Genomic DNA, 72,089 nt, shown 5'->3' with positions numbered 1-72,089 from the left:
CTACATGGATGGCTTTTGATTATGTTTGTTTGTTCATTCATTCATTTATTCATTCATCAAATATTTATTGCATGCAAAGCTCTTTGTTGGCGATATGGTTTTATTAAGCACTTGCTTTCAAAAGAAAAGACCGTTCATGCAAAAGCTCACTTTCTGATTTGATTGTGTCTCTATGCTTCCAGCAACATATGTCTTCAGCTGTTCTTACTATTTCCTTTAACAGGAAAGCAAAGCCCGACTCTAGCTCAAACCCAACCTTATGCTGAAGGGGCCCGAATCCTCAAACGGTCCAACCAGGAGCCCAGCTACTGAGGTGAGGTTTCTAAATGAAAGTGCACACAAAGGCACCTTGTAGGGTCGTGCGTGAAGAGACCGGGTAAGGCCACCTGGCTGGCTGAGGGCGGGACCCCAGAGAGGTCCCACTGTGCAGGATGGGGATTGCACCCTGGTTCACTGACTCATACAGGACTGATATTGGCTGCAGCAGAAATTCACTTTCAGAAACTACAGGAGTATTAGCTGGCTTGAGACTAGAGGCCTGAAGCCAGCCAGGAAGCCCTTTTTGTTTGGGGTTAAATGCTCTACATCTGCCAGATTATAGACTGGAAGGAACAGGAGATTAGAACAGGAGAGTTGGGTTTTTATTTTTAATTATATTATTCATTACACAAATCATGCATAAGTATTATAGAAAGCTTATAAAGGCCCCAAGAGGCAAAAAAAGAAGTAAAAATGATTTTTAATCCCACCATTTAGCAATTACCACTCAATGTTTGGGGGTACATCCTTCTAGATATTTTTCTATGGATATCTATTTTTATCTTAGAAAGAATACAGGTGTTTGTGTATATACTATTTTTTAACCCAGTTTTGTCACTGGATAACATGTTGTGAGCATTTTCCTGTCACCATATTTATTTCCCTTTGAACAATGACTGTGAGGGAGGCATGGTGTTTCATAATATGACCCTTACTTATTTGGCCAATCCATTATTTTTAGGCATTGAAGACTTTATTTTAATTTTATTTTTTCTTAGCCTGGTAAACTCCCTTGGTCCACTGTTGCTGAGTTTCTGTCCAGAGAACAAGGGTTATTCATCTAGAATTGGATCGTGCTTCAGGTGGCATTCATGAAAATAGCAAATCTAAACTCTAATTCCTCTCTTCCGCGTTCATTACTTTCTGCACACTTGCAATTGCCAGTGATTATAGCTTATTCTTATCAAGAAAATTTTAGGTTAGTTTCCTTGTGGTGACATAAAATAACACCCCAATTTAATCAGTAAACTATAATACTTTATTAGTAAACGACGAACGAAAGATTATTACTGGATGGATGTCTTAAGTCAGTGGTTTCAAACCTTGGCTGCACATGAGAACCACCTGGGGCGCTTCGAAAAGTCCTAAAACCCGGGCCTCACCCCAGTGCAATTAAACTAGAACCTCTGGGTGAGGGCCTGGGCACCCGCCACTACTGTCAAGCTCCCTGGGTAATTACCATGACGAGTCGAATTGGAGCCGAATTGGTTCTCTATCAGATCCCTTACTGTTTCTGAACATGAAGTTTCTTTGACTTCTCGGAATCTCGACTCAAACAATGACAAGGTGGTGGGGCTGACATGAAGTGGGAATCAGCCTCTGGAGAGGGAAGTCCAACAGGGTTGCTGCCTCCTCCGTTCCCTGAGGCCCAGGCTGGGGCTGTGGTGGGCAGTAGCTGGCTCTGAATCCACGGGAAAAAGCCTTGCTTTGCAGAAGGGATGGGCCGTGCCCTTGAGGGTGATGACAGCAACATGGACGGCAGTAGCCTGAAAGGTCTCTGAGTCACTGAGTGTCCCTAACAGCTTGATGAGGCTGGCGCTGTGACAGAAAGTAGGTAATAGAAAGTAGAGGTGAAGAGTACGCCCTTGGTCCAGGCTTAGCCCCTAAAGCTGCGTAACTTCCAGAAAGGTACTTAATGTCTCCGTGCTTCAGTTTCTGCCCTTGGGAAATGCGGAGAACAGAGTTCCCACCTCTCTGTTGGGACGAATAGATAAATTAACACTGGAAGAGCTTTTAGGAAAGTGCCTGGCTTTCACTCATCAAAATACCAAACAGCACAATGGTTCTCCACCAAAGGTGGTGTTGCTCACTCCCCGCCCCCCAGGGGGCACTTGGCAACGTCTGGAGCTATATTTTCATTGCCACAGTGGGGCTGGCGATGGGGGCGGGGAGGGATGCTCCTGGCATCAAGCAGATAGAAACCACGGATGGTGCTAACACCCTATGATGCACCGGACAGCCCCCGCAAGAATCAGCTGTCCCCAAATGTCAGTAGTGCTGAGGTTGAGAAACCCTGCAGTGGATGTTAGTTATTTAGCCTTTTGGGAAGGAAGATGAGCAAGCTTAGGGAGATTGGGCAGTTTATCTAAGGCTATACATCTGGTCCGTGCTGGGGCGGGGACTTGAACCCAAGTCAGAAAACGCAGAGACATCTTCATCGTGCTGTGACGATGTGGTCTATGGATGTGGGGCTTAGCTTCATCTCTCAAGTGTGGGCACTTCTTCCCCTCATCCCTAGGTTTTATGAGGCAGTTAGGGCTGGTGGCTTTTGGTCTACTGATGACAGTATGTGTGACAGAGAGAGGGAGAGGCTGTGTTGGAAATGGCGGTCTTCACCAACTCTGACTACCATCACCTCTCACCCTTTCACCCTTATCAAGGAGAGAAGGAAAAAGGGAACTAAAGAATAGTGGTAAAAGGGTGTTCTAAATGCCATTATATGCTCTTTGGGATTGTTGGAAACGTAGGGATGGATGTGTGCCTTCAAAAAATGCAGGGGATCTATTCAGCTTCACGTTTCTCTGGAATCGCAAGCATGCTGCATATATGTCGCTGTCCTCGTGGGTAATTTAACAATTGTACATATTTCAATTTCGAGGCTATTTCATTCATTCTCCGGAAACCGTGAAGAGACAAGAACTGTAATGAACAGGCTGATACATTATAGCGGGCATCCACAGTTCAGACAATTTAAAAGCCAGTGAAATTAATAAAAGATACATCAAAGTGTGCTTTTTCAATCTGCTAGAGGAATGGGAAATTGCATAACACCTGGTGTAGAGACCGTGATAAGACAGCTCTAAGTGACAGACTTTCTTTGCAAGTTTATGATCACCTCTGGGTGCCCATTACCGAACTTACCGAATCCGCTTACAGCATCATTTTCGGTGGACGTTTTTCGGAGCTGCTCTCAGGCTAGGACTCGTGCAGAGCTGCCCTTGCCCTCACTCCAGACCCACGTCCCTTCTGTGGCTGCACTCACTCGGAAGAGCCGTTATGCCTCTCTCAGTACAAATCTAATTCCTCAGCTGTCTCTCTGTGTGTTGAAGGCTATGTTCTCCCCGTGCCCATTTTTCAGCCGTATCAGCTGTGTAAATCGACACATCTTCTTGGATTGATTTTCTCTGTGAGCCGGGAGCCATTTGCGGAGTTTCTGCCTGGGAACGTAATTGGAGCTGTTTCACTGTTGAGTTTCTGAGAGGCTATTTTAATTTCCATACCGTAGGTCTTCTTTCTTTCTTTCACGTGTCCCAGATCTCAATCTGTTTCTATAGTGAATTGATTCTACATTTGATAATAGCCTCACTTACAGTATATTCTGGAGTTTCCAAACGCCAGACTTAGTAAGAATGAAATGCAGGTACATGACAGTTTTTCAACACTTCTGGAAGAGGCATAATGCTTGAATGCAGGAATAAAATTACCTGTCTGGTAATGGAAAAGGGAGAATACAGTGATCATTGCCTTTTTATCATAAAAATATGTTAAAAAATGAAATATAACGATCCCACTGCATTGCAAATGGTCTATGTCTTGTTAATGTGAAAAGAAAATCATATGTAAACTAAAATGGGCGTATTTCATGGCAGAGCATGCTTTTATTTTATTATTTTTTAAGATTTTATTTATTATTTATTTGACAGAGATAGAGACAGCCAGCGAGAGAGGGAACACAAGCAGGGGGAGTGGGAGAGGAAGAGGCAGGCTCATAGCGGAGGAGCCTGATGTGGGGCTTGTTCCCACAACGCCGGGATCACGCCCTGAGCCGAAGGCAGACGCTTAACCGCTGTGCCACCCAGGCGCCCCCAGAGCATGCTTTTAGTATGTTGACAGTTATAAATCAGTTACAAAGTGTTAATCCAACATTTTACAGAAATGCTAAATGAATTTATTCAAATCTTTAGAGCATTACAAACTTTCTCCCCATTCTAGATCAAAACTAAAATTCAAACATACTAGTTTAGTAGAGCAATACAAGTAGCTTTACTTGTCTTTACCTAGTTTTTGCAAGATAGTGAAAACATTATTATAAGGATGTTTCTAGGCATGAGTCCACATGTTTTTATTCAATTTATGATAATTCAAAAATAATTGCCTTACTGATTTTTAAGCTGATTTTAATAGATGCACAGTAAATGTTAATTTTATACTTAATAAATCAATTTGCAATTTGAGTGTCTTATATTAAGCCAGTTTACTCCATGTTTGAATACAAAAAGATTAAAAATGTCATCTATTGCAAAGTAAACTTACCTACGCATTAAAACTAATTTGATTTTTAATAGATTTACCCAACTAATTGAAAATAATTTAACCTTTAAAGTGTCTCATGAAAACAATGAAATGTTCAAGACCAGAAATTTAAATTAAATTAAGTTAAAAATAATTTTGTTAGTTTAGAACAAATGTGTTAAATTTTTACATAAAATTGAGAATGTTAATTTTAAATGGAGAAATTCTAGCCTTAAAAAATAGTTACATAGTTGCATGCATTAAATACAAAAATCACCCAATGCACAAAGCTAAAAATTATTTTATTTATTTAAAATATAGAAAGAACAATTTCAAATAATATTTAAAAATTTTTTAGTCTTAAATTATAATCAAAATCATAATAAATTGATTAATTATAAAGCAAGCTTTAGATAAAGGGGATATATTTTAACTAATAATGCAAGTCAGAGTTTTTAAATGATGTCCATGTTTTCTTGTTTGTCTGGATCAAGAGAATATGTGTAAAACAAATAACATTTCTTGAATTCAATCAACTGCAGTTTTATTTAAACTCAGGGCTATAGGTATGGGATGATGAAATATATATTACATTTAAATGCGATTCTCTGTAGAACTACCCTTTACCTCCCTACACCTTCTTCTTGTTCTCTCTCTCTTTTTAAAGATTTTAATTACTTATTTGAGAGAGAGAGAGAGAGAGAGAGAGACAAAGATAGCGACAGAGAGCATGAGTGAGGCAAGCAGGGACAGGGACGAGAGGGAGACACAGGCTGCCCACTGAGCAGGGAGCCCAATGTGGGGCTGGATCCCAGGACCCTGGGATCATAACCTGAGCTGAAGCTAGATGCTTAACTGAATGAGCCACCCAGGCGCACCTTCTTGCTATTCTCTTGATTACTTCATTCCAGATAGGTGAGGTTTCCAAATCGAGACTTAACCATTCAATTGCCAGAACATCAACACTTCGGATTTTGTTTAATGGAACTACTTCTTTTTTTATCAAAGGTGCAGAAAATAATGCAGCAAGCATTAATCTGGATATAAATCTACATTTATTAAAGACAAAATCTTACAGATGCAGGCAAAGTCCATTTTGTACCTCTCCCTATCCTGTTATCCTCCCACTCTCCCTTCTCAGAGGTAGTTAATATTCTGAAGTCAGTGAGTACATATACTGCTCATATTTTTATGCTGATCCACTGATGGGCTAATATTTTCTGCTGTATCTATATTTCTATGACCACCCTTTTATTTTTTGTTTGGCTTTTTCTATTTTCAAAATGTGAACAATTCTTGGGGTGCCTGGGTGCCTCAGTCGGCTGAGCATCTGACTCTTGGTTTCGGCTCAGGTCATGATCTCATGGGTCATGGGATCAAGCCCTGTGTAGGGTTCCTCATTCGGTGGGGAGTCTGCTTAAAAGACTCTCCGTCCTTCCCTCCCCTCAAATAAATAAATACATCTTTAAAAAAATGTAGACAATTTTAGATGCGGACATTCTAAAGTTACCTATATGTATATTTGAATATTCATATGCACATTTGCATGATATCACGTATGTATATTTGAATAATAATAAAACACCCTGTCTCTCCACTCAATTATGGGTTGCTTTGTGTGCCCTTCCCAGATCTTATTACTCCTTCCCTATGCTGTTTTCCCCAGAGTTAGGCACTATCCCAATTACGTTTCTTGGCCTAACTTTTATTGTTTTTTGCACATATCCCTAAAGAGTTATTATTTGGTTTTCACTGCTTTCTATTTTATATAAATGGAATGAATGTATAGATTCTTCCATGACTTACTTTTTCATTTGATGATATGTGGTTGAGACTCATGCATATAGCTATAGTTTGTTCATTTTCACCGTCATATGTAGAGCTCCAATGTATAAATATATAATACCATGAGTTATTTATCCATTTTCACATCAAGGGGTATTTGAATTGTTTCTATTTTTCTCTTACAATCAATGCTTTAAAGGACAGTTTTGTACATGTACCCTGGTACACCAGGCAAGAATTTTTCCAGGGTTTTTACCTAGGAGTGGAAATACTATGCATATCCAAATATGCTAGGTAATGTCAAGTTAGGTGCGTGTGTGTGTGTGTGTGTGTGTGTGTTTAGATAGTGTGGCTATTTATCCTTCATAATAGGTAGTGACATAAGCTGGAATACACTGATGCTGTTGTAATAGCAGTTTATGGTTGGCACCCATTCTATGCCTATGTTGTACTTGTTAAATATTTTGAACATCTTTACTTATATGTGTTGTAAATACTTTCTTCTGGTTGCTGGCTTTCCACCACCCTTTTTTGATGTCTTTTAAGGAACAGAAATTATTTATTTTGGTGAAGCCAAGCATCAATCTTTTCCTGTAAGCGTTGCACACTTTTTACAACTTGTTTAAGAAATCCTTCCCTGCCCTGAAGTCATAAAAATTTTATCCTATATTTTTCTCCAAAAGTTTCAAGTTTTATCTTTCACATTGAAGTCCCTAATCCATGTGGAATTTATTTTTTATATGCTGTGAAGTAGAGATACATTTTCAGGTCTCCATGGGAGTAACAGACTGTCCCAGCTTTCTCCTCAAAGACTTCAAGACTGAGCGTAAGTAGGCCCCTCCCTCTCTTTCCCCACCCATTTGCTCTGGTTCTCCCAGTGGTCAGAGGGTCCTTCTCACTGCTTCCATCACCTCTTCTTATCAACGTCATTACTGCTTTTACTGCTCATTTCCATTGATTTTCCCCCATTTTGTCCCCCTGCCTGCTTCTCTCCTGCTTCTTACATCTGGGCTTACATCACTTTTAGAGACACTGGCCACTGGTCAAGAGGGTTATCTTTTACTATACAATGTTATTTTAAAAAATAATAATATTTAGGTCTTTGGTTTTTAAATTCATCATTTATTTCTGGGTATTCAGGGGCTCTTCATTTATATTCTCTCCTCTCCTCCTGCCTGCTTGTGGAATACTGGTCTCCAGGAAGTGGTGATTTTATGATAATCACATCCAAGACATGAGGACAGAACTAACACATCCAGCACCCCTGCTATGCTGACTGGTAGGGCCCAAATGCACTGGAAGAGGTAAGCACACTTTCCACTGTGGAGCTCCTAGAGTGTTACTGACCAAGGGATGGCAGGTCCGGCAGTCGATGACATCCAGTGACACCGTCAGGTGTAGCAAAGGGATGGGGTGCTGAGGTTTGTGCAAGGTAGGTAGGAATTATATCCCAAGTAGGGTAGATTGTGACAATGTAGCTTCTTCCTGAAGTGGTCATTATCTCTCATCCTGGCCAATCTGTCATCTGGAAAGTTGAGAGCTGACTAGGACCTAAAAGTCTGGTGTGAACTGTGGCAGATGGTTGGAATGGCTCTCAGCAAAACCAAGAGGCAGCCAGTCCTGACGAGATCCAGCTGAAAGCTACAGGAAAAAGTTTTCTCCCAGAAGCAAAAGATGGTGCCACAGGAGTTTGGAGACTAAAAGAAGTCAGTTGTCTTCAAGAGACAAAACAGCAGGTGTCCTGCAGTATTTCTTGGGGACAGGATTCTCCTCCCTGAAAAATGTGTGAGAAACATGGCAAAGTCACACAGCTAGCTACAATGTCTGCTAATCAACTCCTTCACCAACAAAAATTCTCACCCCTACTCTCTCTTGTTAGGTCACACATTGCTGCCTGCCTTCTGAAAGCATGTTGTGCCCATAAAAGATTCACACATATGAAGTGGTTCCTTATAAGAGCAAAAGAACATAATTACAGCGACTCTTCCCTTAGGTCATTCTACTATATATCCTACCCCCACCATCACAGAAAATCATCATCAGAAGGATAGAAAATAGTTTCAATTGCTCAAGAAAGATTAAGATAGCCAAATTCTTTACAGTCTCACTACCTAAGCTTCAAGATTTGCTCAAAACACATACCCTTATTGAGAAAATTAATTTTCTCATGTATCCATTCAACAATCATTTCATAGACACCTGTTCCATGCTAAATGCTGCTAAGATCTGAAAAGAAAAATGAGCCTTCGGTATGAGAATGGGGCAAGAAGTCCTACCCACGCTGGTCATTTAAAGGATCTATAGGTTTTGAAGCAATGAAGAGAATTCTATGTGACAGGGACTTCCTCAGGATTACAGGAAGACTCATAAGATAGCAAAATCGATTTTTCTCTGTGGGCTACTATATATAAAAGGTTGTCAGGTCAACAGTATAAAACTCAAGGCTCCACAAAAAAATGCATCACGGAGTCACAAATTCATTTTTGAAAATGCTAAGGTGAGCAGATAAACCAATGAGTTATACAAGTCACCTATCGTCAGGCATAACATCACAGAGGAAAATTCCTTTTCTCAACCCTTGAAAAACTTGCAAAGTATAATCAAAAGCCCTCTGCACATAAAATTGCACTGTATCTTTAGGCCATTTGTTGAAATAGAGGCGGGACAAAATGTGAGCTAATGTGTTGCAATGACATGCCCTTCCTTTTCCATCACATTATTTGCTTCTTCCCCCAGTGCCCATTTTTTCTGGCTTGAGCCTTTAATATTGTTCAAGAAAAAGCACTCTCTCAGTTGTAGGACATAATGTACTACTTACTGAATGGTCTTGCTTTTTCATGACAAAGTACTTGTCTATTTGAACATGTTTAGTTAGGGATACACGCCATTCAACATTCAGCGTGGAGTTAATAAGTATTGGGGCACAATGTCCATGACTGAACATTTACATAATGGATATTATGTCCTTTTGGCTCAGCAATCATCTAATAAATTAATATTAAACAATAATTTCCAGGCTGCTCAGCACATGGTGAATGTCCATCCTTCATATTCTGAGCTTAATATTCTTCTAGCACTTTTCTACCCTTGAGACCCAGTAATATGTCTCATGGACAATAAAGCAACATCAGGGATTGACACAGTGCATTGACGGGACGAATGTTCACTGAGTAATTGTGCAGCTCGTGTATATTGGCAGAATCAGAGTCTTGTCTCCTTATTGTGGCTTCTTCCAAACTAATGAAACGAACACACACACACAAAACAAAAACCAAAAAACCCAAAACAAAACAAAACAAAAAAGAAAACCCAACCCTCTTTATGATATTATGTCTTGTATTATTATTGGTCTCATCAGATGTGATAGTCCTGTGGGACTAATAATAATAACTACTTTTAATAGTTAACACTTATTCTGCATTTGTAAAATAAATTGTTTTTAGAGAATATCGTCGAAGATGGATAAAGTGGTTGCTCTAACAGCCAATGTTTGTAACACAACTTGAGAATGAAGGCCACTGAACAGGCAATAAATGCAAAAGGATGTTCATATTCTTTTTCCAACTCATGGAGGTTGTATATAGGAGTTTAGAGCCAGGATTCTTCCCCAATTGTCATCTTCTGTCTAGCACCGCAATATACCTAGGAAGTAAGGAGGGGACATAAGATGTGGAAGAAAAAGAAGAGTCAAAGAGGTGAAAGTTGGGGAAGTGTATGCTGTAGATAAACCTTCCCTGACAATTTTGCAAGGGCATACCTTATATCTTAGTATTCCTTAAAAATTACTTTTGTTCTTAATATAAAAATAGTTGGAATAATCTTCCAGATTAATTGAAGATTGGAAGGATGAATACATAATTTTGCAATGGAAATGTCTGGGGGTCACCATTTTAACCCAGAGATCAGTCTTAGCATTGCTAATGGTGAGACACCAGATGGTGTCTGCCTCCTGGGGTGATGCAATGTGAAGGTCATTGCCCCTCCATGAAGTGTTCTTGATCTAGCTCTGAGTTTACAAGATATACATGGGGTAGAAGAGTAAATTTAATCAGACTGTGAGAAAATAAGGAGGTAAATCCAGAACTTGGATATCCTACAGGACAATTGGCCTTGTTCACTCAACAAGTCAATGTCATTAAAGAAGAGGAGTGGAGCATGAGCTCAGAAACATAACAACCGAATGGAATGTGCGGTTGTAGAGTAAATCCTGGTTTAAATAAACCAAATGCTGAAAATATTTTTTGGAGAAGTAGAGGAAATTCGAATAGAGATTAGATATTAGATGTTATAAGGGAATTATAAATTTTGTTAGATGTCATAATATTATTGTGGTTCTGTAGGAAAATATTCTTACTTGTTAGAGATGTATACTAAAATGTTTAGATTGAAATGTCTTGACACCTATAATTTAATACTTGAGCAAAAAAAAAACTTGAAGCATTGTGGAAGAATATTAACTATTATTAAACATAGGTGATTTTCTCTAACTTTGTGTATGTAAAAACATATTAATAAAAAAATTAAAAATTCAAATAAAATAATTGGAGTCTTGTGTATGATTTTTACTGATTTTTTTCATATAAATGGTCTAGACTTCATTTTTTTCCCTCTGAACTGAGACGGTTTTATAATTATTTAAAAAGTAATACATGAACACTATCTAGTCTTGGTGAAGACGGGAACAACTGGAACTCTCATATATGATTGACAGTAGTGTAATTTGGTGCAACCACTTTGGAAAACTGTTAATATATATTAAAGCTACTATATAATACCATTTAAATAAAGTTCAAAAAGAAACAAAAGCAAACTGTAGTGTTAGAGGCCAGGGTAAGTTGTTACCCTTGGGACAAAGAGTTAGTGACTGGAAGAAGGTATAAGCTTCTGGGAGGCTGAGTATTGGTTACACTGGTGGATTGACTTTGCAAAATTTACTAAATTGTGTATTTATGATTTGTGTGCTTCTATGTGTGTGCATTATGTGTCAGTAAAAAGTTTACACCACAAAAATGTAACACATGTTTATTGTAACAAATTCAAACAATAGTATATTACTTTCCTTTGGGGAATTGACTGCTATGTCAAGGAATGGTAAGTAATGGCCTCTTACGGCCCCATTGCAGAGTCCTCTTGTTATGCTTTGTTATTTTAAGTGAAAAATCTTGATTTGGCAAAAATAATCTTCCCATCTATCTAGTTAATGCATTTAAGACATGTGTTCAAAAAAGCTATGGTCTGATAATACTCTCTGAACATGCAGTGATGGTATTTTAAGACAACAATGCTGCTCTATGTTTCCAATGTAACACGCTGAAAAAAGAATGGACGATTTAACACTGAAGTTTCCACTTTGTGGGAATTTAGGTTAGAGATCTAAACACAACCAAACCTCAAAGAGGTACTTCAAATCTTTGACAAAATGTCATACCGAAGTGAAAATAAGCTATGAATTTTGACATTTTCTCAATTATTACTTTATGTACTATTTTGTATGTTGGAGCATTATACTTAGACATGATTTAAATGTCAGCCAAAACAACTGTTTTCTGCCACCAATATAAAATTATTCTTATGTGCTTGGAGCCCTTGGTTTCAATTCAGCTCCTTGCCTCACCCTAGCACCATAGCTGATCTGGCTTCTCTGCAGGCTGTTGCAGAAGTTACCAGATCACAACTTAATGCCAGGGAATGAGGGGCACAAAGGACGCAGTCATTATTATTTTCTTCAGCTCAATGAAAAAGCAATTATTAAGATTTTACTACACGAAGGGCACCAGGAAGGGGCTGGATATTACCCCTAACTATGGCCTATATGCCCTATTTTTACTTATTTTCCAGCAGGAATAATGGATCTGAAACATCCATGGATGAGAACAAAGCAGAACCCCACAAGGCTGCACACTTCTGTCTCCTATACTATAATACATTACAGTCTCATAGAGGCTTGTATACACAAGGTAGGCAAAATAATATTTTTCAATTTTTATATAATAATAATAGTTTTAATTAATCAAACATCGGTGTACCAGGTACCAGCCGAACCATTCACTAGTTCCATTTGAGTGTGATCTATTGTATGGTTAAGGTAATATTAGCTGGGATACCAGTAAACCTTGACATCTCAGTGGCTTAACACAATAGACAATTATTTCTTGCTTACATGGAATCTAATGTGCAATAGAAGAGTCTGCTCCACACAGTCATTCAGAGACTCGGGCTGACAAATTCTCTGCCTTTTTCAACACAGGGATTCCTAGATGGACCTGGGATCAAGAGGCGGCTAACCCGTGAATGAAAAAAGGGAGAGTGGAAGATCATACTGGAGGTATTTATGGGTCATGCCTGGTAGCTGTAGCTTCTCCCCACATTCCTCTGTCCAGAATTTAGTCCCATAATCTTATGTAGCTGTAAGGGTGGCTGAGAAACACAGTCAACCCGAGAAGACAGGGAAATGGTTTTGGTGGGCAGCTAGTCTGCCTTTGCCATATGGGTCCTTTAAGGAAAGAATGATGAGTGTGGACATGATTGGGGGAAACTCAAAGTCAGTCGGGAAAGAAAGAATTTGTTGTTCTTAACAATCAAGCAATAATCACATTCTAATATCCCAAATGTTTGTGATCTCCAGGCATTTAAAAGATCAAAGAAGCATTCTAAGTCATGAACCATGGGAATTATAAAGTCTGTGTATGTTGAATAAAATCTGTCCAGCAACCGTGTCATTACTCAGTTTATCACAGGACAAATCACTACATTTGTGCCCTGGTATTTACAACCACCTTCGCTTACCAAGAGTTTTATGTGTGTTTATCATCCGATTTGTATTTTGAAGGCCAGCTGAGAAGCGGTGCTGTAGAGGAGTCATGGGGAAGGAGAGTGGGAAGGTACACCTCCTGGACTGCCTGCTATCAAGAAATACAAACTTCGTTTTTCCCCCCACAATGGCCTACATTCTTTTTTTTTTTTAAGATTTTATTTATTTATTTGACAGAGAGAGAGACAGCCAGCGAGAGAGGGAACACAGGCAGGCAGAGGGAGGGGAAGAAGCAGGCTCCCAGTGGAGCAGGGAGCCCGATGCGGGGCTCAATCCCAGGACTCTGGGGTCATGCCCTGAGCCAAAGGCAGACGCTCAACGACTGAGCCACCCAGGCGCCCCCACAGTGGCCTACATTCTTTACCTATGCCAACCAGGCATGAGCAATGACCCTTTTTTCTTTTGAACATTCTGTCCTGTTGATGGGACTTGCTAATGCTTTTGCTGTTCACCAGCCAGGATGTCAGCTTTAGTGTACACACCATAGGTTGTCAAGCCCTTTTGTGTTGTTCCAACTTTTAATCCATTATTTAAACAAGGGAACAAAAATGTGCTTACTGAGTTTATACAAGGTTATCAATATGGTTACAAAAAGATACAGAAAATATTTTTCTTTTGAAAAATAAGTTTGGGGGCACCTGAGTGGCTCAGTCAGTTAAGTGTCCAACTCTTGATTTCAGTCAGGTCATGATCTCAGTGTTGTGAGTTTGAGCCCCACATTGGGCTGTGCACCAGGCATGGGGCCTGCTTGGGATTCTCTCGCTCCTCTGCCGCTGCCCCCCTTGTTCACGTGCTCTCTCTCTGTCTCTCTCAAAAAAAAAAAAAAAAAGAAAAGAAAAAGAAAAAAGAAAAGGAAAGAAAAAAAAAAGTAAGTTTAGATCTCAAGATATCTTTGGTAGCAGTAATAGAACCAGGGTAAAGAATACAGGTGTAAAAATATAACAAAACACACATGCATGCATACACACACACACATCTGATAAGCTGGCAGTCAGCAATACATTGGGATGAAGAAATATGACCTATTGGCCTTTCCTCTTGACAAATCTACCTGAAAATATCTGATTTGCTAATGGACATGTATTAACATGTATATGTATTGCAATAACTGAAAGAAAATCCTAGGATAGGAGTATTTTCACTGGCATATTTTGAGGATATTTTCTGACCACGATTGAGGCTGTGAGGATTCTGGAAATATTACATCAGCCACTAGGACTGTAGTAACAAAGCATGTAAGATCTTAGACACTGAACTAGAGTGAGAGTAAAGCCTCTAGTCTGTGCAATGGCTATGTCAGCAAAATAATTTCCTTTAGTCTGCTTAATGCTTCAAACAAACACACAGTCTAAAACAGATTTTCTATCAAATACTTTCGACAGCATCCTTTAAAATCTTTAATAAGAACTAAACTCTGTGCATGTCTTTTCTATCTCAATTTGGTGCTTACTGTTGCATGAACGCTGAATAGGATACCACTTGAGATCAGACCAACATTATTTTCAGAAATGCAACTTTTAAAATAACCGGGGTGGGGCCTCTGGGCTGGCTCAGTTAGAAAAGCATGCAACTCTTGATCTTGGGGTCATGAGTTCGAGCCCTACTTTGGGTGTAAAGATTACTTAAATAAATAAAACTCTAAAAAAAATAAAATAAAATAGCGTGGCTCAGTCAGTTAAGCATCTGCTTTTGGTTCAGGTGATGGTCCTGGGATAGAGCTCCACGTCAGGCTCCCTGCTCAGTGGGGAGTCTGATTCTCCCTCTCCCTCTGCCCCTTCCCCCCTGCTCACACACACACTCTCTCTCTCAAATAAATAAATAAATAAGGTCTTTAAAAATAAATAAATAAAAATAAAAAAATAGAATAAAAGGAGTAACCATTACTATCAAAAAAACAACTTTAATTTCTTTTTTTTATGCTGGAAATGCTAAGTATAATGTTTTACTACTTTGTGCTATGAGATTATCAATCAATAGTTATTTATTCCAGGAAATAAATCAGAGAAGAAGAATTTAAAAAGAAATGATCCTCTAGAAAAGGTAAAGCTATAAATCATTTTAATGTTTATTTGGTAGACATTCTAAAAATACGTATTTTAGTGGTGCCTGGGTAGCTCAGTCGTTAGGCGTCTGCCTTCGGCTCAGGGTGTGATCCCGGCATTCGGGGATCGAGTCCCACATCGGGCTCCTATGCCGGGAGCCTGCTTCTTCCTCTCCCACTCCCCTGCTGTGTTCCCTCTCTCGCTGGCTGTCTATCTCTGTCAAATATATAAATTTAAAAAAAAAGTACGTATTTTAAACAAATGTTTGCTAAATTCTCTCAATTGTCTTTCACCTTGCAGGAACTAATTAAATATTTTAAGTCTCTTATAGTTTGAAGGTGATAAAAAAAGTTTAGGATATCTTACAGGAACATTTAGGAAAAATATGTGAGTGTACACAAAATCAGCATTGCTTCTTTGAAAAGCTTTTAGTCCAACAATCTTAGTATTTAGCTCATATATGTCCTTTATGGAATGGGAGAAAAAAGGTCAAAACTTCATTTTTAATTTAAGGGTTTTTTGGGGTTTTTTTGTTTGTTTGTTTGTTTTGTTTTTTAGAGAGGGAGAGCACAGGTAGGGGAAGAGAGAGAGAGAGAATCTCAAGGAGGCTCTTTGCCCAGCTTGGAGCTCAACAGGGTCTCCACGTGGGCCTCAGTCTCAAAACCCTGAGCTCATGACCTGAGCCAAAATCAAGAGTCAGACTCAGCCAACTGAGCCACCCAGGTGCTCCCTTCACGTGTAATTTAGAGGTTGCCTATTTACTGTTGTTGAGCCAAGGCAACTTTCGGCACAAGGACCTGGGAAATTAGTGGAATTCAAGTTGTGACACCTGGAGAAAAAAAATGATGTGGACCCATGGAAATTCTGTTCCCAGAGAACATTTGAGTTAACTAAAATGTCGTGTCCAGAGCCTCGTATCGGACGTATTCAAACACAATACCACATACCCCTATGCAGACCTCCCCACACACGTATACAGACATGCGGACATGTCTGCAAGCCACCAGTACCGGTCACGCGTGCACCAGACACACACATACATATCACAGTCACACAAACATGTACATCACACCCACAGAAAATGCACATATATACACGTAACACACTCATGCACACCTGACCACACATGTACTCTACACTTACTACACATTCACACATCAGATACACACATACACACACACAAACACACACACACTTCTATACACATTCATTTTTCGTCCAAGATAAATAGGTGGGAGGGATTCAGCAGAATATTCCATTATTCTATTACTTTTTCCCCACTGTATTAGTTAAAAAATCTGTAATGGAGATTTGGTCTTGACATTTCCAAATTCTCTACCTAAATTGCATATTGTATATCAGCCATGGTAAACCTTGGAGGCCTTAGATTTGCATTGCATTTTATAATGGAACAGCCAATTTGAAGAAATACCATCCTATTTGTATCTTAACCTTTCTGCTCATCTCACAGACATATACTATCTCTCCTAATATTTTTGGGGCGATTTAGAATTTACATAGTGCTTTCACATAAACAGTTTGATGTAACCCTCACGGAGATGTATTGAGGTAGATATGACTCCCTACTGGTGAAGATACTGGGTCCTCAGGGAGTTTAAGCGCCTTGTCAAAAGGCCATAAATGAAGCCAAAGGCATTTGCTCTTTTTCCTGTCCATATATGCCTCAGTGCACCTGTGTCATGGATCAGTGGATGACATTTCCACACTTTGAACTTCTTGAACATTGGATCTTTTTAAATTTCTATTCTCAGCTATTGCCGCCAGACCTCTCTGGCACTAATTGCACTAATTGCAGGAATCGGCTGTGCACAGACAGCCGTGACACTGTAGCCTGATCCCGCAGCCGATTCATGGTCAGATTGCCCCTCTAGGTTACAGGACAACAGAAGACCCTCCGAGAAGCTGATCACATGCAGGGGCATCACCAGCCTAAAGAATGATCAACATGTTTCAGGGCTGAAAAAAATTTCAGGTCATATATGACCTTTACACTACTCTGAATGATACCTGGCACGTGTAGGTACTTAAAATCACTTGCTGTATACATAAAGCGCATGAAATTAGGTGACACTGACAAAATTAGGAAATTGGTTTCACTCATTTTGCTACTAAGGTTTACTAAAACAAGATTCTTCCTTCCCTCCCTCCCTCCCTCCCTCCCTCCTTCTTTCCTTCCTTCCCCCTTTCTTTTGCATTGACTAGGTTATTTATCTGATAGCAAGGATTTTATACACTTGTCCTTTCATTTAGGTGATTGATTCTAAAATTGACAAATGTTTTTTGTTCTATGTGCAAACCATACCATAGCCAATTACAATGGTCAGACCATAGCATGGGTTGTTCCGAAAAGTATTCCTTCCAGAAATGATTCCAGAAATGAGTGACCATGCAGTAACTGATAGAAGTTACTGCTTGGCATTCACAAGCTTTCTCTCCACTAATGCTTACCATTTATCAAAATGCCAGCATGAAATTCTACTCCTCCACTTATAAATAATGAAGAATTCCCCCACCACTGTTAATTCAAAATGACGAAAACAGATTATCTTGCATTCATTTCCTGAGTTTCTTTGTAACAATCCCTTCTACTTTGGGAGGCTAGACTCCCTTTTTGAAGTGTTTATTTAACAACCTCACTGTAGTGAAGTTACCTAAATTACAATCCTGTCAGCCAGTGAGATGCTGCTGAGAACAGTCATATTTATAGAGGATTCTTAGGTTCAGAGAATTTCCTTGGCATCTGATTTCTACACATGCAAATATATATTTAAAATTTAATATTTTGATAATTCATTTAAGGCAACCATGGTCAATAAAAAGGAATAGTGTCCTAATGAAAAATAGAATAATACCTTATAGAATGTATAAATTTTACTATTTGGCTCACTTTTAAAAACCCAGAAGATGTTCTGTTTGGGATGTTAAATTCAAATGCCAATCTTATGCATTTTTGCTGCTTACTAATTGAGCATGTAAAGGTGATAAATGTTCTGGGCAATGAATTACAGGGAAAATTTCAAATTGTTATTTTTCATAATAACCATATGATACTTAAAATATGGAGGAACAGAAGATTGTGTGCAATATTTTACTGCAGAACCTTTTTAAAGGGTTTGGATGGAGAGCAGCTAGCCATGGTGCTGATCGCCAGGAACCGACAGGTGTGGAGCTAAGGGGGCAGTGAGTTCACGATCAGAGGTCAAAATAACACCTGTTCTCAATATGTCTATTTTCCAGACATGTAAGAATTAGTAACAGACTGACTCCAGAGATCACAATGCAGCTTCCCAGTGAACTTTTAACACACATTAACTCTAGTCTTTCAAAACCAAGACATAGAGAATGAATAGAATCGGTGGGGGGAAAAGATGTTCATCTCAGATGCCAAAAGCCAACTACAGAGTTGTACTTCTTCATTTTAGTAGTCGATTAGTTCACAATAAGTAGCTGTTCTTGAAGACAGAAAAGTTTGAGTTTTATTTTACTACTCAATAGCTGTATAACCTTAGGAAATTCACTTCTCTCCCTGAATGATTTTTTACCTAAAAATGGGATGATGATAATAATAAGTATCTCCTGTGGTTTGCTTTTATTGTCCCTTTCTACTTACTTCAATGAAAGCTCTCTCAGGGCAGGAATTTTTTTTTAAAGATTTTATTTATTTATGTGACAGAGAGACAGCCAGCGAGAGAGGGAACACAAGCAGGGGGAGTGGGAGAGGAAGAAGCAGGCTCATAACGGAGGAGCCTGATGTGGGGCTTGATCCCAGAACGCCGGGATCACGCCCTGAGCCGAAGGCAGATGCTTAACAACTGAGCCACCCAGGCGCCCCTCAGGGCAGGAATTTTTATCTGTTTTGTTCACTGATCTATCCAAGAATTTGGACTAGTTTATCAGAACATAGTAAGTGTTCAGTAAATATTTGCCAAATAAATGAATCAGGGAGAAGAAATTTATTTAGTTTGGAGCTAAAAATGTCCTTGGGGTATTTCTAGGTACTAGGGAGACATATGATCAAAAGACAATTGGAAAAGAAAAAGTAGAAAAATAAAACCAAAAAAGATGAGAATTTAAGAGAAGTGTTATGATAGGTAAAGCAAAATTAGATAAAACTAATTGGTATCTGAGGTTCCACTAGAAGATACAAATCTCCACCCCAGATCTCTAGTTTTGAGAAGGGGCACTTCTAAAAACTGCAACATTTAACATTTATACTCTATGTTACGGTATGCACTTTGACTTATTTAGAGTGTTTCTATGACTTTGTCAGAGTCATAAGTAGGCACCCAGGGTAAATGCTTACTAAGGATTTGTGTTTCAGAGAAAGGAGTATCAATCTGGCATTGGAGGCCCTCCTTAACTTCCCGCCCACCTTATCTTCTGAGATTTCTCCCTGTGACCCTTCCTTCTATTTTTCATATTGTCCAGGACAACCGTAGTTTATTCTTGCCTCTGCACTCAACTCATGATGTTTTTCCCTACCAAAAGGAGCAGGTTTTTTTCCTTTTTACCTAATCAAATTTTACATATTTTAAGGTACCCTCAAATATTAGCAACTCTTACAACAATACTTATAATTATTCCTTATTCCATTAATCTCTCCTATTCATTGGCTTTCATTATTTAATACTGTACTATTACACTTTGTCATTTAAACATAAGCTGTTTGATATTATTTTTTTCCTTTGTGTAAGTGTGCTATTACCATTTGAAGGTGAAGATACTTCCTGTATTACTGTTACGCATGTCAAAATACCAAGTACATTTCCTTAGTACACACTGGGTACAAAATAAATGTAGATTTGATATAATCCGATTGCTTGGCTCAATCTTCGTGTGCACTCACCTTGAAGAACTTTGAACAATTAAATCTTTGTCTATACAGGGATTATTGCGTGTTCTTCCGGTTAGTTGGGGGTTCATTGTAATTTAATTTTTTGTTAATGATACATTTGACAAGATGAATTTTCCTGAAGTATGTGAACGACGCTAAGATGGAACCATTCATAGTAACCTCAAAAGAGAGAGAACTTGGAAGGCTCTAACTTGGAGGTGGCCATTGAAAGTGACCTTAATAAATCAGACAATCAGAAGTATATTATAAATTCTAAAGAAAACTATTCAGAAACATATTGAAGGAACTAAAATGCCCTCCTCTGATTCTCACCTGGATTTTAGTTCTGAACCTGCCAGTCTGCCTAATCTCACCCTCACTCATCTAGCCTGTTCCGTACTCCTGAGCTTCCTCGCCCCAAAGGCAGCCCCTTTCTACCCTCACTCTTCACATCCCTCCACATACGTTCTTGTCTCTCTAGCTTGGCTCAACATTTTCTTCACATGGCTCTGATTTCTCAGTCATTTTTGTTTCAATTATTTTTCTATTCCTTTCTTTCTTTCACGTTCTCTATCTCTCCTCCCTCCCTCCCTGTTTCTCCCTCTCTCTTTCTTTCTTCTCCTTCTGATATTTCCATTATGCATTTTTGTACCTGTTGTAGTTGTCCCATAGTCCTTGGATATTCTGTTTTGGGTTTCTTATTTTCTGTGTTTGTTCTCTTGGTTATTTAGTTTTGGAGGTTTCTATTGAGATAACCTTGAGCTCAGACATCCTTTCCTCAACCATGTCCAGTCTGCCAATAAGCCCATCAAACACATCCTTCATTTCTCTTACAGTGTTTTCGATCTTTAGTAGTTCTTCTGGTTCTTTCATATCTCTGCTTACATGGTCCATCTGTTCTTACATGTTGTCTGCTTTATCCATTACTATCCATTACAGCCCTTAGCATAGAAATCAGAATTGTTTTTAATTCGTAATCTGATAATTCCAGTATCCCTGTCATGTCTGGTTCTCATGCTTGCTTTGTCTGTTCAGAATTTTTTTTGCCTGTTGATATGCCTTGTAATATTTTCTTGATAGTCAGATATGATGTACTGGGTAAAAGGAATTGCTGTAAACAGGCCTTCAAGTAATGTGATAGTGAAGTTTGGGGGAGGGGAAGCGTTTTATAGTTCTATTATTAGTTCACAGACTTTTAGTGAGCCTTTGCCTCTGGGCTGTGAACTTCACAAGTGCTTCTCAGTATTTTTCTTTGTTAGGTGGGAGAGGATGGCTAGCATGGGCTGCAGTTAGGTATTTTCCTTTCCCAGGTCAGTTAGATTCTGATAATATCCCAGCAGTTTAGGCTCTGGTTAACTAGTTTCTCCTGAGGACAGGCCTTGTTATGAAGAACAGAATGCTCTTTTGTATTTCAAAATGGTTCCTTTTCCCCTCCCCATATCAGAAGCACAGAAGATTTGTCCTCAATAGTTACTGTGGGAATCTGGTCAAGCTCCTGGAGGGAAATCTCACAGTGCTGTGGGGCTCCTCTGTCACTGGAGTTTTTAATTCTCAGAGTTGTCTTCACTGAGCCTTCAGCAATTCATCAGTTACAGTTCAGATTTTCCTACCCCTACTCATTCCTGGGGCACTTTCTGCTTCTCTCTGTTTCAATAAATTGTTATTCTCTGTATTTGCCTGTCAGTCTTTTCAATCTTAGGGGCAGTGGTTTGCCTGGTGTCCTCACCTCTCTTATGAATCCTTGAAGAGTTGTTGATTTTTCAGTCTGTTCGCTTTTTACTTGTTATTAGGTATAAACAACCTTGTTGGAGTGGTGACTTCCAAGCTACTTACATATGGAACCAGAAACTGGAAGTCAGCACTTCTTTTAAAAGAGCTTATAGAATGTATGGTCTGTCCAATATACTTTAGTAACTGATTATGCCCAGTTTTATACTCATCTCTGTTTTCTCTGCATAAGTCTTGCCTCCCTTTACAGATGATAAATTGATCAAGTGGAGGAAGTGCCTAGCAGAGCTTGAGCATGAAACAGATGCATGATAAAGAGTCTATGTGTCCAATAAGTGTTCTTCTGCCTGAGATCACTACAAGAAGTCCAGCAGACAAGGTCCATAGCCATCTTGCGAAGAGCTGAACTTTTCCTGAGAAATAATAACTGCTCCCACTTACTGAGCTGTATTCAAAGCACCATTTCCTTAGGTCAATTTATTTAATCTCAACAACTTTATGAGATGAGTAATGTTCTCAAACTCCATCTTACAGATTGTTTTGCACTGTTTCATGAGATGGTTGGTTAGGTGTGGCCCCGGGGGGACACAAGAGAGGCTCAGGAAAACAACGTTTCTTAAACTCATAGGTCCTAGAGAGATAGGCACTGTGTGCCATGAAGAGGCCACATGGGGACAGTGTCCAGGGATTGGGCTCAACTAAGCAGGTGGGGAGATGAGTATGAGGATTCATGGGCAAGTGCTTCTCTTGAGGGTCAGGATGGGGTACATGCATAAAAGGTATGAGGGGATTTCATCAGTGCATTTGACTGTCACTAGGTTATAATCACAGTAGGGCAAGAACGGGAACTTGTGGAAGGGGCCAGCCTTATCTCCTTGGTGCACCTGGTCACCTGGGCAGGTGCTCATAGTCTGTTTGTGAGGATGTCAAGGCAGCAAGAAAATATGAAGTTTTAAACTCACAATAGGCAGATGAAGAAACTGAAGTTAAGAAATTTGATAGAGACCAACCAGTTAATAGGTGATGATACCACGATTTGAACTCAGGCAGGATGACTTAATTATTAGGCTAACCCACCTCCCAAGAGATGATACTAGAGTTAAAAAGAGGACTAATAGGAAATACATTTCCTGCATTGCTATGCTTGCCAGATAGATGATGTCGCTCCATCTTAATCACTGTTCAAGCATCAGGCACTCTTACACAAGATGCATCTGAATGGAACACCAACAAAGATGTCAAGAGTGGCCAAAGACATGAAGATTAATGGCATGTACTGATTAGAAGCAAGGTGATTTCTTATGATTTGGTAAAATTCTTCAGAGCAGAACACACCATTCCAACAAAGAAAAGGATGGGAGAAGATGAAGCCAAAGGAAAGGATGGGTGAGGAGAGGGGAGAAGGCAGGAAAAGCAAGAGAGGGGAACTTAGAGAAATTGTGATGGAGAGTAGGCAGTGACCAAAAGCACTGGCAGTGAGGGACTGAGAGGACTGTGATGAAGAGACAAGAAACTAGCAGCTAGAATAGTGCTGTTGCTGTTCTCGACTCTGGCTGGGCAGCACTCTCTTCAGGGTGTCACAAGGCCAAGAGGAGTGGGTTCCTGTCAACAGGATGACAGCAACAGTCCTGCAGTATAGTCTGATAGAATTTCGTGATAATGGAGTTGGAGATGTTCGCTATTTGCACTGCCCAGTATGGTGGCATTAACCACATGGGGCTACTGAGTGCTCAAATTGCAGCTAGTGCAAAGGAAAAACTGAATTTTTCAATTTATTAAAATTTAATTAATTTAAATATAAATAACCACACGTGGCCAGTGACTACTGTATTGAATAGAAAACATCTAGGACTTTCAGGTGGCAAAGTGATTCTAGGGAGTTCTCTAAAAAAAGTACATTTCTTCATAACCCCCTAACTCTTTAGGTATGTTGATGGCACAGAAAAATATGTGAGTATCCAAAACTCAGATCCTGAATGGTCCAGAAAAGGCTACATTATATTCTATTTGCTAAGTGTTATGGACTAAGTTGTGCCCCCCCCATTAACATTTTAGGTACCCCCAGTACTTCAGAATGGGGTTGTGTTTGGAGAGAGGGCCTTTATAGAGGGGATTAAGTTAAAATGAGGATGTTAGCTTGGGCCCGATTCCAAGCTGACTGGTGTCCTCATAGAAAGAGGAGATTAGGACACAGAGAGATACCAGGGACGATGTGTGCACAGAGGAAAGACCATGTGAGGACACAGCAACAAGTTCAGGAGAGAGGCTTCAGAAGAAGCCAAACCTGCTAACACCTTGATCTTGGATTTTCAGCTTCCAAAACTGTGAGAAAATAAATTTCTGTTGCTTAAGCCATCTAGTTTATGGTATTTCAGCCACAGGAAACTTTTCAAGGTACTTAGAAACAAGTGTAATACATTTTTAAAAAATTCAATGTGATTTAAGTAAAAAATTTCAGGACCTAAAGGTTTAACCTTTATAAAACCTTATTTCTTGACCAATCCCCCAAAACTGAAATCACAATCAAAACCAGTATGTAAGGCTCAGAATCTTGCAGTGGAATGTTCAAAGGAGGATACAAATTATAAGCTACAATTATCTGCTGCTAAGAAGTATTTTATATGCTATTCAATTTAAATTCTAAAAGCCATATTAATGACAGTTAAATGGTAGTTCCCTATGCAGAATGACAGGCTTTAAAATGTGACTCTTCCATGCAAGATTGAAGGGAAATTTCTGGTTGCTGGGTCCTGGTTTGGTGCTGTGAAGGTCAGCATTCTTAAGTAGGGAATTTGCATTAGTGTCTGGGTGTTGCAAGAGCTGCATAAATTACCTATCGCAATGGCCAGCTCTTTCAAAGATCGCTGCTGGCAGATATGGTGAGCATGGGGAGGAGAGAGGGAGGCTCTCCCTCTGTTTTTCTTGTCCATAAAATATGTTGTCGAGTTTTATTTTTTTTTGTTTTGAGATGAATGTTGTCTTCACGTATATTTTGTTTTTTGTGATATACTCCAATTAATCACATGATTGCTAGGCATGGCCTGACCTATAATAGTACTTTGAATTTTGCAGATATCAAGGCATTATGATAAGATTCACTGTTTTGCTGAAATGTGAGAAGGCTACACAAGCAATCCTAAAGCTACACATTTTAATAAAAATTTTCTATAAATTTGAATCAGTAGTACATATTTGGAAGCAATTGATAAATAGGCAAATTTTCACCTACCTGACGAAAAAGGGTATAAATTTAGTTGCAGAGACTGCAAGATCTTAATAGCAAAACATTTCCCCTCGTATATTACTGATTTACATCTCCAATTACGATGATTTTTGTCAAGAAAAACCTCATTTGGAGTCAGCGTTAAAACTGGCTTTTCTCCAAATGAAATTACAAAGAATTATGAAATTATGAAGTTGGCAAAATCAGTTTTTTCTGCTCCCCCACATCTTTGGTGTTATTGTTCTCAGTGTGGTGTTGGTTCCTCTGGGCTAACCCCCAGTGCTTTGGACTTTTGGTGGCTCTTTCTTGCCTTAAGATTTATCTGTAAGAGGGGCACCTGGCTGACTCAATGAGAAGAGCCCGTGACTCTTGATCTTGGAGTTGTGAGTTGAGTCCCACATTGGGTGTAGAGATTACTTAAATAAATAACTAAACTTAAAAAAAAAAAAGATTTATCTGTAAGATAACCTATTTTCTCTGTGCTCGGTGAATTTCTAGCTAATAAACAATTCTTGCTAATATATGAATGGGTTATGATGGTCTTTCAACCTTTCTAAGCATCATCTTTGTTATCACCCTCTTTTGGTAATGATGTTGCAGGTTAAATAAGAGAGATGAATGGAGGTATCTGACTCCATTGTAGACGGGGGATGGAACAATATTCCTTCCCAGATGGGGCTTCTGTTTCCCATTAAAATTTTTTTTTTAATTTTATTGTGTTATGTTAGTCACACACAGTACATCATTAGTTTTTGATGTAGTGTTGTGTATAGCACCCAGTGCTCCATGCAATATGTGCCCTCCTTAATACCCGTCACCAGGCTAACCCGTCCCCCCACCCCCCATCTCTTCTGAAACCCTCAGTTTGTTTCCCGGTGTCCATAGTCTCTCATGGTTCGTCTCTGATTCCCCCCCTTCATTTTTCCCTTTCTTCTCCTAATGTCCTCCATGCTATTCTTTATGCTCCACATATAAGTGAAAACATATGATAATTGTCTTTCTCTGCTTGACTTATTTCACATAGTGTAATCTCCTCTAGTTCCATCCACGTCGATGCAAATGGTGGGTATTTATCCTTTCTGATGGCTGAGTCATATTCCATTGTATATATGGACCACATCTTCTTTATCCATTCGTCTACTGAAGGATAAAATTTATTTCTTATGAAGCTGTGGAGTCTCCCTATGTTTGTGAAGGTTTTGTTTCTTTCAGTGGGCACTTCATTTGGGAAACTGGTCTTTGAACACTAATGATCCTTCTTTGGTATAGAAAGGGGAGCGACACCCATCCCAAAAAAAGCCCTTTTCGGGCACCATTTTGTGAGTCAGGTGCCTGGTTGGCCCATCAGAACCAGCAGAGAGAGCTGAACCAGAGAGATCCAGCCCTTATTTTCAGAATGGGAATTAAAAATGTAGCTGGGCCATTCAAAACACTTGTACTGACCAGGAGAGGCTAAGGTGCGAGGCCATAATAAGCAACCACCAAATTTTAGTGACTTATTGATAATAAGGTTTTTTTCTTGTGTATATGGGTCAGGAGCTATACTCCAAATCACCCCCTCCCAGGATCTAGGCTGAGAAAGTACTCCTTGTATCAAATACTGTCAATCACCATGCCAGAGGAAGAAGAAAGCTCTGGAAGGTCTCACACCAGCAAGTCAGTGCTCAGCCCAGAAGTGACACAAGTTACTTCTGCTCACAACTCACTGGCAAGAACAAATCACGGGGCTCACCCAGCCACAGGGGCCTCAGAAATGTCATCCCCATTTTTTTTATTGTCTGAGTAAAAACTGGACATATTTGGCCAATAGCATAAATGACAAGCGCAGTGCCTAAAAGCATTCTCTTTTACTTCGGAATTGATGAGGACAAAGCATCAGCTGCAATTAAGTAAATGTACATAATGAAAGAATTGTATGCATAACTAAACAGTTACGTTAGTCAGGAACAAATACATAGCGAATGATAAGTAACTCTGACCAGTAGTGGCTAGAAAAGCAACTTTCTCCTAGGCCTGGTTTAGATAATCTTACTTTGTTGTCCTGCTTTGGTATTCAGGGCAACTCCATGTCAAACTGTCAGCTTTTATCACGGCTGACATATTCATTGCGAAGAGTTCCCAGTTTTTGCTTCCAAATGGTAAAACTTTAATTTTTAATGCATAGAAACGTTCTGCCTCAATTATACAGATTTAATTAAGTGGACTTTATATTGATATGATTATTTTCCTTTTTCCTTTACACCATAGAAGTCTATGAGTCATAGGAAACGTGGGGTGGAGGGAGGTTCTCAATATGAATATGTCATTCAGTGTGTTCCCCAATCTGTGAATCTCTTCTGTAGAAGAAGTTATAAATAGATATGACTGAACCATATGAAATTGCCATTTTTGCAGGACAAACAGTTGAATCTGTCAATTTCGTATATTTTAACCAGTAATTCCTCCATAGTTTTAGGTTAGAGAGATCTTTTCAAGGATGAATACTGGTTTTAGAGTCCCTCCCATTTAGTTATAATCCCTAGTAGAGGTCAAGAGTGCAGATTTTGAATTCAAAAAAGTTATGAGGTCTTAGGTAGATTCTCTGGTCTTCAGTTTCTGATGGCCATAAAAATAATACCAACTTCATGGGGAGTTGTGTGGATGGAATGATCATGTATTTCATACTTATAATATTGTCCCTGGCATCTGTCAAATGCCCCCATATGGTGTTTTATACATTATTTCTTCTCATTTGCAAATGTTGCTGACTGCCACACAACCACACTAAAAATCACCATTTGTAACCAAATTCGGCCTAGTTAGAGTTTGCCTAATCAACTGTTTCATGTCCTCCATGTGTGTAGTGAAGAGGCATTTACTCCAACCAGAATGGCCCACTCCATTCAAGGAGAGTCAATGCATAGACATGCCCTCTTAGCCCCCTTCAGAGCCCCCCTTCAGAGCCCCCTCGCCATGGCGAGAGCCTTTGAGTTCACCCCAGAGGAAAGAAGAACCCAGAAAAGGGACAGGGAAGAACACAGGGACTCTGCATTTCAGAGTGACTTTGATGCTACCCAGGAAAGATGTAGGACAAGGGCAAATAGAGGTGCCAGCCCCATCAGAACAGAGCATAGCCTCATTTTCCATGTTTCTGCTTGCATGCTGTTTTGGTGGTGCTACCTCAGGGATGTGCTAGAGCAATTCCTCAAGTCCTCTATTTCTCTCCTTTAAAGAGCATGCACAGAATGAGTCCATTCATAAGCAGAGAGAGGGCCATGTGGATTGCCAATCACCAGGAATACTGAGTGTCTGGATATCCCCATTTCTTCCTCCCTTCCATCACCAAATACACGTTTGGTAAGAATTCAGTGTTCTTGCAAATAAAGTTCATTCCTATACAGATTGGCATGCACCAAACTGAGAAAGAACACTAAGAGAATTTTTAATTAATATTAATAGAAAGAAAACATTACAATGATTCAATTTACTCTTCTCTAATAGCTAACTTGAGACAGCACACAGAGTTGGTGCAACACCCATTTTAATTTCATCTATCCTAATCATGCTTGCTCAAAATAAAAGCTTATAGCCGCATAATGTGAGATGAGCAGGAAGTATCCTCAATGCCTATTTAAGCCATTGCATTTCATAGAGTTAGAAACTTACGGCACACAGAGGGAGAGTTATTTTCAAATTCTTCAGCTTATCAAGAATATTGACAAATTCTTATATCAATTTACTTTTCATTTACTTAATTCCTTTATTAAAGAAGTTATAAGTTCTATGTGAATAAGTTCTCAGTCTTTAAAACACCCTTCTAAGATAGGAAAGCATTGATTTATAATTTTATATGGTATCTAAGCCATCTTAGAAATGGAAAATAAGTTACCTGGAAGTCAGTAATTTTACAGCTTCTGTCATAAATGTGTATCAGAATTTTTCAATACTTCATAAATGCTGAGTGTCATAAAAAATTAACATTCAATTAAAAAAATTTTTTTAATATTAGCGTATTCAACAGAAATTGATTGGTGCTGTAGAAATTGATGATGAAGTTTGCTTTAAGCATAAGAATCAGCTGTCCCCCTGCACACTCAGAGTTACCAAGGTACCTCTCCACTACTGGCCTGAGCTTCTTGGCTCTATACTCCAGCCAGCCTGGGGGCCACTCCATGTCTAATCAATACTCCATTGTGTTGTGGTGGAGTGTATCCTCCCACCAGAAACAGGCCAGACTGGATATAAATAACTGAATGCTAACCCTGGGAAGCCAGTCCTGGGCTAGTAACCCTTCAGCACAGTGAGTTTCATGAGAAGAGAGAGGACACCACAAGTTATATCCTTTTCAGGATTCCTCCATGGAAGCATCCTCAGTCAGGTGAGTCACTCAATCTTCTTTCCTGCTTGTGTAATAAGAGGCATTATCTCTTTGCCAGACTCCCTATGGGAGCTTAATCAATATTAATTGAATGAATGAGTGAACTGACATGAAGTATGGGGTGGGTGATGCTGAAAGACTTGCCTTGCAATGGTCATATGGCCCTACTGGCACACAAAGAATAGAATTTCTGGAGGTTATTACTTTTCTTAGCTGGTGGCCGAGACAATGGCTTTGCAATTGACAGTGGTCCTCTATGTGAGAAAATGATAGTACGTTTTCTGCCAATTTTGCTCCATTTTGGCATTGAATAGAGCTGAAAAATTGTTTCATTCACATAACATTTTGGGTAGAAAAAGTGAGAGAATGGCAGGCACACTCTTCCATTTAGTTATAAACTTTAAAGCTATCGAAGAATTTGGATTATTAAATACTAATTTTTTAGGGACTTGTCTTTATTGTATCTTTCCAAAACATTCTATTTAATTTTCAAAAGAAATAGTAGTACTTACTGTAATATTCATATTTCATTCTACCTTATAGTATTTGTTTAAATACCTTCATTACCATAATAAGCATGGTTGGCATAAACAAGTTTGAAAAATGAACACAACTAACTCTTGGTCAACAATGACAGTAACAACTCAACAGATGACAGCAGAAGCGCACAGGCATTCTGGAGAGTACCGAAGGCTTCAGTCTGCGTGTTTTGCAGAGGACGTAAGAGGGCCTATAAATCTAGCTGATTAGTTGAACAGGGGTGGATTAAGATAGCTTGCTTCCCTTGTACTGCTGTCCCAGTGCCCACAGCAGCCTCATCCCTCTTGTATTCACTTTTATTCCTTTTTCACCCTTTGAAGTCACTTGTACTTGTCTGCCTCCTTAACTACACAGCCTGGCTTCTAATAGTTGCTCAGTATATGTCAACTAGTGAGTGTTGGACACCAGCCAATCACACGCTGTCAGTTACGATCCTCAGATACCTGATTCTTTTTCTATGTTTTTTCTTCCTCACTATTGCCAGACCTGGAGCTCTTTGGATTGTTTAGTGCTCTACTATATTAGGAATTTAATCAAAGTGTATCTGTGACATATGGGTGCATTGCTTTGGTGCTTCTAACTATAGGTGACAGAAAAAAAATTTTTTTAAAGATTTTATTTATTTATTTGACACGCAGAGAGAGAGAGCACAAGCAGGTGGAGCGGCAGGCAGAAGGAGAGGGAGAAGCAGGCTTCCCGCTGGGCAGAGAGCCCCACATGGGACTCAACCCCAGGACCCTGGGATCATGACCTGAGCCAAAGGCAGGTGCTTAACCGAACCACCCAGGTGTCCCACTGACAGGAAATTTCTAAGGATTGGTGGCATTAGAAGTTTCACTTCTTCCTATTATATAAGCCAAGTCCTCTAACATTTCTTCCTGGCCTTAATTTTCCATCCTTTCATCATGCTTCTAAAGGCAAATTATATTTTAAATTATAAAGCCCAGGAGTAAATACATGTACAAGAATGCCTGACTAATTCTGAGAATGATTAAAGTGACCTATTAATGCTTATTGACAAGATTGTTCACATATCTCAGGGAGTATTACATTTGTTCGATTTTCTACATGTTGCTTCTATTGGCATGTTAAACAAAGCTAAGTGACGATGCATTCAGAATGCAACTTTATTTTTTAAAAAACGCATTAAATGGGGTTAATTTTAGCCTCCTGAGCACAGAAACCTGGTCAAGACCCTTGGTTTTTGTACTCACTCTTAAGTAATGGACAGCTCTGTAGTCATTTGATGTCCCCCAAATCATCTTAATTCAATAATTACACATCCAGTCTGAGATATTATTCAAATCACTAAACGTTACTTAGCATTAAAATCTTTTCCCCTTCTTCAGCTTAGAGTTACTTAAGGCTGGAAGCCTCCAGGGGGAAGAGGGACAGGGTAGAGTTTTCTTTATTTTTCTGCACTGGGCTTCTCCTTCTCTCACCTGCACTTACTAGCCAATTCCTGACCCCTCTGGGGGAAAAGAGACAGTTGGAGGAAGATGAGTGGAGGGAGAATAGAAAAAGTCTTACTTGCATTGGCACTGTTATAAGCTGGTTTCATGCTTTCTGAACCTGGCTGAGCCAACTCTTTCTCCCAAGAGATGTTTTCATGGTCTCTTCTGAGGTTCCCCAATTGACTCTGGTGGCACTTTTCGTGACATTGGTGAATGCATCTCTATTCCAGGCTGTCACTTGCAACTCTTCTTATAGCCCCTAACAATTCTGAATTCATCTCCAGTTTCTTATTACTAAGATCCTCCACTCCTCTGTGTGGCCCTTTAGGACAGGACATAAGATGACCGCACAGTAATTCCGTCTCCCACATGACTCGTATCTGGTCCACAAGAAATACTCATGGATCTGTTGACCCAGCAAACTCTGGGAGTTCAGGCTGCTTCTGGTACAACCACTCTAACCCTGTTGACACTGGGATACTTCAGCTTCCTCAGACATCAGTCTTTGTGTCTCCCAACTCCCAGCACTTCTAAGGTTCTCCAAGTCATCCCATGAAAGTGAGATGGTGGACCTAAAACCCGTCCTTATCTTAGAGTACTCACAGAATGGCAGCAGCTCTCTCAAGGAAATGTCATCCCCACATTTTCTCCCCATTTCATGCACTCTCTTTATTTATATCTCTGATTTTGTTGGGAGTCCCCAGGTCTTAGAAGTAGGTCTCCGTCATTTCTTTTGTAAATTCTGCCGATGAGAGTCTGTCTAACACTCTAACTTTCTGTTGGCACTTAAGTCAAAACGGAGACAGGAGGACTTCCTTTCTAACATCCTGGTAAATAATCATTTCTATACCATGCTCCTGGTTCAGATCAAAGCTTAACACCACCTGAGAAGATGAGGAAACTGAGGCCAAAAATGTGTATAAGAAATATATGACAAGTCAAATACATCTAGAATCTAAACAGTTCTCAGTCAATTTTATTTGATTCATACAAAGTTCTTCCTATAAAAATTCTGCTAACCTTTCAATAACCCTCCAAACTGGCATAGAGGAAGTATTAGTTGTCACAAATGAAAATTGTAGATCTACAGAAAGCAATGCCAAAGTTAGAGGTGACCCTTGGTCAGAGATTCCTGCGCTCTCAAGGGCTGGGATTACCCTTTGGGTAGTTACTCTCTTCTTGGCTTGAGTCCTCACCTAGAACCTTGAGAATATCTCTTCAATAGGAGGCCCAACAGGCTAACACAACAATTCTTTCCTTACCCTTTGGAATTATACTCAAAAACTCACATATAAGTATGTTGGTACAAGGTAACAAAAAAACAGAATTATTAAGAAAAAGGAAAAGCAATGCAAATCAGGTACTAGACCACACAAAGATTGCAGGAGTCCCAAATCTTGCACTACTCAAAACATAATTCCCCAAATGTCATTTTCAATTTCTGGATAAAGGACCTTTTCCTACTGGGACCTACTGTCACCTCTGCTGTGCTCTGTTGGCATGAGCCGTAGCCATGTGCTTGGTTATTTGCCTCCTGTTGGTAAAATTGCTCCCACATGGTCTACCCCTGCCCCCCCCCACACACGTGCTCTGCCCCACAAAGATGCTCTGGCCTGGCCCACTCACCTCCCTCTTCCGGAACCTGATCTCATGCTGAATTAACTCTTGGCCTGCTCCTCTGGGTCCAGTGACCTTTATTGTGCACCTGTTCTGGGAAAGATACTGAACTGGACAAGACTCTTCTGGTTGCAAATGATAGAAAGTCAGTTTGAAGTAGTTAGGCAAAAGGGTGAATTTACTGGCCCAAGATCCAGGATGGGTAGGGGTATAACTAGTGCCATAGGAGCCAGGGACCCATTCCACCAGGACTCTCTATACCTCTGTCCCTTATCCCTCCTTCTCTGGCTTCATACCTTCATCTGGAATTTTTCTTTTTCCATAGACTGGGGATATGGCCATGACCAGGATCAGATCCTCACAGATTTCTGAGAGAAAGGGCTTCCATCTTTCTCAATTCTAGGGGTGAACAGAAAGTCCTGGAGAAAGATTTTGGCCCACAAAGAATGAGCTCATCTTCTGGGCCAATCACCGAGGCCAGATGGGCAGGATCAGGGCAACTTCTGCTATGGAAAAGGGAGATATGGGACAGTGCTTCCAGGAAGATGGAGGTGAGCCAGGCAGTCCCCACAACAGATGTCCACCAAAGGCACAATACCAAGCAAGACATTAACGAAAGGGAAACCTAACATTCTCCTGAATTAGGTAATAATTCCAAGCAACCTCTTCTAACAAACTTCCACTTGTACTCTAAGCTGCCAAGAGAAAGAACTCTCTCCTTGAGGCCATCTGCCACCTGGATACTGGGAAGCCATGCCCAAGGGGAAAAAAAACCATACATCATTCAGAACTCCTTATGTCTTGACTGGGAAAGAGTTAGGGAAGTTAGATAAAGAGTTACAGTGCAAGTCAGAGCATTTCTGGAAATCTCAATATTCTACTAATACCCAATTTTATTTGGTTTATCAAATTTTCTCTCTATAAAAATCCTGCTAACCTTTGAAGAGTCCTGAGAATGGCATAGAGAATGAACTAACTGCTGACAGAAATTGGAAATACAGATCTTCAGGAAGTTACATGAAAGGTTAGAGGTGGCTCTGTGCCAGAAATTCTGTCATACATTGGCTCTCATATCTTCATTGTGGGGAATTTAGATCTTGCTTGGGTCCTGGCCTCTCCCTCCTCTGCATCAGGACAAGCAGGGCTTCCTCTAAGGGATACAGTCTGGTTTAGAGCACCTGGGTGGCTCAGTAGGCTAAGTGACAGACTCATAATTTTGGCTCAGGTCATGATCTCAGGGTCTTGAGATCAAGTCCTACATTGGGGTTCCCCACTGAGCAGGGTGTCTGCTTGGGATTCTCTCCCTCCCGCTCTCTCCCTCTCTCTGCACCCCCCACCTCGCTCTCTCTTTCTCAAATAAATAAATTTTTTAAAAAAGAAAAGAGCCACAGTCTGGTTTATCAGAGGATTCCAGGCCTCTGATTATTCCTCGGTTTATTCATTGATGGGCTTGTGACATATTGTATAATTGAGACAAATTACAAAAATCTAATTGTATCTAATTTCATATTTATTGGGTAAAAAATAATCAAACTACTTACCTAGAAATAGATGCTATTTTTATTATTAATTTTTAATCATACAACTAATGCATCCAGCTTCTTCCTCCTGGAATTTATTTTCTTCTTCCTGGGGTATATCCTCTAGTAATTCTTATGAAAACATTTATGAGTAATAAGCTTTCTGAGGACTAGTATATCTGAAAATGTTTTAGTCTACTCTCATATTTGAGTGACAATTTCACTGTATATAAATTAGAGGCTCAAGTCTCTTTCCTCTCAGCTTTTTGGAGAGGATGCTCTAATATTCTTTTGTGTACAATGATCCTGCTGAGCAGTATGCTGTCAATTTTATTCCAATTTTTTTGTAGGTATTCTGCTATCTTTCCGTCCCTTAGCTTTTAGGATTTTCCATTTAGGCTTGACCTAACAATGAAATGTCTAGAACCGGGTTTTGTCACCATTGTTGCCATTGTTGTTGTGTTTGTTCCTTGATGGTCCTTTCAATTATAGGACTCAAATCTCCCTTCTCGTCTAGAAATTTTTTTGGTTTGTATGTCACTAAGTATTGTTTTCTCTGTATTTTCCATATTCTCTCAGTTTGGACCTCTAATGGATTGATATTGATTTCCAGCCCTATTCTGTGTTTGCTTGTTTTTTTAAACTTTTCTTTTATACTGTTTCCTTACTTTTTCCATTTGTGCTATATTCTGGAATAATTTCTTGCTAAAGCCTTTCAGATCACTAATTTACTCTTTAATTGTGTTTATTTTGCTATTCAGCCCATTTTTAAGATTTTCTTTTTTTTTAAAGATTTATATATTTATTTGTCTGAGAGACACAGAGAGAGAGAGAGAGAGAGCAAGCACAAGCAGGAGGAGCAGCAGGCAGAGGGAGAAGCAGGCTCCCCACTGAGCAAGGAGCCTGATATGGCATTCAACCCCAGAACCCTGGGATCTTGACCTAAGCTGAAGGCAGACGCTTAACGACTGAGTCACCCAGATGACCCTCATTTTAAGATTTTCTTATTTCAAAGGTTTATTGATTTCACTTCCATAATAAGTAATTAGTTCTAGTTCATAATCATTCTTCCCAGCATTTTGAATGCAATACGTTTCCTTACCTCCCTGATGATATAAAAGAAGCTTAAGTTATATTTCCACACTACTTCTGCTAGTGTAAATCCTTTCGTTTGTCTAGTTTCTGTTTTTTTGACAAAAGTCACCCTTTTATAGTGTTGGTGTTCCTCAAACTTTGAAAATATTTTCATCTTTCTTATGAGTTTTTTAAATTCAAATATAATCAACGTTCAGTGTTATATTAGTTTCAGGTGTACAATATCATGACTCAACAATTCTATACATTACTCAGTGCTCTTTGTGATAAGTGTACTCCTAATCTCCTTTATATATTTTTCCTATCCCCCCACCCACCACCCCTCTGGCAACTACGTTTGTTTTCCAAATTAAAGAGTCTGGGTTTTTTGTTTGTTTGTCTCTTTTTTCTTTGTTTATTCGTTTGTTTTATTTTTAAATTCCACATGAGTAAAATCAGATGGTGTTTGTCTTCCTCTGACTGACTTATTTCACTTAGCAAAATACCCTCTAGGTCCATCCATGTTATTACAAATGGCAAAATTTTCCTGGAATGGAAGGCAGTGGGTTTGGGTGTGCTTGGGGAGCTTTCAAGGAGAGAGGGCTGCTGAAGGAGACAAGATGCCCTTCAACAGATGACTGGATTAAGAAGCTGTGGTCCATATATACAATGGAATATTACTCAGCTATCAGAAAGAACGAGTTCTCAACATTTGCTACAACATGGACGGCACTGGAGGAGATAATGCTAAGTGAAATAAGTCAAGCAGAGAAAGACAACTATCATATGATTTCTCTCATCTGTGGAACATAAGAAATAGGAGGATCGGTAGGGGAAGAAAGGGATAAAGAAAGGGGGGGTAATCAGAAGGGGGAATGAAACATGAGAGACTATGGACTATGAGAAACAAACTGAGGGCCTCAGAGGGGAGGGGGGTGGGGGAATGGGATAGGCCGGTGATGGGTAGTAAGGAGGGCACGTATTGCATGGTGCACTGGGTGTTATACACAACTAATGAATCATTGAGCCTTACATCGGAAACCGGGGATGTACTGTATGGTGACTAACATAATAAAATAAAAAATCATTATAAATTTAAAAAAAAAAAGAAAAGAAAAGGACAAGAAGGTAAAATAAAAACTTTTGTTTAAAAAAAAAACAAATGGCAAAATTTCATTCTTTTCTAGGGCTGAGTAACATTTCATTATATATTATATGTATATTAGATATAAAATATGCATAATATATTAAAATATATAAATATATTAAAGATAATATATAATATATAATGAAATATATATATAAAATGAAATGAATATATATAATGAAATGAAATCTTTATCCATTCATCTGTCAATGAACACTTGGGTTGCTTCTGTATCTTCTAAATAATGCTGCAATAAACATAGGGGTGCATATATCTTTTCAAATTTGTGTTTTTGTTTTCCTTGGGTAAATACCAGTAGTGGAATCACTGGTAATTCTATATGGTAATTCTATTTTTAATTTTGTGAGAAACCTTCCTACTGTTTTCCACAGTGGTTGGACCAGTTTACATTCCCATCAGTGCACAAGTGTTCCTTTTTCTCCACATCCTCCCCAGCACTTGTTATTTCTTGTGTTCTGGTTTTAGCCATTCTGATAAGTGTGTACTGATACCTCATTGTGTTGTTAATTTGCATTTCCCTGATGATTAGTGATAGTCATCTTTTCATGTGTTTGTATGGCCACCTGTATGTCTTCTTTTTTTTAAGATTTTATTTATTTATTTGAGAGAGAGAGAGAGAAAATGGGTGGGGGAGGGGAGTGCAGGCAGAGGGAAAGGGAGAAGCAGATGTCCGGCAGACCAGGGAGCTCGATGCTGGGCTCGATCCCAGGACCCTGGGATCATGACCTGATCTGAAGGCAGATGCTTAACTGACTGAGCCACCCAGGCTCCCTATCTGTATGTCTTCTTTGGAAAAGTGTCTATTCAGTTTCTCTGCTCATTTTTAATTAGATTATTTGTATTCTTAATGTTTAGTTGTAGAAGTTCTTTATATATTTTAGATATCAATCCCTTATGAGTTGTTTTGGTAGCTGAACTTCTCTATTAGATTTTCTGTTAACTCTTTGTACAGTGTGGTGGGGGATAGGGAGCTGCTGTTTCCAGGGAGAGTGATGGAGGAATGAGCCATGACACTAGGTGAGGTAAAGATGCTCCTGATTCTTCTGGGGCATTGAGAACACCTAGAAGAACTGCCTTGTTACTCTGTCCCAAGCTTCAACCGCTCCTGGGTGGAGATGAATATACCCAGTGTGTGTCTGTGTGTGTGTATGTGTCTCAATCCGTCTGGCTGCCGCTCTAGTACACTTGCTAATTCCCTCTGGTCTCCTTCCTAAGCCCCCTGGCAATTGAGTTTTTTTGGTGCTACTCCTATGTATGTTCTGAGAAGTGATTTTCCAACTTCATCTTAAACCATGTGCTTTCCATTTTTCAAGCTTTCATTGGTTTCTTGTTAAGCAAAAGTTCCCCTCAATTTTTATTATGTATAAATAAAATTATATAATTTTATGTAATTTTTATAGGTATTTTTAATCATTTGTATGGATTTTGGGTGGGAGTAGTGTTTACTAGTTTTTCATTTTACCATTTTGAAATCAGAACTTTCTTTTCTTTCTTTTTTTTTTAAACAAACACTATTGTGCTGACCATGTGTTAAGCACAACGAGGCATGGGAGTTAGAATAGTCTTCTCATAGAGCTTTTTTCCTGCCACTTTAATGCAAAATTCAAGTTGGAAAGCAAAAAAAGAAAAAATTTGAGTTTAAGGAAAACTCCGTAATCAGCTCAGAAGTTCATCAATGATATCAAGCCAAGTCAGGCATCAAGAAAAAAGAAAAGACATGAGCTATAGGCAAGAAAATTGTTCTCTGGTCCCCCAGTATCTTTGTAATCCTCTATGTATAGGGCGATCGTATATCACAATTTGCCTGTGATGGTCCCAGTTTGTGCCTGTTGTCCTGGTGTAATTACTAACAGCAAACCTTTCATTCTCAAAAGTGTCCTGGTTTGGATTATAAATTATATGATCACCTTATAAAGACACTATATGAAGAAAATCAATGAATGAATGTCTTTTGTTGGTGATAATATGTGGAGCAGTTGGGGGTATAGAGAGGAGGAATAGTAAGTTACCATTCATTCATTCATTCATTATTCATTTCTTTGTTCATTCACCAAAGATTTATTGAGGCCCTACAATGTGCCAAGCAGTGTGCTAAGTTCTGGATATACAATGAGGAACAGTACAGACACACCCATAGACCTTCCCCTGAAAAACAATTACCAAACTAACAAATCTATTTCTTAGATGCAGACCTCAGATGAATTATACGATCTCTCCATATTTTCCCCTAGTTCAAGGACTTGGTAAAACATTGTAAACTCTCTGCCTACTCTATCATACACTGACAGGGAAGTATTAAGTTAGCATATGAAAAGCACGCCATTGTTTAAAAAGAAAGATGAAATACTAATCTACCCAACAAGGACAAAGCAGGGGGTTGTGCAGTTAGTAACGGATTTGAAGTCACTGGATGGCCAGTTTGGATAATTAAGCAAACAAAACATACCCCTGGAAAAAGTACCTAGATTGATGATTAGCACGGTTTTGAATTCAAAGGACAATTTCACCACCTTCTTCCTCACTTAGGCACGGAGATAATGTATATAACAGATCGATCGCTTGCAATTTTCTGCTCATTATGCTCAACCCCTCTTTATCAAATTCCCCACTCGGCATGCTCATTGCCACAAAATCAAAAGCAAAAAGCAAGTTGCAAACTGCAACCACTGTTATTCTTTTATTTTTTAAGAAAACGCAGTTTCCTTAAAGACTTTGAATATCAAGTGTTCCTTTTGTTATTTTATTTAGGTAAAATTTTGCAAGGAGTTTTCCTCTCATTTCCTAGAGATCAGTATTCCTAGAAAGACTGACTGCAAACCCCAGGGGAACTTTGAAAATGTCAGGAGCTTCTTAAATGGTGTGAAACCCACTTACAGCTTATTTCTTACAAGCTTTGATGTGGAAATAGTGGAATGGGTATTTTTAAAAAATCCAGTGGCAATAGGAATGTATTGTTTGTGATATTATCCATAGTCAGTTAACCCCTGGTGAGAGGTACTGCTAAAATCCTCCAAAGAGGGGGTTCCATCCTGCATGATGATTTTCTCTTCTGTGGTTTATAACCCTCGTCTCGGTCCCAGATTTCGCACAGATGTGATTACAGAAGGAGAGGAGTCCATGCAAATCTGTCTTTATTATCAGAAAAAGAACTCAAAATCAATGGTAGCCAAAAGGACTATTAAGGTAAAGGTAAATGTCTTGATAATATCTATATGTAGATAGTAAATAAAGCACCTATGCTCTCGTGTTTGTACACATAATTATTAAATCCTAAGCTTGTTTCCCTCTGCTCCTCTACCCTAATCACCTTTCTTTGTGGCATTCTGATCTACCCTGTCACCAGATCAGAAAACTAGAGTCAGTTTCAATTCTTCACGCTCTATATCCAGTCTTCCTCAGACCTTTCAGTTCTAACCCTTACAGGTCTCCAACTCTACCTGTCCTTTTCCTGGCACCCTGCCATTGCCTTCCCTACCCTCTTCATGTCTCTTTCAGGCAGCTGTGACAGTGTTCCTTAAAACCTCCCAGCTTCACTTTATGCTTCTGCTGTAACAGAGAGATTCCTAAAATTTTAGTCTGACCATGCTTTTCTCTTTGCTTAGAAATACTCAGTGGTCCTCTTAGCATAAAAAGCAATGATCGAGATCCATAGTCCTTTCCTAGCCACAAGTGCACCTGTCTCTGGGACCACCCCACGCCCAGGGCATACAGAACTACTTGTGTCTCAGACCCATCAACTCCCTTTGGGTCTCCATGGCTTTGTATGCTTTCTCATCAACCCAGAAAACCCTTCCACCACTTCTCTACTTAGCAAACTCCTATGCATCCTTCTTGCAGCCTTCTCCTATGAAGCCATTACTGAGTTTCTTTTTTTTAAAGATTTTATTTATTTATTTGAGATAGAGAAAGAGCGAGCAAGACAGCATAAGGGGGGGGGGCAGAGAGAGGCAGAGGGAGAAGCAGACTCTCCACTGAGCAGGGAGACCCGATGTAGGGTTTGATTCCAGGACTCTGGGATCAGGACCTGAGCTGAAGGCAGACGCTGAACCGACTAAGCCACCCAGGTGCGTCCATTACTGAGTTTCTGTGACAGAGTTATTCACTTGCTTTTCTGCATCCATAACTCTATAATTAATTCCATTACAGCATATATTACACACTACCATAATTATTTGTCTCTTCCAGAAGACAGCAGAAATCATATTCTTTTTTATTATGTCAGCTGCTTGCAGTGTTTGGCAAATGATATGCTCCTTAAATATCCACTGAATAAATTATTTACATTTCCTTGCTAAATAATACAATTTATGAGCATTAATAAAACTTTTGTCTATAAGCTGGGTGGTTTATTTTTTGTTTATTCCTACCATGCTGGAATGTATCTGTATATGTGCAGATTATTTGTGTAAGTTGCCAGACTGTTTCATGGTGTTAAATAATAAGATACTCTCATAATGCCTGCAGAGCTAGGACAATGTTCTTTAGAGAATGAGGGTGAGAAGGACATCAGAGCATGCAGAGCAGAGTCCTTCACCAGGGCCCTACCCAAGTCCATGTCAGGATGTTCAGCATTACTCCCAGTGACCTGCATGTGTGTTTGACTCACTTTTACAGAAGAACTTGAGTAGAAGCCAATTCAGGAATGTCTAGAAATGCCTCTGGAAAGAGCTGTCTCCTCCTGAAGGAGCTATCAGGCAGTCAAAAATTTCCTGGAGGAGACAATGGATCTCCAAAGTGGATACCATGGACTGAATGTAGAGGTCACCCCAGTCACTCTCAAGCCTACCCACACCCCTGGCCAGGGAACCAGCAGCTTTATCAGCCTGATTCCATCTAGCAAACCCACTGGCTGGAGGCTGGTCTCCTGGACCTGAGGGCGTGCTTTGAATCTCCACCAGTCCTGGCTAATCTGTAAGTTCTAGAGAATGAAAGGATCTGGCAGCGCACCTCCGACTATGTGTGACTTTGATCAAAATTAAAGAGATATTTGCCAAGCAAATTACTTCTTGACAAGTAGCATAGTATAGTGCTATGGTTCTCAAAGTTCACTGAACCCAGATCACTTTCTTCAAGTGACAGGTAAGCATAAGCCCCAAATATAAAATAAATAAGACAAGGACTGCTCTGGTTAAAGCAAGAGTAGGAGCCCTACATGCTCGGCCTCCTGCTGACTGGGTCTGAGGATCCCTAAGGAGTCCCCAGAGCATGCTGACAGCCACGGGCTAATTGGATTCCACATGCCACTGACCCACTGCATCACTGGGGACCCACCCATTCCAGCTCTCCCCTGCTGGCTCTTGGCCTCAGTGCTCTCTTGCCTTCTCCACAGTCTTACTCTCACCAAAATCACAAACCTGCTCCTGCACCTCTCCTTTCCTAACGTCCTTCCCTTGACTCCAGCTTAGGAGTCTCTGCTCCCCTTCTCAGAAACCTCTGCCTTGACTTTCTCACCTCCTGTTGTTTCTGAAATACATTTGACTCTGTCTACTCTGTTTTACCTCCTCTGCTACCACCAAGTCCAAGTCAACACATCTCTTGCCCAGACAATTGCAGTGGGCTCCTATCAGGTCCTCCTATTTCTGCTCTTGCCTGCCTAGTGTCCATTCTCCACAAAGCAGCCAGACAAATGTTTTAAAAGCATAAATTAGGACATGACACCTGATGATTAAAATATGTCAGTGGCATCTCAGTGTGTTTAGATTAAAATCCAAACACCTTCTCACGGTGTACTCAGACCTGCAGGATCTGCCTTCTTCCTATTTCTCCAAGGTCAGTTCAGGCCATTGCCCACCCAGCCTTCAGGGCCTCTGCGCTGGCCGTTCCCTGAGTCTGGAGTGCTCTTGTTCCTTCTGCACCTGCCCGATGCCTCTTCAATACTTTTTGGTCTCACTTGTATGCTATCTCCTCAGAGAGGCTGTCCTCAACCTTATAATGCAAAGCTTTGTCCTTATTTCTCTTTTTTTCCTTCACCCCATTTATCCCCTTGACAGTACATACCACAGCCGACAATTATCTTGTGACCGTATTTCTGTATGTATTTGTCTGTCCCTTCCACTGGAATTTCAGCTGCATGAGAGTTGGAACACGTCTTCCTTGTTTACCTTCACGTGCAGTGCCTGCCCCAGTTCCTGGTACAGGACCTCACGCATAGGTTAAACTATTTTTATTATTCTTGTCAAAACAAAGTCCCTTTGGGGTGGCAAAAATGGTTTAAAAGGAGATTATGGGGATGGATGCATAGCTGTGAATATACTAAAAACCATGGGGTTGTACACTTTAAATGGGTGAATTCATGGTACATGAATTTTACTTCAATAAAGGTGTTTTAAAACAATTAAGTCACTCTGCCTTTTTAAGCCTTAGTTTCCATATTTGCAAAACTGAATAATAATACCCGAGAGAGGAGAGGATGAGTGTAATTTTCATAAGTTTCTGTTCATTTTACCATAATCACTCTAGATACCCTTACAGGAGGTAGATGCGGTCTCAGTCCTGTAGGGTACAGCACACCTCAACAATGTCCCGGACAGATGCATTTATCCACCCCCTCCTAGCTGCCATGGTCTGGGGACTGCTCCCATGACATTTATTCTGTAGCATTTTAGCCTGTCCTGCATCTGCATGGGTCAAGCACACTCCTGTGGGGTGTTGCAAATGTTTGCAGGAAGAAGACCCCACAGAGCTGGAGTCAGACACCGACGGGGTCTTCTGTGCTCCAGATGTCATCTCCCAGGCACACACCTGCCCAGAGGGAACAATTAGGAACAGCTGTCCACTTCCCATGGTACTTGGTGGTGGTCAGTGGTGGGTTGGCAGACCTGTGCTGAGTTGCCCTGGACTCTGGACCTTCTTGTTTCTCTTCATTAACCCCTCCTGAATGCCAAGGTAAATTAGAATCCTCTGGAACTCATTATTGCAGAAGAAGTCTTGGTAGCCAAGACGAGCTCTGGATTCAGTGGCAAAAGTTCCTGCTCTGCACAGAATGCGTGTAGAAATGTGAAAACTCTGGTTTAATCAGTTATGAGACGCATCCTGCTGTCTTTCCTGCCTTAATGTTTGCTACGACTCTAGTTCGGTTCTAAGTTTCCTTACCCTGTAAAGCCCACACCTCCACAGCACCGTTTATTCTGCCCTAAACATGCAGTACCAAGCTGCAGATTCCTCCAGGACATTGTGACGCGTAACTCTTAAACACGATCAGAAAAATAAGTGACATACTGCAGCACATGAACATGTCAGAATTTTTAGACACTCTCTCTTTGCACTTGCTACTTTAAAATTGAGAGTTGAAGCTACGTTAGACTCTGCAGTTAAAATGACCCAGTGATATAATATTGCTCTGAAGTGTCCCCTCATAACATCAATGCTATGAATGTTACCTTTCTGTACACCCAGGATTTCGCTTCAGCATCGATCTGTTTTGATCTTTGTAAGTTATTTTAAAGATTGCATGTACCTGCCCTTTGCTGTGTTGAGTGTGTTGGAATGACTTTTGGTCAAATATAATAAAATTCTACCCTATTGCAGTTTACTGGTCTTGCCTGACTTAGCCGTCTCCTACTCCCTGCCCACACCCTACGGCAGCTGTGATCTCTGCCCTGAGAGTTCCATCCTTACTTGTTCAGAAAGTGTCCTTGAGCCTCAACAGACTCCCACTCAACATGGGAGGCTGAAAGAGTCCACTCTGATGCCACTTTAGCTCACAACTCATAGTGGAGCAAACCAGCCCCATAGTCCCCAGAAATAGCAGTGATCCTCAGCCCTGGAAAGTAGGATGCCTCCCAAGTTTTAGTTTTACATGGTATTTGTCAATTCTCTAGCCTTGTTTATCTTGCCAATGCCACCCTATAGGATGGAAAGTCTATCAGTTTCCACAACCACGTGAGGCCCTCCCTTTAGCATGCCCCAATTCTTCCTGCTGGACCTTTGCTCGTGCCTGGCTCTGCCAGGGATGCTCTACTCTGCTTGTCTGCTACTCAATTTTCTCCACCTACTTAACAAACATTGCCTGAGTCCTGTGATAGATCAGGCAGGTTGCTAGGCCCTGAAGACACAGTGGTAAGGGAAAGAGACATGTGATTCCGTGGAGCTTAGGTCTAGTTAGAGGAGGGAAACAATGAAGATGTAAGGCATGACTAAGCAAATAAATGTATAATTACACACTGAGGAAGACATATCTGTGGAGGAGTGACGGGAGAGGGGGGAGACAGCTCCAAACAGGGCAACAGAATAGGTTACGTACGTACACAGTCAGCTAGCATGGGTCCAAATTCTGCAGCTACTACTCTCCGTATGTGCATTTGTGAATAAATTACTGGACTCTAATTCTTAATTTACTTGAATCCTTGAATGAATTATCCACATGCAACCCTGTCCCTAGCCAGTGTGGTGGCTTTATGCAAGTTAGGAAATGGCTCCTCTGTCACAAGATGTTCTACCATCACCTGCCAGAATTTGTCAAAATAACTCTGCAGATCAATGGTAGAGATGGTGGTGGAGTCGTTCCCAGACTGGCACAAGTTTAAGTGGCAGCCCTGTCTGTATGTGTGTTGAATACAGCAAGAATAAGAGGAGGTCAGAGTGAAGAGGAAGAAGACTTTCTAGGAACCAAGGTCAGCAGCAATTAACAGAAAGTGACCAGAGGCTGTTGGTTGACAGCAATCAAGAGGGGGAAGAGGTAGACAGTCCAAGGGGTGAATCTCCAAGGAACAGAGCTTTCGTGAAGAGCAAGAGTGCTAATGGTATAGAAGCAAGAATGGGGTGCAAGAGAGGACACCAACCGCCTCACACCAATGGACCTGAGATCTGGGAAACAAGCAGGCTCTCTATGAAAGCATTGTGGGAGATAGTGCTCTCTTTCTTTCCTAAGATTTAGCTCAAATATTTTCTCTTTCATGAATCACTTCCTGATTTTCCCAGATGGAAATAATTCCTTTCTTCCCTAAAATCTCTAGCAACTAATTTGTGCCTCTTTTATCTCCAGATTATTTTCTATTTTAACTCTAAGTCATTTTGGTAGGTTCTTATCCACTCTAACAGCATGTTTGCCCCTTGAGAGTGGAACTCTGTCTAACACATCTTGGTATCTGTTATAATACTGTCTTTTCATTTATTTAGTGGTGGTAGGGACTTAGTAAATATTGAATGAATGAGTGAATGAATCTTAATTTCTCTTTTTGTTCCCAAATCTTAGTGAAAAGAATTGAATATGTTTACAAACTCGCTTCATCTATATTGCACCCACAGTCACTGTAAATGTGAGCTTCAAGTTTTGCAATCTGGATACAAGGTGCCATCTGAATTGTATTTAATGGAATTGTTTGTCTTTGTCTCTCCTTACTGTAATGAAGTTATTCCTTCTATTGTAATTTTTGAGTGCACCAATAATTCTATGCTACTAATTATAATAATTTTATTGGAATCTTTTTATGGCTTGCATTTTTAAACTATAAAATAAAAATCCCATGTTATTTGAAAGTTATTGTAAAAATAATCATGCTGTGAATTCAGTTTTCCTTTATTTTTAAAAAAATATTTTTATTGTTGTGAGTTAGAAATCTCATATGTGATTGTTTCTTCATTAAATCAATTACATATTTTAAATTCATAATAACATGCTTTAGCCCAGTATAACAATTGAAAACTGTAGGTTCATCCTGTTTTGAAGATAGCAGAATACATAAATAATTATTTGGGGAGGACTGGGACAGAGAAATTAGTTGCTTTAATGTTCAATATTGGTAATTAGTCCCTTTTTGTGATTATGAAGAATATATTTTTATCCTGGAACATTAAATAAAACACTATTTAAAAGTTTCTCCTTTGGCTTTTTAAGAAATATCATTTTGTTCCTAAAATTAAAAAAAAAAATCCTTCCTAAGTCTTTTCAACAAATGGTGCTGGAACAACTAGACATCTACTTGCAAAAAGAGTGAATCTAGACACAGACATTGCACCCTTCACAAAAATTAACTGAAAATGGGTCATAGACCTAAATGTAGAATGCAAAACTATAAAACTCATGAAAGACAACAGGAGAAAATCTATATGACCCTGGGTATGGAAATAACTTTTTAGATAAAAACACCAAGGCACAATCTATAAGTGAAATAACTTATAAGCTGGACTTCATTAAAATTAAACACTTCTTTCTGAAGGACAATGTCAAAAGAATGAGAAGACAAGTCACAGACTGGAAAAAAAATATTTGCAAAGAATACATCTGATAAAGGACTGTTATCTAAAATATACAAAGAATTCTTAGAACTCAACAATAAATAAACAACTCAATTAAAAAGTTGGCAAAATGGGGCGCCTGGGTGGCTCAGTCAGTTAAGCGCCTGCCTTCAGCTCAGGTCATGATCCCAGGGTCCTGGTATCGAGCCCCGCATGGGGCACTCTGCTCAGCAGGAAGTCTGCTTCTCCCTCTCCCTCTACCTGCCGCTCCCCTGCTTGTGCTCTCTCTCTCTCTGCCAAATAAATAAATAAAATCTTTTTTTAAAATTAATTAATTAAATAAATAAATAAAATAAAAAGTTGGCAAAAGACCTTAACAGACACCTCACCAAAGAAGATATACAGATAGCAAATAAGAATATGAAAAGATGGTTAACATCATATGTCTTCATATGAACTGAAAATTTAAACAACAACAAGATACCACTCCCTATTAAAAAGGCAAAAATCCAAAACACTGACCACACCAAATGTTGACAAGGAGGAAGAGCAACGGAGCTCTCATTATTTGCTGATGGGAATACAAAATAGTACAGCCACTCTGGAAGACTATTTGGTGGTTTCTTACAAAAGTAAACATAGTCTTACCATATGATCCAGCAATTTTCCTTGATACTTACCAGAATCAGTTGAAAGCTTATGCCTTGCACAAAAACCTGCACATGGATATTTATAGCAGTTTTATTAAAAATTGCCAAAAATTGGAAGTAACCAAGATGTCTTTTCATAGGTGAGGGGATGAATAAACTGTGGTACATCCAGATAATGGAGCATTATTCAGTGTTAAAAAGAGATGAGTTATCAAGCCATGAACAGGCATGGAGGAAACTTACATGCATATTGCTAAGTGATAGAAGCCGTTCTGAAAAGGCTGCCTATTGTATCAGTCCAACTATATGACACTCTGGAAAAGGTGAAACTAAAGAGACAGTAGAAAAAATCAGGACTAGGGGTTAGAGGAAGAAGAGCTGAATAGACAGAGCACAGATGATTTTTCGGACAGTGAAACTATGGGCATACCTGCTTTACTATGCTTCACTTTATTAAGCTCCACAGATACTGCGTTTTTTTTACAAATGAAAGGTTTGTGACAACCCTGTGTTGAGCAAGTCTATTGGCACCATTTTTCCAATTGTATTTGCTCGCTTTGTGTCTCTGTGTCACATTTGGATAATTCTTGCAATACTTCCGATTTTTCACTGTTAGTATATTTGTTATGGCTAGCTTTGATCAGCGATCTTTGAGCTACTATTGTAATTGTTTTGGGCTGCTGTAGACTGTTCCCATATAAGACAGTGAAATTAATCGATAAATGTGTGTGTTCTGACGGCTCCACCAAGCACCTGGTCTCCCATCTCTCTCCTTCTCCTCAGGCCTCCGTATTCCCTGAGACACAATATTGCAATTAGACCAATTAATAGCCCTACAATGGCCTCTAAGTGTTCAAATGGAAGAGTCACATGTTTTTCACCTGAAATCAAAAAGTAGAAATGATTAAGCTTAGCAAGGAAGGCATGTGCAAAGCCAAGATGGGCCAAAAACTAGGTCTTTTGTGTCAAACAGTTAGCCAAGTTGTGGATGCAAAGAAAAGGTCTAGAAGGAAATTAAAAGTGCTACTCCAATGAACACATGACTGATAAGAAAGTGAAATCGCCTTATTGCTAATATGGAGAAATTCTAATGGCCTGAATAGATCAAATGAGCCACAATATTCCCTTGACCCAAAGCCTAATCCAGAGCAAGGTTCTAACTCTCTTCAAATCTATGAAGGCTGAGAGAGGTGAGGAAGCTGCACAAGAGGGGCGCCTGGGTAGCGCAGTCGTTAAAGCGTCTGCCTTGGGCTCAGGGCGTGATCCCGGCGTTCTGGGATCGAGCCCCACATCAGGCTCCTCTGCTGGGAGCTTGCTTCTTCCTCTCCCACTCCCCATGCTTGTGTTCCCTCTCTCGCTGGCTGTCTCTCTCTGTCAAATAAATAAATAAAATCTTTAAAAAAAGAAAGGCTGCACAAGAAAAGTTTGAAGTTAGCAGATGGTGGTTCATGAGGTTTAAGGGGAAGCAGCAAATGCTGATGGAGAAGCTGTAGCAAGTTATCCATAAGATCCAGCTCAGATGCTTAATGAAGGTGACTACACTAAACAACAGCCTTCTATTGGAAGAATACACCATCTAGGACTTACACAACTAAAGAAGAGAAGTCAATCCCTGGCTTCAAAGCTTCAAAGGACGGGCTGACTCTCTTGTTCGGTGCTAATACAGCTGGTGACTTAAAGTCGAAGCCGATGCTCATTTACCATTCTGAAAATTCTAGGGCCCTTAAGAATTAAATCTATTAAATCTATTCTGCCCGTGCTCTATAAATGGCGTAAAAAGGCCCGGAAGACAACACATCTTTTTATAACATGGTTTACTGTAACCCACTGTTAAGACCTACTGCTCAGAAAAAAAAGATACCTTTCCCAATATTACTGCTCATTAACAATGCACCTGGTCACCCGAAAGCTCTGATAGAGGTGTATGATGAAATTCACGTTATTTTCATGTCTGCTAGCACAACATCCATTCTGTAGCCCGTGGACCAAGGAGTAATTTTGACTTTTAAATGTTATCATTTAAGAAATACATTTTGTAAGGCTACAGCTTCCGTAGATACTGACTCCTCTGATGGATCTGGGCACAGCAAATTGAAAACCTTCTGGAAAGGACTGACCATTCTACATGTCATTAAAAACATTCATGACTTACGGGAAGAGGTTCAAATACCAATATTAACAAGAGTTTGGAAGAAATTGATTCCAACCCTCATGGATGACTTTGAGAGGTTCAAAATTTCAGTGGCGGAAGTAACTGCAGATGTGGTGGGAAGAACAAGAGAACTAGAATTAGAAGTGGAGCCTAGATGGGACTGAATCGCTGCAACCTCATGGTCAAGACGAAGGGGTGAGGAGCCGCTTCTGACGGATGAGCAGAGAGAGTGGTCGCTTGAGATGGAATCTTCTCCGGGTGCAGATGCTGTGGAGACGGTTGAAATGACAACATAGATTTAGAATATTACACAACCTTAGTTGGTAAAGCAGCAGCAGGGTTTGAAAGGACTGACTCCAATTTTGAAAGAAGTTCTACTGCAGGTAAAATGCCGTCAAACAGCATCACAGGCTACAAAGAAATTGCTCGTGAAAGGAAGATTCAATCAGTGCAGCAAACTTCATGATCGTTTTATTTTAAGAAATTGCCCGGCCACCCCGCCGTTCAGCAGCCACCACCCTGATCAGTCAGCAGCCACCAACATCGAGGCAAGACCCTCCACCAGCAAAAGGATTATGACTCACTGAAAGCTCAGATGATGGTTAGCATTTTTTAGCAATAAGGTATTTTTTAATTAAAGCAGATACACTGTTTTAAGATGTAATGCTATTGCATACTGAATAGGCTACCATTTAGTGTAAACATAATTTTATATGTACTGGGAACCCAAAAAATTCATTTGATTCATTGTATTGTGATATTTGCTTATTGTGGTGGTTTGGAACTGAACCCACAGCATCTTCAACGTATGCCTGAACTCTGTACAATGCTCTCATGGTGGATACACGCCACCACACATTGGTTAAAACTCATAGAATGTACAATGCCAACTGTGGGTAATGACGTAGGTTCATCAACTGTGATAAACATACCACGGTGGATATTGATAGAGGGGAGGCTGTGCACATGTAGAGGCAGGGGGTATATGGGAAATCCCTGTGCCTTCTGTTCAGTTCTGTTGTGAAGGTCAGACTTCTCTAAAAATTAATGCGTGTTAGGAGCCCCGGGTGCTGTGCACAAACGATGAACCGTGGAGCACTGCATCGGGAACCAATGAAGTACTGTACGGTGACTAACAATAAAACAAGGAAACAAACAAAGAAACCAACAAACAAGCCCTAGTGTTCAAGATAAAGATTATTTCTCTAGCAACGTATTCCTGGCACTTCTCAAGGCTGAACTTCATCTATCTCTCCCACCTCATCCCTCCATGACACCATTCATCCACCTCGAAAATATTTACTTAGATTCTTTACAGGCCACATATTGCTAGGTGCTAAGGCAAAATGGTGAAAAAAGGGGGCACTCTTATAATACTTATAACAGTAAATTGTAATAATCGATTTCCTTTTCGTTTGAAGACTTTGAATTCCTTGAGGACAGAGATTTTATCTTGTGTACCAAAAGATAGGAATGCAAAGAAATCTGTGGCTAGATACATGAATAAGTAAATACATAAAATTTTCCTTTACAACATTTTGAAATTTTGAGTTCAGTTTGCATATTGGTTTACATTTCCTTCTGAAATTTTTCTTCTGAAGGCTTTTAAGTAAGTGGACATTTATTAAGTATACGTACATTTTTAAATTATTGTCCTTACTATTCAGAACCCCCTGAGAGACTCCCCAAGAGTAAAAGAGTGTGTTTCATGTCTCAGCAGCATGCTTGCTTTTGCAACAGAGCTTAACTCTCTTCGGAAAAGTGCAGAAGTGCATACCTTCTCTAACTGCTCGGGTTGACAATGACTGACAGCAGTCTTGGCACAGGAAGAAGATTTTCAGAAATAGAGTTCAGCTTTGACTTCACCAATTAAAAGAAGTAAGATTTCTGAGTCATCTGTCTTTGAGATCTTCTTACTTGGTCATGGTTTTTTCCCTTTTTACTTCAATCTACATAGGTAAAAAAAGGTATTAGAACAATTTTTAAGAAACTCTTTAAAATACTTGCTAAACTTTAAATTATGGAAAATTTCAAACATATGCAAGAGTAAAGGAAGTAAAATAGTGATTCTTCATGGACAAGCACCCAGCTTCCACTCTCACCAGCTCGTGGTCAAACCTGCTCCACCTCCTCACTCGAGTTGTCTCCAGTCTCTGCTGGCCATCTAGATTGTTTTGAAGCAAAGTTTATCTGTAAATATCTGAAAGATAAGACCTTCTTTTAAAAAATGTAATATATAATACCATATCATACCTAAACAAATTAACAATAATTCCCTTCTATCACCAAATAACCTATTAGTGTCCAAATTTTTCTTTTACCCCCTCAATTTAAAAAATTGTTGGTTTGAATCAACATCAAATAAGGACCATGCCTTGCAATTGGTTGATGCCTCAATTCTTTTTTTTTTTTTAAGATTTTATTTATTTATTTGACAGAGAGACAGCCAGCGAGAGAGGGAACACAATCAGGGGGAGTAGGAGAGGAAGAAGCAGGCTCCTAGCGGAGAAGCCTGATGTGGGGCTCGATCCCATAACGCCGGGATCACGCCCTGAGCTGAAGGCAGACGCTTAACCACTGTGCCACCCAGGCACCCCGATGCCTCAATTCTGATTTATTTTACAGTGCCCTCTCCTTCTTTTTTCCTTGAAACATTTATTAAAAAGAGTTTTGGTTTATTTGTCCTGTAGAGTTTCTGGATTTGCTAATTGCATCCCTGTGAGGTAGTTTACCACATTCCTCTATTCTATGTATTTCCTATAATTTGGTAACTGTATCTAGATGGTGAATGGATTCAGGTTCAATTTTTTTTCTCCTTATTTACCAGTTTTCAAAAATAATGAATTGATTCTTCTCCAAATTGACCAATGAGGTTTTTTTCCAATGTCATTATGAACTTGAGAATTTAAATTTATTTGATGTATTTCATTTTGAACATCTATACATTTGATATTCCAGCGATCCCATATTTGCATGGGTGGGTGGGGGCCTCTTCAAGGTGCCTCCCTGGCTTTGTTGATATGACTCCAACAGACCTTAACAGCTTCCCAGCTTTCACATATGATATGCCAGACCCCTCTTGCCGTGAACCTGAAGTCTACCCTTTCTCCATTAAGTCTTGGTTCATTTTATTGGGAAATGGTTATTTGGAGACCACAATCTGGGTACTAGAGGTATGCTATCGGGTTTGTCACTGTTTCGAGGATTTTTTAGTAGACAGAGTTAGTGTACAAAATATATTTATTTTAAGAATATAAACAAATATGTTAAATGCTTTTCATCATTTTACTCAAGCTATCTGACTTTTGGAACAGACTATTTTAACATATACTTTTGGAGTGACATTATTAAAAACTTTCAAACTTCAGATTACAATAGTGGGAGATAATGTATGAGAAAAGATTCCACTTGAAAAATTGTTCTTCTGATATGAGGCCTCTCCTTTAAAGAAACTGTTGAGTTGAAAGGCATGTTCAAAATCTTACAAATGGATTTATGAAGAGTAGAATTGATCATAATATAAAATTACTTTAAAATAATCTCTAAAACAAAAACAAATATATAATTGTGTTTTGTAAAAATATCAAATAGAGAAAGAGAGTGCAATACAACAAAATGATTTTGGAAAAGCATGATACCACTGAAAATAGATATACTTAATTCAATATCCTTTGTGAAAAATACAAAATTCAGGAAGGATTTTAAGTTTTTCCTATAAATTCTTACCATGTAAATGATATGTGTACATAAAATTCGTGGATTGATTTTCATCTTTGAAAGTTTGAAAACTTTTTTTGAATAACAGTATTTCCAGAGAGGGGAAAAGTCCTCTTTTCTACATTACCTACTGTATCCTTAGCCTAACTAGTTTTGTTTCCAGAATAATAGGCTGATTAATTTCCAGCTTTATCAAAATTCCTGGTTATATCAGATTTGTATTAAGTACAATATTTTTTAGACATCCCTGTTCGCTTCCTTTATACTCTGCTCCACCACAGTACGTTAGGACTTCTGGGTTCATGACTGTCAGCCTCTTTGTCTGTACAATGCATTTTCATCCACTTTCAAATGGATGAGAGCAGAGAAGAGCAGAAATAGCTTTACCCCAGAGTCAATTTCCCATACGTTCTAATTCAGGAGTGTGGAGGAGAGACAAATTATGAAGTCTCTATTTTTGTCACAGTCTTGCTCCCCACCATTACCTTCTCATCTCTGAAAGCTTTTCATCCTATCATTAAAAGGACTGCCAGCAATGTGTGCCTATATTTTGGCATTTAGCTCATAACTATTGAGAACACGTACACATTTCCCCTCTAGCTAGATGATGAAAAAATCCTTAACCGATCTGAAAGACGCCCAGTCACCAAGTTCAGGGCCCACCATCTCCATTTCTATGTGGCCTCCGATGCTCCCTGCCCCCTGAGAAGGTGGTGCAGAGCTCACCTTGCACAAAGAGCAGTTGCAGATGCCCAGACAGCAAGCTGCTGGGCAAACCCGACCTGACACGGACAGGAAATGCCACAGTGAGAATGACATCTTGTTCATGTGTGGTACCCAGGTTTTGTCACTCCGCATGAAATAGAACGTGGACAGAGGGAGAAGGGTCCACATAATATGGAAAATGAATCTTACAAGCAAAGATGAAAGGAATGTGGGTAGTGCAGTTTGGTAGGAAAAACCTGGCTTCTGTGGACACCACACCTGGGCTGAGGGGCTGGAGGTGGAAAGCAGAGACAGAGGGGTCTAATTTTTAAGCCATGGACTTCTGTTTTTTTCTCAGAAGACGTGCCTTCATTTCATCTCCTATCCATTAGTTTAACACAGACTCATTTCATATGCACAACTAAATTTCATTGCAGTGTGAGGAGTTTAGGAATAAACAGCATAGTTTCAGGGGGAGAGGGGTGGATCACAAATATAATCTTGGGTTAATCAAATCTCTCAGCACAAATCTGAAACAATAAATGCTTTCAGGTGGTCCCTGTTGACATTTCACACTGTCAGGTCATAAGAACCCCCTACATAAGTTTCATCGTTTCATTTCTAATCAGTGGCTTGTTGTTTTGTTTTGTTTTGTTTTGTTTTGTTTTGTTTTGTTTTGAGGGAGAGATGGGAGGGGGGTGGAGAAGAGTCACTGCTCTCTTTGAGAATCTGACGCCTGCTAAGGATCTAATCTCCCCCCCAAAAAATGCTGAGACACACCTATTTCTACACACAGTTTCAGAAGGGCATAGACCTCTACTCTGCTTCATTCCAGTTTTACTTCCCAGTCCAAGGACGACCTAACTGCCTTTGAACCCTTTTCTGCTTCTGGAAGAATAAAGTCCTTCTCAGATGGAGCCTCGCCCCAGACTGACCTAGTTTAGTTCCCCAGCCACCCAATCATAGTCTTTTCATTCCCACCCTTACCTACCCGGCCAGTGGCCATGGGCCTCTACCCCAGTCTCATCTGCCTCTCCAGCTGACCTTCTAGAATGCATTCCCTTGCTCTTCTACCTAACCTCCTCTCTCCAGAATCCTCCAGTCCTTATGGTCCTGGCAGACTCCTCCTGACCGGCTCAACTCTGCAGGAAGCCCCTGGCTCTTTGAGGTTCAATTCACACTCCCACCCCCACCCACATCTTTACAATCACTCCTGCGGGGAGCCACAGTAATGACACCATAATGACAATTCCACAGTCTTTCCTCACAAATTTTAAAGCACTCAAGACTGCCCCATTTACATTTTAACGCAAGAATCATTAGTCCCTTGACAGAGAGAGCTTAGCTCTTCAATTCACAGCACTTTTTTTTTTTCTTTTTTACCAGTAGGGAACATTTAATCACAAGCCTTGATAAAGAAGATAAAATATGACTTAATGGCTCCCTTCATGCATATGTTTCATTAGAAATTACTCTATTTTCAGAGCTACCAAAAACTCACACTATTTTATTTTATTTTCTTTTTTTTTTTTTAAGATTTTATTTATTTATTTGACAGAGAGAGAGGCAGCCAGCGAGAGAGGGAACACAGGCAGGGGGAGTGGGAGAGGAAGAAGCAGGCTCCCAGCGGAGGAGCCTGATGTGGGACTCGATCCCAGGACTCTGGGATCACGCCCTGGGCCGAAGGCAGACGTGCTTAACAACTGAGCCACCCAGGCGCCCCTCACACTATTTTCATAACTTAAAAATAAGCCAAATCAGCATATTTTGTATCCGACCAGTTTATGTTTTCCCACAAAAGTGATGGCATCTGAGACCTAATATTCTGTAAATTAAACATAGAAACCTCTCGTAGTTTTCTGACTTTTTTTTGAGAAGTGATATAACAGTTATTAAAATTACATTGTATTAACATGCCTTCATATATGACATGCATAGTGTATTAATTATAAATTTAATTATAAATCTAATGAAAGTCTTGTTTTTCCATGGGTGAAATAACTGAACAGTTCTAATTAATTACTGGTCTGAATTTCAGGTTATATGTAGTTTATTACCAAGTACATTTCTGTGATTATTTGCTTTTTTTTTGTGCTCTTTTAATTTGTATGTCAATGAAAGAATTGTTAAGAATGTCTACAAAAATTGTGCCAATACGTGATACACTTTTTATGTAGAATTATTTGAAGAAATCTCAATGTTTTCTTCATTAGAATAAATGGTTTAAAAAAATCTTTTTGACAAGACGTTCTCTCAGTAACTTATTCACCTTTCTGGGAAACTTACTGTTAGTTGCTGCACTTCTCTTAAACCGGGGTAAATCTCAGCAGTGAAAAGAGAGAAAAAGTGGGGACAGTGGAGTTAGTATTGCCAACTGGCTGACACACCGTCAGGAAAATGATCCTCATCGACAAGGATGATATTAAAATGAAATTTCCCACTTAATTTAGAGTCCCTCTAAACATGACACCAAGTTTGAGGACAAGGTGATTTGGGGGCCAAATGCAGCAAACCTAAAGCCAACTTCTTGGCAGTCAGTGAGAAGACTCCCAGCACCGGCCGTCTCCATGCTGCCTGGAGCCCACAGCTCTCAACAGTGGACTTCTGTGTTAGGCTTACCTGCTTCCCTCTCGTATTGCTCAGTCAAAGGCATGGAACTCAACCTATTTTACTCTTTTTTGTGTTCCCAGTACCAGCTCTTTAACGGGTTATCAGGAAAGTCTTAAATGTAGATATGAGTTCCTGCTGTGGCCTGAATGTTTGTTTCTCCCCCAAATTCATATGCTCAACGTGATGGTATTATTAGGTGGTAGGGCCTTTTGGAGGGATTAGGTCATGAGGGTGGAATCCTCCTGACTGATATCGCTGCCCTTATAAAAGATAGCCCCGAGAGCTGGCTTACCCCTTCTGCCATGTGAGGTTACAGAGAAAAGACGGCCATCTGGGGCTGGGTTCCCGCCAGACACCGAATCTGCTGGGGCCATGACCTTGGATTTCCCGGCCTCCAGAGCTGTGAGAAATAAATGTTCGTTGTTTGTAAATCACCCAGTCTCTGTTATCTTGTTCTAACAGTCCACACAGACTAAACAGTTATCTATGAAAATCTTCTTAGGACTTTTAATTCAATTATTTAAATTAACTCTTGTCTCCTGGTTGCTTAATACCTACCGAGTGCCCAGCTGACGGTACTTTTCTGAGCTGCTTTACTTCATCAACATTTACTCATCCTTCTGTCTCAAGGAAGACCTGAAGTCTCAACTAATCAGGACTCCCCCCCCCACCCCGGTCATCCTGGACTAGTTTGCTCCCCTCCAAGGTGATCCCACAGTACCTTGTGCTTCTACTTTCATAGCCAAGTGGGAGACCAACAACCCACCCAACTGGTATTGAGATTACCGTAAGGGGAATGCGGGTGAGCTCCGGAAGATGTAGAAGGAATTCTTACCTGAACTTCCTTTATCTGCCTGGAGCAGAACTTCATGAATCCGCTCCCATAAATCCGCACCCACCCCAGGTCTCTACTCAGAGATGCACCAACCTTGGGGGGGAAAAATTGTGCAAACAAGTCTCATCGGAATCTTTTATCCTTTGAAACCCTTAAAAGTCACCCCCACCCTTCCAGCCTTCATTAAGTTCATATAAAAACACTTATCCCAGGAGCTATTATCTCTATAGGGTACTCCTCCGTGTGTAGAATTTTTTCTTCCGTTAATTTTTCTATTTCAGTTTATTTGCAGGCCCCTGACCAGTCTAACCTAAGTTGGTAGGAAAGTTTTCCCAACACATTGCACTGTTTATTACAAATCGATTTTCATATGATTATAAACTCTCTGAAAACAGAGACTGAGTCTGTCTTGTACTCACTGCCTTCCCCAGAAGGTTCTCTAAGCAGGTACCTATCCTTGACTATTTTTTCACTTCATTCACACCTGAACAGCAAACTTACTGGAATTAGAATTCATGTACGATAGTCTTTTTCTCCCAAAGCTAATTAATTGAACTAGTTATTTAATCCTTGCTGAATATACCAATTCTTCTTCTTATCCACGTCCCTATCTCACTCTCCAGATCCATGCCGTGTTTTCCTACCCTTTACTAACCACCAGGGACTGACAGTTATTTACTGACACAGTAAATAACTTGATGGGTTGTTGTTGGTTTGATTTTGTGGGGGAAAGCGGGGAGGAGAGTGGGAGTGCTAAAAATTCTGGGGTTTTTACATATCCTTAATAACTGAAAATGGCCAAATATTATTGAGTATTGATGTTTTGTTATGGCATTTGCCTGGGAATATTATTCATGCTTTGAGGTTTAGATTTCTAGGTGGAGTTTCTTTGGATCAGCCAATTATTCTTCCATTAACTCTTTGATCTTTGTTTCTGGTCTATCTATTCTATTTTTTCCTTTGGGGATTCTATATTCCTTAGTTGGATCTCAGTGATCTTTTCCCCATTTTTAAATTATCTCCCTCATCATTTTAATCTTTTATCCATTTCTTCTGTGTTCTGAGAGAGTTTTGAAAATTCTATTCACTAATTGATTTTCTACAATATTCTCCTTCTATTGGCTATTTCCATCTCTTTTAAACTTGGCAGTCATGTTTTTCAAATTCAAGCAATCCTTCATTATTTCAGATTTTCATAATTGTTTATTCAAGTTATATAAATGCAATTCTCTCTTGAATCTTAATGAGAAGACAAATCAGATATTTTTCAAAGCAGTTTACTGAAAATCACAGTTCTCTGAGTTGGATTATCCCCCCTATTTTTCTTTGGTTTAAAAATACATTTGTAGGCAATAAAATATTTCTCTTTACCCATCATTCAGAGGGTGCTATATACTTCCCAGGTTTTGCTTACAATTAAGTAAAACTTGAGTTTTATCAGGTTCTGTCAGAGATTGGTTGTGAGTTTCTGTCCAAACCCTTAATTCAGAGGGGCATCTGAGTCAGGGTTAAAGAAATAAAGGAAAAAAGGCTTCAGAAGATACCAGCAGAATCCTGCAGGGAGTGAGTCAGAAATGACCTAGAGCTTGAGTTGCTGCCAGTAACCATGTTTTATTCTTTGTATTCCTAGCACAATATCTGGCAAGAAAAAAAAAAAGGTTTGATGGATGGATGAACAAATGAATGAGTTCAAAGTTCAAGAGTTTTTAAAGTAGTCACTGCAAGAAATTTCCATATTAAAAAATAATCAAACTTTTAAATATTCATTATTTTAACACACTGTCAGCTCAACAAATTGTGGGTTTAAAGAAGAAATTAATTTAATATTTTTAAGTCCCAAAGTGTCATTTTTATTTAAATACCATAGTTTTCTAAGTCCTGAATCAATAGTCTTTCTCTCTGTACTTGGAGAGAACAAATATGCAGATGAATCATCCGACTTGCAAATAGGCCATGCAAGGCACGATGGCCATGCAAGGCACGATGGTCATGCAAGGCACGATGGTGTCAAGAAAAGAGCAAACCGATTTGTGAGACTAGACCAAAGTCCCATTTCCACTATTCCAGCCATATGACTTGGTCATGTCATTTAAACAAAGTCTTGGATTTTTAATCTGAATAATCTGCTTTATTTATCTCAAAAGAAGGGGACAAAAGTGTATTTTAACTGTGAAGTACTATGCAAATCTCAGTTGTAGTTATTATTATAATTTCAGGTACCATATTGATTGTAAACAAAATGTTCTCCGAGTTAGAAGGCAAAGCACATGAAAAATTTCAAGAATGGTAGAAAAAAAACCCGACTGATTTCTGGCTGCCAATGAAGGAGAAACAAAGGAAGTGAGTTTCAGCAGGAAGCAGAATTGAGAAAGTAATAAAGTCCTTGCCTTTCAGAATGACTGAACACAGCTCAATCCACCTGAGAAGATCAGGGTAGCTCTCTCCTCCAAAAACACATCAAAAAGAGAATAAAGAGGCTGTTCTATGTTGACCAAGGAATGGCAAACTGACAACTGCAGGCCAAATCTGTCCTGGGGATGAGCTTGATTTGATCAACAAAGATGTTGTTGTTGGTACTTTTTATAATTTGAATTATCTTTCTGTCATTGTAGTCCCCACAACTTTCTGTTGTCTCATACCCAACCCCTTACTCATTCAAGCTACCTGCAGAGCCCTCAAGGCTTTCGAAGTTTTGAACTCTGCTGAAGGCCAAGGTCCTAGCTGACGCCCTTGCTATTGCTGCTTCCAAGCTTTCCCCAAAGCATTCTAACTGGTCTCTATGTCTTCAGCCTATCTCTTCTCCACTCCATCCTTCATATGATAAATCTGGTTAAGTCCTTAAGTCCAAATTTCTTAAGACTGACATACAATACCTTTTAAGAAAAGTTCCCCAAATTTCCTTTTTAGGCTTCCTTGCTTCCACGCTCCTCTCTTTAGTTACTCTAAACCTTCCATTTGGGAGACATGTCATCCTTATTCATACTTTTGAGCCTTATGGAAGGTGTATTCTATGATGAGAATGTCTGTTGAACTGCCTTTTATTCTTCATGGCCAATTCAAATCTAAGTGCCGCGAGACCCTTCCTGATCTTCTCCCATTACTTCAGGAAGAGTTAGTTATTCTTTCTTCTGTGTTTCCATAGCACTCTATAGCCAATTCTAGGACTTCTGTTGCATGTAAGTTTATGTATCCATGTCTATTTTCCCTGCCACACTGTAAGATCTTCAAGGCCAGGGGCTCCACCTAATTAATTTTTGGATCTACCTCAGTTCTTAAAATGATAATTATCTCAAGATTGTAATTTAGTAAAAGGTTTGGAGAATACATAATTTTCAATGGACATTCCCTTAAGGCAGTTAAATAAATAAAGTAACACAGGAAGAGTGAAGAGTGCCTTTTATTTTCTGTTTCTTCTAGAAACAAAAAATACTGGTATGTAGATCTTTTTGATTGGGTAAGTGATATTCTGTGGGGTATGTTACCTATCATAGAGATGGAGAACCAGTCTTTCAAACATGTATCTTTGACAAAGCAGAGCAGCCTGGAACACTGTCAAGCTATCGTTCTATTGCTATGTGCCATCTGCTTGAATACATACACCTGTGAAAAGTACCAGTTATAACATAAGCTAAAGAAGAATTGCTTGACACACTCTAGGGCATAGAATCTTGAACCCAGGTGACAAAGCTGATGGACCAAAACGCCAGGACAGTGCAATATTATCAATGTCAACAAACAGAAGCAACACTCTGTTTTTCACATTGCTTTAGAAGAGACCAAGAGCAACAGATTTGATTTGCAATACAAAGGTGATAAATAAATAAATAAATAAATAAATAAATAAATAAATAAATAAAATCTGTATCGAGAATGAAATGCCATAAGAGGGATTTTGTGATTCCTAGAGTATACTCGCTTAGAAAAGCATGCATAACTTTGTGAAATATTCCTCTGTAACAGTGATCCAGCAGAATACTAGTTCTTCATGACCATTAGATTAGTAGATTAAGGTTAAACAAGAAGAGTTGTACAAAAATGTTTCTGACCTTTGAAGCTTCTGTGCAGTTGTATGGTGAAATAAGAGTTACATCTGGCATATATCTCTATAATCTCAAAATAAGGAATTAACTCTTTATAGAATGTATTAATACATTAATTCAATAAATGTTATTGAGACTATATCAGATACTATTCTAGGTGCTGGGATGAAAAAGATGAGCAAAATACACAGATCCTTGTACTTATAGAATTTGAATTCTGGTGGATGGAGCTGACATGTTAGTGATGATTGCAGATTTCTTAATTCTTTTTTTTTTTTAATTTCAAGGTCTTCTGGAAATACTATAGATAGTCAACATTTTAGAGTAAGGATTTGACACTATGCAAAACGAAAGTCAGTGAACAGTAATAAATCATCTAAAGAGAATAAGAGATAGACTGAAAGGTATTTAAAGCACAACTGAATAAAATTTTAATTGTGTAATTTAACACAAGAGTTAAATTCATTCTGAAATTATGAGAGCCTGAGCTATGGTTAGCACATTGTATAGTAAACCAATTATATCTTGCACTTGCACTCTCCTTCCATACCTAAAACTACAAAAAGCATCAGTTACATAGTGTAGGTTGAAGGAAAACACACGCATTCATATATAGACATATATGACATATACATTCATACATGAGGAGCTACATTTATATCTGAAAACTGAGACTTTGACATCCTGTGAGGTGAGAAGAATCATCCAAGATTTCCATATGAAGCCGGGACCTTAGGAGAGGATTAAGTAGATCTAGATCCATAGCTTCCCCCAACCACCCTGAGGAGGGCCATCTGCTTTACTTAGTTCATGAATTCAAATGGTAATTTCTTCAGGAAACATCCTCACAGATATACTCAGAAATAATGTTTTTACCAGTTACCTGGACATACTTTAACCCGTTAAGTTGACACATAAAATTAACCATCACAATATGCTGTGCTTTCATTATAATGCCTCTAGGTAAAGATTGATTTACTTATCAATTGTGCCTTCTCTTTTTGTGGAATTATGTCTTTTATCGAATCTGAAAGTTTCTCCAACATTATCATTTCAAATATTGTCTGTTTTCTATGACGGCTTGTTCTCTCTCTGTGAGATTCCTCAGATTGAGTTCTATCAAATATAAGCTCCCCATTAAAAATCCCCCAACCACAGGAAACAAAGTACAGTGAGTACAAGTGAGCAAAAACAATGCATAAAAGACGATCAACCATTGAAAACTTCAGATATTAGAATTATTAGATAACAGATGTAAAATAATTATAATATGTTTCAGTAATGGAAGCAAAATAAAAAATGAACAAAGAACAAGAGACTTTCCCAAAATCCAGGTACACTTAAAGAATTAAATACAATGCATAGAAATGAAAATTATAATTAAAAACACAAATTTGAATGGGCAGAACATTCAATTAGACACAGTTAAAGAGAACATGAGTAAACACAAGTATAGATCTGTTCAGCTTATCCAGAATACAGCTCAGAGAAACAAGGAGTGAGAAAATACAAAGGGGAACTTAAGAGACTTGGAGGATAGAATAGAAAGTCTAACTTGCATCCAATTAGAATCTCACAGAGAAAGAGAGAGAAAAACAAAACAAAACCGAGGTCATAGAAAACAGGCAATATTTGAAATGAGAACGTTGGAGAAACTTCCAGATTTGATGAAAGACATGAATCCACAAAAAGAAAAGTCATGATTGATTAAATAAATAAATCCATCCATACCTAGAGGCATTGTAATGATGTCCAGATAACTGGTAAAAACATTATTTCTGAGTATATCTGTGAGGATGTTTCCTGAAGAAATTATCATTTGAATTCATGAACTAAGTAAAGCAGATGGCCCTCCTCAGGCTGATTGGACATCATCCAATCCATTGAAGACCTGAACAGATCAAAAAGGTGGAGGGAGGACTAATCACTCTCTCCCTTTGAGCTGGGACATCTATTTTCTTCTGCCCTCAGACATATGTGCTCCTGTTTGGTAAGCTTTCAAATTTGGACCAGGACTTACACCATCACCACCCTCCACCCCCTGGTTCTCAGGCTTTTGGACTCAGACTGAATTACACCACTAGATTTCGTGGTTCTCCAGCTTGCAGATGGCAGATTGTGGGACTTCTCAGCCTCCATAATCATGTGAGCCAATTCCTATTTTGTATATATATATGGTTCTGCATTCTCTGGAGAACTCTGACTAACACAAATATCAAAGAAAAATAGTCTTAAAAGTAACCTGAGAAAAGAGACAAATACGATAAACCATTTAAAAGAGAATGACAACTAGACAAAGCACCCTTCTTAACAGCAATAGTGGAAGACAGTGACAGTGTAATTTACCTTTAAAGTGAATTGTGTACTCAACTAAATTATCTCTCACGAAAACTGTCTTTCAAAAATGAAAGTGAAATAAATATATTTCCAGACAAACAAAAACTGAGAAAGTTACCACTAGCAGACTTTCAATAAAGGAACTTTTAAACTTCAAAAATATACTTAACACTTAATAGCATTCACTATATGCCAGGTTCCTTATATTTATTACCTAATTCATCCTCAAAATAATTCTGTGTGGTAGACACTATCATTATCCACATTTTACAGAGAGGTTAAAGTCCATGGTCACACAGCTAGTGAAGAACAACTCCAGGGTTTGAACTCAGGCTAAGTAGAAGTCTAAATAAAGGTGCATTTCAGGACAAAAGAAAATATTACCAGAAAGGTTCTGAGATTCAAGAAGAAATAGAGGGCAAAGAAATCAGTAAATATATTGGTATATATAAACTAATGTTGTCTGTATAAAATGTTATTACTAATAATTATGCTAATTTGTGGAGTAAAAAAATCATATAAAATTGATAAAAACTGCATATAAATTCAAAGGGAGTAGTGTTCTAAGTCCATGTTCTAAGTATAAATTATTCTAACGTCTATGTATTTGTCAAGATGATAGTAAGAAATGAATTAACTTTAGACTTTGTTAATTTAAGAATAGATGTTAGAGTGGTGTGCGTGATTTCTGAAAAAGGCTGCTGCTTATGACTAAAGACGTAGAATGGCTGAGTGGATTTAAAAAAACAAGATCCAACTATATGCTATTTAAAAGAGACTCACTTTAGATTTAAGGACACAAATAGGCTGCAAGCAGAGAGATGGAAAAAATATTCTGTGTAAATGGTAGCCAAAAGAGAGCCAGGGTGGCTATACTTATATCAGACAAAATAGACTTTAAATCAAAAATTGTCACAAAGAAGGACATAATATAATGATAAAAGTGTCAATTAACCAGAAGAATATAACAATTATGAACATAATTGTACTCAATATTAAACACCTAACATATAAAGCAAACATTGACAGATCTGAAGGGAGAAATAGAGAGCAATATAATAATGAAGTAGGAGACTTCAACACCCCACTTTTGATAATGGAGAGAACAACCAGACAGAAAATTAACAAATAAACTGAACTTGAACAACACTATATCCCAAATGGACCTAACAGACATTTACAGAACATTCCACCCAATACTAGCAGAATACACATTCTTTCCAGGTGCCTATGGAACATTTTCCAGGATAGATATGTGTTAGGTCACAAAACAAATGGTAACAAATTTAAGAAGACTGAAATCATACCAAGTAGCTTTTCTGACCATAATGAAATGATACTAGAAATCAATAGCAGAAGGAACATTGGAAAATTGACAAATATGTGGAAATTAAACAATATGCTTTGTATAGTCAATGGGTCAAAGAAGAAATCAAAACAGAAATAAGAAAATAACTTGAGACAAGTGAAAACAAAAACACAACATTTCAAAACTTTTGGGATGCAGCATAAACACTTGTAAAGGAAGTTTAGAGCAATAAATTCCTACATTAAAAAAAAGAAAGATCTCAAATACACAACAAAACTACACACCTCAAGGAACTAGATAAAAAAGAACAAACTAAGCCTAGAGTGAGCAGAAGGAAGAGAATAATAAAGATTAGAGCAGAAATATATCAAATAGAGAACAAAAATATTTCTTATATCAATAAAAGTAGAAGTTGGTGTTTTGAAAAGATAAATAAAATTGATAAACCTTTAACTAGACCAGGAAAAAAAAGAAGATTCAAATAAATGAAGTCAGAAATGAAAGAGGAGACATTACAACAGATGCCACAGAAACAAAAAGGATCATAAGAAACTACAATGAATAATTATATGCCAACTAACTGAAAACCTAGAGGAAATGGATAAATTCCTAGAAACATATGGCCTGCCAAGGGTGAATCAAGAAAGACTGGGAAGCCTGAACAGACCAATAATATGGAGATTGAATAAGTAATCACAAATCTCCCATCAAAGACAAGCCTCAAAGTAGATGGCTACTGGTGAATTCTACCAAACATTTAAAGAAGAATTAACACCTATTCTTTTCAAACTCTTCCAAAAATTGAAGAGGAAGGAATACTCCCAAAATTATAAGGCCAGGATTACCCTGATACCAAAACCAGATAAAAATACTACAGGAGGGGCGCCTGGGTGGCTCAGTCGTTAAGCGTTAAGCGTCTGCCTTCAGCTCAGGGCATGATCCCGGCGTTCTGAGATCGAGCCCCACATCAGGCTCCTCCTCTGGGAGCCTGCTTCTTCCTCTCCCACTCCCCCTGCTTCTGTTCCCTCTCTCGCTGGCTGTCTCTCTCTATCTCTCTCTGTCAAGTAAATAAATAAAATCTTAAAAAAAAATACTACAGGAAAAGAAAACATCAGGTTAATGTTCCTGATGAATATAGATACAAAAATCCTCAACAAAATATTAGCAAACTGAATTCAACAATACAGTGAAAGGATCATACACCATGACCAAACAGGATTTATTTCTGGAAAGCAAGCCTGGTTCATCATACAAAAAGCAATTAATGTGATAAACCATATTAAGACATAAAGGAAAAAAAGTCACAGGATCATCTCAGAAAAAAATGATAAAAATTCAACACTCTTTCATGATACAAATGTTCACAAACTAGGAATAAAAGGAAATTACCTCAACACAATAAAGTCCATATGTGAAAAGCACACAGCTAACCTCATACTAAATGGTGAGAAACTGACCATTTAGTATGAGGTTAGCTGTGTGCCTTTCTTCTTATATCAGGAACAAGGCAAAGTTTCCCACTCTCATCACTTCTATTCAACATAGTACTGGAAGTCTTACTCATGGCAATTAGGCAAGAAGGAAAAATAAATAAAATGCACCCAAATTAGAAAGGAAGAAGTAAAATTGTCTCTGTTTACAGATGACATGGATTTATATATAGGCTACCTAAAGATTACACACACACACACACACACACACACATACACATGAACTGTTAGAAGTAATAAACAATTTCAGTAAAATCACAGGATTCAAAATCAACACACAAAAATCAGGTGCATTTCCATATAATTACAATGAATTATCTGACAAGGAAATTAGGGAAACAATCCCATTTACAATAGCATCAAAAAGAATAAAATACTTAGGAATAAACTTAATTAAGGAGGTGAAAGACTTATATGTTGAAAACTACAAAACATGATGAAAGGAATAAAAGAGGACACAAATGGAAAGATGTCTCATGTACATTAACTGGAAGACAATATTCTTAAAATGTCCACACTACTCAAAATGATCTACAGATTCAATGTAATCCCTATCAAAATTCCAATGGCATTTTTACAGAAATAGAAAAACCACTTCTAAAATTCACATGGAACCAAAAAGAACCCCAAATAACCAAAACAATTATAAGAAAAAGAAAGCTGGAGTCAACACAGTTCCTGATTACAAAACTATAGTAATTAAAACAGTATTTACTGGCATAAAGACAGACATAAAGACCAATGGGAACAGAACAGAGAGCCCAGAAATAAATCCACACATATACAGTCCACTAATTTCAACAAGACTATGAAGAATACACAATGAGAAAGGATAGTTTCTTCAACAAATGGTGTTGGGAACTGGATATTGACATGCAAAAGAATGAAATTGGACCCTTACTTTACACCACACACACAAGTCGACTCAAAATGGATTATAAGCTTAAATGTAAGATCTGAAACTGTAAAACTCCTATAAGAAAATGTAGGGAAAAGCTTCATGACATTGGTCTTGGCAATGATTTCATGGATATGGCATCAAAAACACATACAACCGAAGCAAAAATAGACAAGTGCGACTCCATCAAATTGAACAGCTTCTGCACAGCAAAGGAAACAACTGCCAGAGTGAAAAGGCAACTTACAGAATAGGAGAAAATATTTGCATGCCATATATCTGATCATGGGTTAACTTGCAAAATATGTAAGGAATGCCTACAATTCAACAGCAACCAAAAAAAGTATTAAAAAATGAGCTAAAGACCTGAATAGACATTTCTCAAGAGAAGACCTAATAATAATTTGGTTGACCAGTTGAAAATTCTTGGATAAAAATAACTGCTCCAAAGCAAATGTCAATGATTCGGCACATTGATGCTTTTTGTGGAATTTCTAAAAATTTCTGGCCTCTGAATATCTGAAATGAACCTCTTGCAGGAATGATCAAGGAAAAAAGAAATTGGGCATAAATAAATTATGCTATGAAATAACAGGCAAACTTCAGACAAATGTGCTAGAAATTTAAAAGATAAAGAGTGTATGGAAGGTTTATGCCAATATATTTGGTAATTTGTTTGATATTGACAAATTCCTGTAAGAATACAACTTAACCAACCCACAGGAAGAAGAAAGAGAAAGCCAGAAATGCCTGTAACCATTAAAGAAACTGAAGCAGTAGTTTAAAATCTTCCTACATAGGAAACACCAAGCCCAGACAGTTTGGCCTCAAAATGAGATACGACTTTATACCTAGCAAATTAGAAAAAAATAGCAAGTCTGACAACACAAAGTTTTGATGGTGATGTGAAGCAAGCAGAAGTATTCTCCACTGAAGACAGGAGAATGAAGTGTACAGGCATTTTTGGAAATAACGGCATTACAAGCCTGAGTCACAACCCATACATCATAACCCAGTATTTCCATTTGTAGGCATGTTTATCCATTAGAAACTCATGTCTCTGACCTAGAGACAGCCACAAGAATGTTTATAGCAGCAAGCATCCTGCCTATATTCACACCAAGTTAGACCATTTAGAAGTGAAAATAAATACAGCTAATAAAAAAAAAAAACCTGAATGAATCGTATCTACAAAATGCTAAGCGAAATAAGCAATCTACAGTACAACGTCATTTTTATAAACACTAAAAACAGTATTTTGATGATCAATATGTGATAAAATTTATTTTAAAAAAAGCAAGGCACGATCACACAAATTTCAGGAGGTCAGTTACTCTGATGGGGGAGATAGTGCATGGGACAGGAGAGGTATAAATATACATTTTTTAAAATATTAGGAATTGATTGACTCTTAAGTTGGGTAATTATGTTCATGAGTCTTCATTTTATTAGTGTTTCGTAATTTACTTATATATATTCTTTTTCTGTGACCAACATGTGGGGTGACTGCAGGAGGACCAGTTCTCCTGTGTCACTGTGGTTCAGGAGAGGGCTGCCCTGAGCAGCTGTTATGGCTTCTCCACTCCCTCCGTAGGTCCCTGTGATGGAGATGGGTTAGCTTCAGGACAGCTGCTGGTGAGGTCATCAAGCTTCCTTCTCGTTCCCATGCCTACCAACTACCTTCTGAGAATAATTTAATCTCCTATGCACTGACAGAGATTGTGATGATGAGAAGAATCACAAGTGTGCAGAACTCACCCTTCATGCCATTCAGCTTATGTACATCAGTCTCTTGTGAGTTTGGTTACCATAAGACAACATCTGTTAGAAGATTCAGCACAATGACAAGATGGTATTTCTTTTCAGGCAGAGCTAAGGGTCAGATTACAGCCCACGGGATCAAAGGTGCTGCCACCCTGAATGTCTGGTCTCCCTTCCAAATCATGCCTTTTATCTTTCTCTGATGGAATCCCAACCAGTTCCATACAATATGAATTTGTTTGGGGCCCCCAAAAAGTTTTTTCTTATATGTGATAAAAGAAAAAACATTTCCTTAGGTTCCTATATAATACATGTAATATCTTATATTTGAGGGTATAGATGGATACATATTTTAATCCATTTACTTTCATTGAGCATCAACCTAGCAAGTTCTATTCTAGGCTTTGAGGTTACAGGATTCCTACCATCGTATGAAAGCTTATGTTCTAGCGGAGTGTAACAAATCCAAAGGAATCTTCTCTGCACTAAAAATGTGGTATTAGAGAAATTAGAAGAAAATCATAGTTAAATAATGATTAAATGGTAAGCGTGAGATGGACTTTAAGAAACAATAAAGGAAAAAACTAACACACTAGCATTAGTAGCACTGACACATACAATTATGTGAATATCCAGGATGTATTTTTAGGTGATATATTCCCTTTAAAGTGAAATCAGATTGTGTATTACCCACAGTTGTAAAATACACATACATAATTATGTATATGGGTAGAATAACCAGTTTGGATAAATACACACCAAATTATTAATAATCATTTCTGGATAATAAGATTTTAAGTACTTTTAGTTTTATTATTCATGCTTTTCTACACTCTACTTTTTTAATAATAGACATTTGCTACTTCTATAATAAGAAAAAAATCAGTGGCAGTATTTGCAGTTGAAAATAGTAATTGTAGCAAGAACAATGTTGCCAGCTTATATGTGAAGATCTTACTACGGACCTACTTGCAGTAGTGGTGAGAATTGTTACCAATCCATGCAGCTTCTTGTCCCCTAGGTGACCAGTGATACACATTCTCTAGATACTTGGCAGGCCTCAGGGACGTGGGTATCTTCATGTTTTTATTTCTCATCAGCGTGCTTCATTGTCACTAGGTTAACCCATCTGCTTTCTCCTAGGAATAGAGAGAACTTTCACCCACAAATTGCTGGTGCCTTTGGTGAGCACTGGATGAAATGCTCTGCCTGGGCTGGTTCTGGAATGGCTGTGGAAGGTCGGAGTGATGCGCCACCTGCAGGTCCGGAGGCCTGGAGGCTGAAGAAAGGATCGCAGAGCCCAGCAAGCCCAGAGTAGCCGAGAACCGGAAGCCAGGCAAGCCAGAATGACCACCTCAATCAGGAAGCATGAATGTTCCCTAGAACAGTGGGTTTCACCTTCTCAGACACAAGTACCTTTTTTGGATAACAAATATTTTGTTCCATAACCTTAACCAAAGCTAAATAAAATTCATAAATCATATAATTTACTACACACCTGCTTTTTGAAGAAAACCTAACATCACTCCCTAAATAAAATATTAAAAAGAACCAAAAGAAAGCAATTTATGTAATATATGTGTATATCATTCTGTGTAGGCTTGGGCATAGTGGTGGCATAGTCAGAGTATACATAGAATTACTGTGAATGCACTAGTTATACAGAGAGACCAATAAAGATACATTGATTTAAGACATAAACGCCGTAGTGATGCAATTTTTCAAAATGTTTCACTCTCAATTTACATGGTGGTTGTATTCCTGGAAAATTCAATGTGTATTAAAAACATGACAAAGGAAAAAAACAACAAGGAACTTTGGACGGACTTACGCATAAAAAAGGTATTTAGGCTCTGGGCCCAGAATAAGGAAGGCTCTTCACTTACATGAATGCCCGCCAGAACATCTGTAGATTGTATGAGACGCGGGACAGTTCTTAACTGTGTGAGACTGCCCTGTGAACTGCCTGTCTAACATCCCAGCCTCTCCTTCTACCCTTCCAACCGTGGTGACCACAGAGTGCCCCTTCTCTTACAAATTTCCACAGATCCTGGAGGGCAGTTGTGGTTTGCATCTTTGAGCTAGCCCAGTGCTGTCTTAGAGATGAGGCTAGACTGTGTTTGCGCTTCACTCCAGTCGACTGTTTAAATGGCTTGACCATGTCCATTTAAAGGGCTCAGTGCGGGGCGCCTGAGTGATGCAGCTGGTTGAGCGTCCAACTCTTGATTTTGGCTCAGGTTGCGATCTCAGGGTCGAGAGACGTGTGGAGTCTGCTTGAGATTCTCCCTCTCTCTCTCCTCATCTCCCTCTCCCTCTGCCCCTCCTGCCCGTGCTTTCTCTCTCTCTAAAATAAATAAAATAAATTTTTAAAAAAGTAATAAAATAAAATAAAAGGTTCAGTATGCAACTGGCATTTTCTGTCAATGTTTGAAATACACAAAACTTTCATTCCAAAATTCCATTTCCGGGAATTTGTCCTTTAATTCTCTTAACTAATTATACAAACAAACAATGTATAATAGGGCATACATCACTTTTAACAGCAAATCTCTCTGGGCAAAGGGTTGAGAGATGGAATTCAGAGGAGGAGACTTTGACTTTTTACTTTTTATCCTGTAGTTTTTCATTATGATGAGCATGTCTCAGTTTTATTAAAACAGTAGTTTTTAAGTGCTACTTTTCCT

This window comes from Ursus maritimus, unplaced genomic scaffold (genome assembly GCF_017311325.1).
Source record: "Ursus maritimus isolate PB19 unplaced genomic scaffold, ASM1731132v1 scaffold_13, whole genome shotgun sequence".
NCBI lineage: Eukaryota > Metazoa > Chordata > Mammalia > Carnivora > Ursidae > Ursus > Ursus maritimus.
This window is presented reverse-complemented; position numbering follows the sequence as displayed.